The sequence below is a fragment of the Acinonyx jubatus genome, chromosome B4 (assembly GCF_027475565.1).
Source record: "Acinonyx jubatus isolate Ajub_Pintada_27869175 chromosome B4, VMU_Ajub_asm_v1.0, whole genome shotgun sequence".
Taxonomy (NCBI): Eukaryota; Metazoa; Chordata; class Mammalia; order Carnivora; family Felidae; genus Acinonyx; species Acinonyx jubatus.
Window position 1 is genome coordinate 80,522,599 of NC_069387.1, and position 72,089 is coordinate 80,594,687.

General features: G+C 40.5%; 3 protein-coding genes and 1 pseudogene across 3 annotated transcripts; all 4 read left to right on the top strand.

Moving 5' to 3' along the window:
* Positions 1–6,150: 6,150 nt before the first annotated feature.
* On the top strand, positions 6,151–17,051 carry LOC106986868 (olfactory receptor 6C4-like). The gene is made up of 2 exons (XM_015085072.2): positions 6,151–7,068; positions 16,896–17,051. Exons 1-2 carry the CDS (start codon positions 6,151–6,153, stop codon positions 17,049–17,051), a joined length of 1,074 nt encoding a protein of 357 aa, XP_014940558.2.
* A 14,790-nt stretch (positions 17,052–31,841) lies between these two features.
* Positions 31,842–32,768, top strand: LOC106986888 (olfactory receptor 6C4-like). The gene has a single exon (XM_015085092.2). It carries the CDS (start codon positions 31,842–31,844, stop codon positions 32,766–32,768), a length of 927 nt encoding a protein of 308 aa, XP_014940578.2.
* Positions 32,769–39,497: 6,729 nt separating this feature from the next.
* Positions 39,498–53,549, top strand: LOC106986867 (zinc finger protein 764-like; annotated as a pseudogene).
* Positions 53,550–55,655: 2,106 nt separating this feature from the next.
* On the top strand, positions 55,656–56,591 carry LOC106986865 (olfactory receptor 2AP1-like). The gene has a single exon (XM_015085071.2). It carries the CDS (start codon positions 55,656–55,658, stop codon positions 56,589–56,591), a length of 936 nt encoding a protein of 311 aa, XP_014940557.2.
* Positions 56,592–72,089: the final 15,498 nt, after the last annotated feature.

Below are 72,089 nucleotides of genomic sequence, written 5' to 3' on the forward strand. Positions count from 1 at the left end.
TTTAACAAATGGTGCTGGGAGAACTGGACAGCAACATGCAGAAGGTTGAAACTAGACCACTTTCTCACACCATTCACAAAAATAAACTCAAAATGGATAAAGGACCTGAATGTGAGACAGGAAACCATCAAAACCCTAGAGGATAAAACAAGAAAAGACCTCTCTGACCTCAGCCATAGCAATCTCTTACTTGACACATCCCCAAAGGCAAGGGAACTAAAAGCAAAAACGAACTATTGGGACCTCATGAACATAAAAAGCTTCTGCACAGCAAAGGAAACAACCAACAAAACTAAAAGGCAACCAACGGAATGGGAAAAGATATTTGCAAATGACATATCGGACAAAGGGCTAGTATCCAAAATCTATAAAGAGCTCACCAAACTCCACACCTGAAAAACAAATAATCCAGTGAAGAAATGGGCAGAAAACATGAATAGACACTTCTCTAAAGAAGACATCCGGATGGCCAGCAGGCACATGAAAAGATGCTCAACGTCACTCCTCATCAGGGAAATACAAATCAAGACCACACTCAGATATCACCTCACGCCAGTCAGAGTGGCCAAAATGAACAAATCAGGAGACTATAGATGCTGGCGAGGATGTGGAGAAACGGGAACCCTCTTGCACTGTTGGTGGGAATGCAAACTGGTGCAGCTGCTGTGGAAAACAGTGTGGAGGTTCCTCAAAAAACTAAAAATAGACCTACCCTATGACCCAGCAATAGCACTGCTAGGAATTTACCCAAGGGATACAGGAGTACTGATGCACAGGGGCACTTGTATCCCAATGTTTATAGCAGCACTCTCAACAATAGCCAAATTATGGAAGGAGCCTAAATGTCCATCAACTGATGAATGGATAAAGAAATTGTGGTTTATATACACAATGGAGTACTACGTGGCAATGAGAAAGAATGAAATATGGCCCTTTGTAGCAATGTGGATGGAACTGGAGAGTGTGATGCTAAGTGAAATGAGCCATACAGAGAAAGACAGATACCATATGTGTTCACTCTTATGTGGATCCTGAGAAACTTAACAGGAACCCATGGGGGAGGGGAAGGAAAAAAAAAAAAGAGGTTAGAGTGCGAGAGAGCCAAAGCGTAAGAGTCTCTTAAAAACTGAGAACAAACTGAGGGTTGATGGCGGGTGGAGTGAGGGGAGGGTGGGTGATGGGTATTGAGGAGGGCACTTTTTGGGATGAGCACTGGGTGTTGTATGGAAACCAATTTGACAATAAATTTCATATATTTAAAAAAAATAAAAAATAAAAAATAAAACTAAATTTACATACTTTAAAAAAAATAAAATAAATAGAACTACCATATGATCCCATAATCCCACTTCTAGGTATATATCCAAATAATTGAAATCAGGATCTTGAAGAAATATGTGCACTACTGTGGCATTACTCACAATAAGCAAGATATGGAAATAACCGAAGTGTCTGTCAACAAATGCATGGATAATGAAAATGTGATAAATTGGTATGTATATATATACCTATATATGTGTGTGTGTATATATATATATAAAATATATATAATGGAATATTATTCAGCCATAAATAGAAGGAAATCCTTCAATTTTCTTTTTTTTTTTTTGTATTTCCATTTGAAATGGTTTTTATTTTTTAATTTTTTAATTTATTGTCAAATTGGCTAACATACAGTGTGTAAATTGTGCTCTTGGTTTTTGGGGTAGATTCCCATGGTTCATCACTTACATACAACACCCAGTGTTCATCCCAACAAGTGCCCTCCTCAATGCCTATCACCCATTTTCCCCTCTCCTCCACCCACCACGCCATCAACTCTTCAGATTGTTCTCTGTATTTAAGAGTCTCTTATGGTTTGCCTCCCTCCCTCTCTGTTTATAACTATTTTTTCCCCTTCCCTTCCCTAATGGTCTTTGGTTACCTTTATCAAGATCCACACATGAGTGAAAACATATGATATCTGTCTTTCTCTGAGTGACTTATTTCACTCAGCATAATAACTTCCAGTTCCATCCACGTTGCTGCAAGTGGCACGATTTCATCATTTTTCAAGGCAACCAAATACTTCCTTTTAGATCCCCAGCATACACACCAGGTGTTCTTGCTACCCTGGCTCTCATATTCAGAATTTCTCAAACTTTTTGGTGGTTAAGTTTATTAGGATATAAACAGAAGAAACTCTCTCAAAGAAGCATAAGAAATGGTTGCAGTGGCATCTCAAAGAGGCCAAATTCACCAGGTACAGCCAAACATAACAAATTCTAGGATGCCATCAGTTGCCTTCTCTCCCTCTCTCCTGCCCCCCTCCATCTCTATCTCCATCTCTACCATCTTTATTTCTATCTCTATTTCATTATTGCTCTGTACCCACTTCTTGCACCATAAACTAGCTTCCTGATCATTTGTCCACTCTCACATGGCCTTTTATACCTGCCCATGAAGTCTAACTCTTCTTCCAGTTCAATTGCCCTCAGCAAACTCAGACACTGTAGCCCGTGTATAAATGCCCAGGACAGAGCTTCTAATTGTGGCAGCTCAAGCCTCATGTCAACAAAGCTCCAATTATTGCTGGTCAAACAGCGGCACTTTCTAGGATAAGCCCAAGAAAGATTCTCTTAGGGGAGGGTGAGATGGGAGGAATTGATCCCACATAATGAATATAAAATAATCTCTCTTTGTAGGCTTCTGACTGGACTGCATTTATCTCTTCTTTCACAAATTTACACCATCTTGGTTTTCTTTACCTTCTCATCCTTTCCTCCTCTTCATCATCCATTTCCAATATATCACCTGTCTTGGTTGATACATCTTTGTCCTTCAGCCATGCCCATAGGCTTGTTTTATCTTCCCTACCAAGAGCCTGAGTGACATAAGACTCTTGGTCGATTACACATTATCAGTCTCAACTTGGTATTTGCAACAGCTATCCTTAGGTCTCTCTACCTAAGACTAAAAACTATATTTTAAAAAAATTGTTCACCATAAAGAACTAAAGGAAAACTTCATAAAATCACAGATTTACCCCAGACGAACCCTGAAAACAGAAACTTTCTTCTCCCCAAATGTAAAAAGAAACTTCAGTACCACTGGTCTCTTAGCCAAAGCCCTACTTAACACAATACCATGGGCCTCTCACAGACTACATGGTCCTTGGAGATCAGTCTGCTATTGACATTGCCATGTAAATAATTGATGGACTGACTATATATGGACAGAAGGAGCTTAGCAATGCAGAATCCAAAAGGAAATGGTGAGGGGCCATGAAGGAAAGAAGTTCAATCCCATGGAGAAAAGGTAGAGGGATGTAGAGTATCCTGCCTTCTGTCAGAAAACAGAAATCAAGAACAATAGTCCAACACAAGAAGGAAAGAGGTTGTTCTGAAATAAATCCTGAGCTTTCCCTATGGCAATATATTAATGCCACTGACAATAGGAAGCAAACGCTACTTCTACATGCCTCATGCTCCTGAAGAGAAATGGAGCATGCTGCAGAATTAGACATACCTGTTCTCAAATCCCAATAATTCAAGGTACCTGCTATGTGACTTTGGGAAAGTTACATAACTTCTGGATATTTAATTCCCTCATCTACAAAATGGACAAAACAGTAATAGCAATAATAGTAACTCGTCTTATATTTATCATATTCCAAGCACTTTTCTAAGCACTCTACATACATTTACACATTTATTAGTTCATATGACAAATTTATGATATAGATACTATTCTTACCACCATTTTAGAGATGAAGCAACTGAGACACAGAGAGGCTAGGTAACTTGCTGAAGATCACATACCTACTAAAGTAGGTGACCTGAGAGCTTAATAATAGCTACTGCCTCAAATGTTGTTGTAAGCATAAAATAAGAGGAATGGAAGTTGCTACAAACCTGCCCAGCTCAAGTAAACCACTCAAAAAACTGACATTGTTGCATTTTTTTAAACTATTGTTATCATCATTATCGTTTCAGTTCCCACAAGGCTTTTATCCTGTAAATGACACTCTTGTGGCAACTTCCTCATGAGTCTGTTGGGAATATCATCCCCAGTTACCTGTCAAATGTTAATCCCCAACATCATTTCTTCTAAGGACTAACTAAAATTTTCTAGACCTGGGTCCCCAGGGCATAATTTATCCCTTAATGTCTCTGCTGAGTAAAGTAGATAAAGTGTGTATCACTCAAACTGGTGTAAAATCACAAAGAAATCCACAAGTCTTTAGACAAAATGGAGAAAATGAGACTCTGAAGAATAAAGATTTCCATTAGCTTATATAAGGCAGCATTTTCAAGAATTATGGATCCAATTCTAATTTGAATCAACTGTAGAAAGAGCAGTAGCAAGTGAGAGCTAGAAACTATTTCTTTTCAAACCAGTGCTCAAGAAGCTTGTATACTTTGCAAGAAAACACAGCATGGATCAGCATTAGAAAAGAAAGTATGTTACGTTTTATTCTACTTTTTCATCCACATCTGACATCTCAATTTTGATTCATAGCATCGAGAGGTAAAATCCCTCATCATCTTTCCTGAGTATCAAAAGTGAGTACATCCACAGTCATCAGTGTTACCGGCTGTGGTGATGGATTAGAAAATCTGATTATGATTTCTACTTTTGTTTTCTAACATTAAAAATCTTGTTTTTTAGGGGTGCCTGGGTGGCATGGAGCCTACTTTTTAAAAAATCTTGTTTTTTAAAAAATGTTAATGACCAAAATGGGTATAACGTAAAAGGGAAAATCTTCCACCCTTTGTGCAGTAGCATTCCAGAAATAACTATCATTGACCATTTGGTATTCTTCCAGATTATTTCCGTGCACTTAGAAATATACATATAAATTTCCAGTTCCCTACACTGATAAAAATCACACTATATGTAATGAATACCAACCTGTTTATTTCACTAGGAATATATTGTAATCATATCCAAGCCAGTACAAATCAAATTTCCCATTTTATTCCAAATAGGAATGATCATAATTTACTTAGCCATTCACCCGTTGGTGGAATTTTTATTATTTATAGCTTTTCACTACTACAGTGATAAAATGAACATCTTTGAACACTTAAATATGTACACTTGTGCTGGCATTTATGTGAAATATGAATGCAAGTTTTTTAATGACAATATGGAGAAATTCTTCAAAGACCAAAGGCTGGTGAACAAAAGCCTGAGCCTCCCAGTCAGAACATGACATTTTCTGGACTTTATAGTCCAATGATGACAATGGTCCAAGTTCATGGATGGGCTCCACTGTGAATCTGTTCCAGATAAGCACCCAGTTCAGAAGACACCTTGATATTCCTTAGTTTCTGGGAATCTGGAAGATCACAACAAAAGGGAAATGCCCAAAAGGATCCTTGCATCTAGCAAGTTATTTCCTCGGAGGAATCCTCATTAATCTGTAAGGAACCAGGCTGACTCTCCCCTAGTTTTCTATACCAGAGTTGCATCTATGTCTTAGAGAGTGAAAGAGCATAAGAAGGGATCCAGATGCAGATAAACATTCCTCCCTGAATATTTAAAGGAGTTCAAGCAAGTTTTATTGGAATTATTAGCTGTTATCTCTCTCCTGTCAGTTAAAACTAGGAGAAAGGGATTCATACAGAAAAGAACTCAAAATTCCAAAGCTTTCTCAAGCCCTGCTGCCAGGCACAAAAGCCAGGACATGTAAAAAGAGCTATTCACTCCTGCATTGGAGGGTTGGGGATTGTTATCAGGCAGAGCAAAAGGATAGCAAAAGGATAGGACAGGTGCCAAATATGTGGGAGAGGACAGCAAATGAAGCAAACAGCTAAAGCATTAAGGCTGTTCTATAATAGGAAAGGAGTTGCATAGATATGAAAGGAAAAGTAAGATTAAGAGAATAAAAATTAAAATGCAGAGCATGCATTAAGAAGACCAAGTGGCCATGTGTTGTTCTAAGGAAAGGGTCTTAGAAATAAAGCCTCCTATATGGGAACTTTAGCAAATTTTGTGAAGGGCTAGATTGAAACAAACATTCTCTTTGGGTCAGGTGGACAAAAGAATTTCCCATGAACAAATTCCATAGTAAATCCATATTCTCACTCAATATTTCTGAGATTTCTTGTCTTTCTCATCACTCATTTATCTCCTTCTCAGCTTCACAGGCAGCAAAGGTTAGCAATGAAAAACCAAACCTTTCTGACAGAATTCATTCTGCTGGGACTATCAGACATCCCGGAGATCCAACTTGTAATCTTTATATTTCTCTTCCTCACCTACATATTCAGCATGATTGGAAACCTGACAATCATCACCCTTACTCTACTGGATTCCCACCTCCAGACTCCCATGTATTTCTTCCTCCGGAATTTCTCCTTCTTAGAAATTTCCTTTACAACCACTTTTACTCCCAGGCTGCTGTTCAGCATCACAACTGGAAACAAGAGCATCAGCTTTGCTGGCTGCTTCACTCAGTACTTCTTTGCCATCTTCTTCGGAGCCACAGAGTTTTACCTTCTAGCTGCCATGTCCTTTGACCGCTATGTGGCCATATGCAAACCCCTGCATTACATGACCATTATGAGCAGCACAGTCTGCATCCAGCTGGTCCTCTGCTCTTGGTTGGCTGGATTCCTAATCATCATATCCCCAATCATCCTGACCAGTCAGCTGGATTTCTGTGCCTCCAACATGCTGAATCATTATTACTGTGACTATGGACCCCTCCTAGAAATATCTTGCTCAGACACAAGATTCCTGGAGCTGGTTGACTTTATCTTAGCAGTTGTGACCTTGGTGGTCACTCTGGTGCTGGTGATTCTCTCCTACACAAACATCATCTGGACCATTCTCAAGATCCCCTCAGCTCAGCAAAGGAAAAAGGCTTTTTCCACGTGTTCTTCCCACATGATTGTCATCTCCCTCTCTTATGGCAGCTGCATCTTCATGTACATAAAACCCTCAGCTAAAGAAGGAGTTGCCTTCAATAAGGGGATAGCTGTTCTCAATACTTCGGTTGCTCCTTTATTGAACCCATTCATTTACACCTTAAGGAACAAACAAGTAAAACAAGCCTTCAAGGATGTGACCAGAAAAATAGTGCATCTTTATTCATTTTAATGGCCTCAAAATCAATAGAAATTTTGAATGAAATTCTTGAAGGTACTCCAACTGATAACTTGAGCTTCTGATATCTCTTTTTTAATGTTTTTATTTATTTTTGAGAGAGAAAGAGTGCAAATGGGGGAGGGGCAAAGAAAGAGGGGGACAGAGGATCCAAGGCAGGCTCAGTGCTGACAGCAGAGAGCCCGATGCATGGCTCGAACTCATGAACTGTGAGATCATGACCTGAACCAAAGTCAGATGCTTAACTGACTGAGCCACCCAGGCGCCCCTGATATCTCTTTTAAAGTAATTTCTCATATGAATCGATTGTGAGCATGCATCAAAATTTTGTTTTAAATTTGCAAGCAAGAGAAAGATACTCAAAGATCCTTTTTCTGGTACATATAAGGGGGAAATTAAGGGGAAATATTAGGGGGAAATAAGAGGGGAAATTAGGAAAATAATATTTTTGGACTACATATAAAAAAGAACAATCTGATTAAAAATTATTTTGCTTATCATAAATCGGGTGATCAGCTGAATGTTTAAGTCTGTTTTCCCATGAAAAGCTATTAGTCTTACCAATCACTATCAAAAAGTTGTAAGCCCATTTTTTCAGAAATTCCTCCATTCTTCCCAGAAAATATTATTCATGATGTCACACACACACACACAATTATACTTCAGATCATCTTTCTCAGGTTTTCAACTATTTGCTTTCTGAAGTTTCTCCCTCTGGCAGCTCTTAAAGGTTGCCTCTTTCTGGCATCTCCTATAGAAAATACTTCCTACTGTAAAGGACAGCATGGAATTTCATGATCATTCATAAGGACATTTCTGACTCATTTGAGAGCTGAAATCAGAAAGATTTGGATTCCATTTAAAGGAAAAATCAGACGAAGAGATTATCTCAGGCCATGTTGACAATGATTAAAATCTATAGAAGCTGGAGTGTGGCAAAGTATGCCTGACTTTTAAAGAACACAGTAAATCCTTGGTTTTTGAGCATAATTCATTCTAGAAACATGCTTGCAATCCAAAGTACTTGTATATCGAGGTGAATTTCCCCATAAGAAATAAGGGAAACTCAGATGATTCGTTCTATAACCCAAAAATATTCATAAAAACGATTACAATACTGTAATGTAATACAATACAAAATAATCAAGAAAATACAAAATATAAAGAAAAATAAACAAATTAACCTGAATTTGCCTTTGAAAACCCTCATGGCTGGTATGAGGGAGACAAGAGAAAGGAGGGCTATTGTGTAGGACAACTTTCACTATCACTAACAGAATCACTGGTACCTATTGGCTCAATGGAATCTTTTACTTTTCATGCAGCTTTAGAAGCTATCCAATGACACTTGCTTCGCCTCCTTTTGAAGATTTCGTTGAAAAGTGATATTGCATTGTCGTTAAACAGATTCATCACTCACACTGCTACGGTCTTATTCGGGTGGTGCTTTTCTACAAAATTTTTCACTGTTTCCCACATTTTACACATCTTTCTAATCCCATTTGAAGTGAGGGATTCCCCCAACTTTTTCTCCTCCTCTGCAGACAAGATCTCCTCCATAACCTCTTGCTGTTGCTCACGATGCAACAGTTGGAAGCAAAAGTCAGATGCCAGTTGTGGGAACCTTCCAAAGTTCTATAAAATCACTGATTTCTGCCCAACACTGTGGCCTGAGACTGAGCATCCAAGCATGGGAGATGATCACCCACCATCCCGCAGTGAGAGAGAGAGAAGTACCATTGGCTCAGTTGTGATCATGTGACATTCTGCATCACATACTACTCATATTGCAAGACATTGCTCATTTATCAAGTTAAAATTTATTAGAAATGTTTGTCCATCTTGTGTAACACTCACAGAACAAGTTCCTCTCAATCCAAGGTTTTACTGTACATTTGTAGATGAGACTGAGGAAGTTGGAAGAGTTACAAATGCTACTTAGGGAGGCTTTAGGATACTATGGTCTATTAACTATCTCCACAACTTCCTGCAGTTCAAGTCCCTTGGCTTCCCCTCTTACTCTGCCAATCCTTCTGGTAAATGCTTCTGGCAGTCAAGTAGAGCCACATGGCCTCTACTCCTAAGGGCCCATTATCACCATGAAAATTAACAAGCCCAACTCTGTGACCATCTGTCCTACTATCATCCCTAGTGAATGAGTGTCATTATTGAACTTTTAGTGATTCTGATGTCCCTCTCAGCAGCATATTCCTTATGTCCTCAGTGAATGTATCCTATTGACCCTCCTGTAGAACAAATCTAGTGAATCTAATGCTCTTACATCATTCCATTATGCTTACCTCCTTCAGCCTTTTTATTCCTTCCATTACCATCCTTCAGGGAAAGTTAGGTGTTTCCACATCACTCAGTGTTGTTGGAAATCACTTTTTCAGGTTCTAAAAGCCACCCCAGCAGTCAAATGGGGTTGTTGCTAAGATGCGAAATCCCACATCTTGAGGATGTCAATAAATTCTTCCTCAGCCAGTATTATATTCTGGGACCCTGACCAAAATCGAATCCCAAAGACACTTTTCTGACTTCTGCCAGTACAAGCTAGCCAACTCTTTCAATTTTTCTAGTGTATATGTTCTTCCCTCCTTCGCCAAGCCCAGTATGTCCTCAGATGGATAATACTAGTTACCAGCCTGGCATCCAGGAGAAGAACTGAGGAAGAAGCATCTGGTGCCTTATAAGAGAGAGGCCTCAGAAGCATCTTTCGGCTAACTCTTGGTAGGGAAGAGTGGGCCACCTCTACAAATCCAAATTGTTAATAGCAAGCAACAAAGTCAAAATCCTCACAAGCATTCATCCATATGTGCCTTTTCCATGTTTCCAGTACCCATGTTTTCCCCATTAGGGTCTTGAGTTTCATAACTGATCTGCCTTGGATGAGCATTGAAATGTCTCTGGAGTTCTATACTTCTAACAAGTAGATCAACATGTCACTCAACTATGTCTGCCCTTCAACTACAGGAGATAAGAGCCTCTTTGTAATTTACAACATAAGTAGACCCTCTGGCTCTCATTCATAGCCACTAACTGCTTGTTAACATCCCTTAACTCTCATTATCCCTCATCAAGGCATCAATATAACTTGGCAGTAACCAATCAACTCTACCATCTTTGTAGGCATTTATTTCCCTGTATTTTTCAAATGCCTACATCATCACATCTGCCACTGCATTCCCCTTCTCTGAGACATTTTTCCAGATCAACATCAGTGAATTTAGCAACTGAGCCACCACACTATACACAAGATATTACAAGCCCATAATGGAAGGATTTTGAAGATTATGGTGCACTGAAATTATTGATAGCAACAACAAAAACTAAATTCAGTTCAACTCCTGACTAGGATGAATAAACCTATCATTATCTTTACAGAATAAAATACACACCCATTTCTCCACTTCTCTATATAAATACTATTTATCTCAGTCTCTACTATTTGTCTACATGTAATGTCCAACATGCAATCAAAGATTACAATACAAGGGCACCTGAATGGCTCAGTCAGTTATGCATCCAACTCTTGATTTTGGCTCAGATCATGATTTTGTGGTTCATTCGAGCCTCATGATGTACTCTGCACTGACAGAACAGTACCTGCTTGGGATTCTGCCTCCCTCTCTCTCTGTCCCTACCCCCCCCAAAAATAAATAAGTAAACATTTTTTAAATTATAATGCACACAAAAAAGTCAAGAAGGAACTCATTATCAAAACACAATTTTGAACCTAACTCTGAGATGACACGTATGTTAGAATTATTAGTCAAGGACTATAAAATAATTACAATTGCTCTGTTAAAAGATTTAATGAGCAAAGTGGACAACACGCATGAACAGTTGGGAAACTTTAACAGAAAGAGAGAAAGTGTGTGTGTGTGTGTGTGTGTGTGTGTGTGTGTGTTTAGCATAATGGAACGCTAGCACTAACATATACGTGAACAAAAATAAAAAACTCTGTAATGGGTTCATAAGCCTACTGGACACAGTTTAGGAAAGAATCAGTGAAAGTGAATACAAGTCAACAGAAATTATCCAAATTAAGTACAAAGAGAAAAAAGTATGGGAAAAAAAGTAGACCATTTCAGAGCAATGGGACAATATAAAACACTCAAAAATATGTGCAATAGAACTCCCAAAAGAAAAGAGAAAATTGGGCAGAAAGAAATATCTGAAGTGATGTCAGGTAATTTTCCAATCGTAATGAAAGAAAACAAAACACAGACCCAAGAAAACCAGAGAACCCATTGCAGAATATCAGGATGAATGATACACACAAACATCTCTCTCCCCGCCCCCCCCCCTCTCTCACACACACACACTTAGATATATCATATAAAACTTACAAAAACCAAAATAAGAATATTTGATGAAATCATTCCAAGAAAAACCAAACTACTCATTAAAAAAAACAAGCATGAGAATTTCAGTAGATTTCTCAAAAGAAATTATTCCACCCGGAAGACAATGATATGGCAGCTTTAAAATACTGGGAAGAATTCTATTGACCTAGAATTCTATGCCCAGTGAAAATATCTTTCAAAAATTAAGGCAAAATAAGGAATCTTCAAAGAAAAAAAAAGGCACATCAAAACTACAATGAGATATCATCTTTCACTTGTCAGAATGGCTAAAATCAAAAACACAAGAAACAACAAGTCTTGGCAAGGATATGGAGAAAAGGGAACACTCATGCACCATTAGTGGAAATTCCACAGTGGTGTGGCTGCTGTGGAAAACAGCATGGAGATTCCTCAAAAAGTTAAAAATAGAACTACCTTGTGATCCAACAATTGCACTCCTGGGTATTTACCCAAAGAATACAAGAACACTGAATAAAAGGAATAAATATAGGGATGTCTGGGGGGCTCAGTCAGTTAAATGTCTGACTCTTGGTTTTGGCTCAGGTCATGATCTTGCAGTTCATGGGTTCAAGCCCCCCATTGGGCTCTGTGCTGAGATAACAGCATTTACTCTCTCTTCCTCTTTCTCTGTCCCTTCCCTGCTTGTGTCCTCTCTTTCTTCCTCTCTCTCTCTCTCAAAAATAAATAAATGAACTTTAAAAAAAGGAATACATGCACCCCTATGTTTATAGCACCATTATTTACAATAGCCAAGATATGGAAACAGCCCAAGTATCCATCAACTGATGAATGGATAAAGAAGATGTGTGATACACACACACACACACACACACACACACACACAAGAGAACATTTATTCAGCCATTAAAAAGAATGAAATCTTGTCATTTGCAATGACATAGCTGGAGCTAAGCAACATAAGTCAGTCAGAGAAAGACAAATACCAATGATTTCACCCATATGTGGAATTTAAGAAACAAAACAAACAAGCAAAGGGGGAAGGAAGGAAGGAAGGAAGGAAGAGAAAAATCAAGACACAGACTCTTAACCATAGAGAACAGACCAATGGCTACCAGAGGAGGTGGGTGGAGGGATGGGTTATATAGGTGATGGGGATTAAGAAATGCACTTGTGACAGGGCGCCTGGGTGGCTCAGTCGGTTAATCGGCCGACTTCAGCTCAGGTCATGATCTCGCAGTCCGTGAGTTCGAGCCCCGTGTTGGGCTCTGTGCTGACAGCTCAGAGCCTGGAGTCTGTTTCAGATTCTGTGTCTCCCTCTCTCTGACCCTCCCCTGTTCATGCTCTGTCTCTCCCTGTCTCAAAAATAAATAAAACGTTAAAAAAATTTTTAAAAAAGAAAAGAAATGCACTTGTGATGAGCACAGAGTGATGTATGGAGGTGTTGAATTACTGTATTCTACACCACCTGAAACTAATATAACACTTTATATTAACTAACTGGAATTAAAATAAAAGCTTTTTTTAAAAAAAAGTTGACAGAAGATGCCGTGGAGTTATTTCTAGACAGTGTATTGTAAGTCCTAGAGGGTGAATGGGGTAATAGATAAAATGTCAGCAATGTTCTGATCTCAAGGCTATTGAATGCAATAGCATTATGAAATACAGAGCTCCATGATCCCCCAAAAAACAGCTTATACACAACACTTGCTGTAACTCCCTGACATTCCTTGAAACCACACGCACTCCCTTCATGCCTTCATGTAGCCACCAGATATATGTCTGGCTAATGTCTAAAGATCCTTTGTGTTATGGTCTTTCATCCATTTTAATTTTATTTTTGTGTATGGCATAAGAAAGTGGTGTATGGTGTAAGAAAGTGGTCCAGTTTCATCCTTCTGCATGCTGCTATCCAGTTTCCCCAACACCATTTGCTGAAGAGACTGTCTTTTTTCCATTGGATATTCTTTCCTGTTTTGTCAAAGATTAGTTGGCCATAGAGTTGTGAGTCAATTTTTGGATTTCTATTCTGTTCCATATATCTATATGTCTGTTTTTGTGCCAGTACCATACCATCTTGAAGATTTATAAGATAGCTTGAAATTCAAAATCGTGATGCCTCCAGTTTTATTTTCTTTTTCAAAGTTTCTCTGGCCATTCAGAGTCTTTTGTGGCTCCATACAAATTTTGGGGTTGTTTCTTCTAGTTCTGAGAAAATGCTGTTGGTATTTTGACAGATATTGCATTAAATGTGTAGATTGCTTTGGGCAGTATACACATTTTAACAATGTTTGCTCTTCCAATCCATGAGCATGGGATGCTTCCACAGAGCACACATTTTTCAGAATACACATGGAACATTCTCCATAAGATCACATATTAGGTCACATATTAGGCTCAACAAATACAAAAAGAATAAAGTCACACCATGCACCTTTTTTGACCACAACACTATGACACTAGAAGTCAACCACAAGAAAAAATCTGGAAAGACCACAAACACATGGAAGTTAAACAACATGCTACTAAACAATGAATGAATCAACAAGGAAATAAAAAAATAAATGACAAGAATACATGGAAACAAATGAAAATGAAAACAAAACAGTCCAAAACCTTTGGGATGCGGCAAAAGTGGTCCTAAGAGGGAAGTATATACTAATACAGGTCTAACTCAGGAAGCAAGAAAAGTATCAAATAAACCACCTAACCTTACTCCTAAAGGAGCTAGAAAAGAAAAACAAATGAAGCCTAAAGACAGAAGAAGCAAGGAAATAATAAAGATTAGAGCAGAAATAAATGATATAGAAACTAAAAAATATAATAGAACAAATCAAAAAGGGAACTAGTTCTTTGAAAAAAGTTAATAAAATTGATAACTTTTAGTGTGACTCATCAAAAAGAAAAGAGGAAGGACCCAAATATATAAATCATAAATAAGAGAGGAGAAATCATAACCAACACCACAGAAATACAATTATAAGAGAATATTGTAGGGGCGCCTGGGTGGCTCAGTTGGTTGGGTGGCCGACTACAGCTCAGGTCATGATCTCGCAGTCTGTGAGTTCGAGCCCCACATCAGGTTCTGTCCTGAGAGCTTAGAGCCTGGAGCCTGCTTCCGATTCTGTGTCTCCCTCTCTCTCTGCCCTTTCCCTGCTTGCTGTCAGATATTCCCTCTCTCTCTCTCTCTCTCTCTCTCTCTCTCTCTCTCTCAAAAATAATAAACAATAAAAAAAACTTTAAAAGAGAGAATATTGTAAAAAAACTACATGCCAACAAATTGGACAACCTAGAAGAAATGGACAAGTTCCTAGAAACATATATACTACCAAAAGTGAAACAAAAAGAAATAGAAAACCTGAACAGACCAATAACCAGCAACAAAATTGAATCAGTAATCAAAAAACTCCAAACAAACAGAAGTCCAGCACCAAATGGCTTCAAGGCAAATGCACCAAAAATGTACCAAATGTTTAAAGAAAAATTAATACCTAATTCTTCTCAAACTATTCCAAAATATACAAGAGGAAGGAAAAATTCCAAATCATTCTATGAAGCCAGCATTACCCTAATTCCAAAAACAGATAAAAACACTACGGGAAAAGGGAATTACAGGCCAAAATCTCTGACGAATCTATTTGCAAAATTCTAGCACACCAAATCCAACAATACATTACCAAAAATCATTCACCACAATCAAGGGAGATTTATTCCTGGGTTGCAAGTGTGGTTCAATACTCACAAATCAATCATCATGACACATGAGTTTGAGCCCCACTTTGGGTTAGCTTGAGTCCTGCTTTGGGCAAAAAACATGAGCCCTGCTTTGGGTGAGCCCCACTTGTCTCTCTCTCTGTTCTCTCTCTCTCTCTCTCTCTCTCTCTCTCTCTCTCTCTCTGCCCCTCACTCACTTGCACCCCCTTTCTCTCTCAAAAAAAAAAAAAAAAAAAGTCTAAACTACCCAAAGCAATCTACCCATTTAATGCAATCCCTATCAAAATACCAACAACATTTTTCTCAGAGCGAGAACAATCATTCCTAAAATTTGAATGGAACCACAAAAGACCCCAAAGAGCCAAAGCAACCTTGAAAAAGGAAAACAAACCCAGAGACTGGGAGGAGGGAGATTTGGGGGAGTGTTTATTAAAGAGTAATGGGGGCACCTGGGTGGCTCAGTCAGTTGAGAGTCCGACTTCGGCTCAGGTCATTATCTCACAGCTCATGAGTTCAAACCCCACGTCAGGCTCTGTGCTGACAGCTCGGAGCATGGAGCCTGCTTTGGATTCTGTGTCTCCCTCTCTCTCTGCCCCTAACCCACTCGCATCCTGTCTCTGTCTCTCTCAAAAATAAAGAAACATTAAAAAAAATTTAAGGGTAAATGGTTTCATGTTGTAGGAAATGAATTAGTCCTAGAGATCTACTATACAGTATAGTACCAATAGTGAACAATATTTAAAAATTTGTTAAAAGAGTAGTTCTTATGTTAAATACTCTTATCACAAGCAAAAAAATAAAAACAGGGAGAGAAGGATACTTTTAGAGGTGACAGTTAGGCTTATTGCACTGTTCATGGTGACTTTTCATAGTATATACTTCAAACTCATCAAGATGAATACATTACATACATATAACATTTTTGTATGTTAATCATACCTCAACATAAATAAATAAGTATACATACATACATACATACATACATACATAATAAACTGCCACCTTAGAATCTATATTCAATTAAGGTATCCTAAAAAACTAAAGATTATTATTTCTGGTTCCAGCAAAGATGAAGTAGAAGCATTCCTCACAGATATTACAACTAAAAAACCTGGAGAGAACACAAGCAAGCATAAGAAGGCTGTGAAAGAAGGAAGACTACCTAGGAACCTCAAGAACTGAGGAACAACATGCCAGTGAGACTCCTGGGTTTTCTATCAACTCTCATATATCCCAGATAGAGAACTTAAGAAGCTTTCAATCCAGAACCATCAACAGGCACAAAAATATAAAAACTCCCCAAAAAGGCTATTTCTCCTAACCAAAGGACAAGGAGAAAGATGAGCTAACAATGGAGAACCTCTGGGGAATAGCTTCCCTACTCCAGTGAAACACCAACAGAAAAAATACACACCCCAACCTTTGCAGCTTCAGCAGAACCAGACAGGGAGTTGATTTTCGATTCCGCCTTCCCACCCTGCATAAGTGGTATTGCAATGATTTCCCACACCTAGCAATGTTGGCTGGTCTCAGAAGATAGCTATCTTCCATCTCATAACTGGCTGTAGCAGGTGGTTCTCTAATTCCTCCATCAGATAGTATCAGCAGGGCCAAAAGTGGAGTAGATCGTCCATCCCCTACACAATGAAAGCATCTCACTCTGCTTTCCCAGGCAGGATGCTGTCAGTGGGCTGAATGGGAAGCTGATCTTTCATTCTCATCCAGTGGAAATAGGGAATGCTTCAACTCCCTCTGCAGAGTAGTATCAGCAGGTCCAGTGTTGAGCCAGCCTCCACTCCCACCTGGAGGTGGTGTCATTTGAAGCTACATTCTACTTTCTTCCACCCTTTCTGTCATTGGGGTCCAAGGGGAACTGAAACTCCACACCCACCTGAGAGCAACAAGACTGAATGAGGCAGTACTAAATAGGACTAGTCAACACTCTGGCCCTCTACAGTGTGAAGCCAGTGGGGAGCTAAGCCTCCACTCCCATCTGGCATTAACAAGTCAGAATGATGTTGTGTGAGGCAGAGGTAGTGTGAGCTCTTCTTCTTCTTCCCTGTGTGAGCAGGGCCCAGTGGAGAGCTGACCCTCCACCTCTATCTACCATCAATGATATGGAATGAAGTGGTGTGAGATGGGCTAGTTGGCCTCCCCACTCACCCACTTCCCCGGCCAGCAAAGATTAGCATGGAACTAGGAAGCCCGACTCTGCAGCAACAAAGTGGTATGAGTCAGATCTCTGTTTGCCTCTCCCTGATGATAGCAGGGTCTAGTGATGGGGTTAACTGTACAGTTCCACTTAAAGGCAAAAAGACAGTGTGAATCAGCACCCTACTTTCAGTGTGAAGGTGTCATCAAGGCTGAGAAGGAAGCTGAACTTCCACTCCACCCTACCCATCTGCAATGAGGCAGCATGAGTAGAGTGTTCACTTTTTTCAGGATGGTGTTGGCAGGGCTCAGCAAGAGGCTGAACATACGCAATCACATGCCCTTGTGCTTCACCTCATCAAAGAGACCAACTGCTGAAAAAATAAATAAATAAAATAGTATGTAGGGTTCAGAATATTATAATAAAATATCAAAAATACAATCCAAAATTGCTCATCACACAAAGAACCAGAAATACCACAATTTGAATGAAAAAGACAATTAATAGATGCCAACACCGGGATGAATCAAATTTCAGAATTATCTCATATGGATTTTAAAGCACCCATTATAAAAATGCTTCTCTTAATTGTGGTTTCTCTTAAATAAATGAAAACACAGAAACTCTCAAAAATAAATTAAAGTTATTGAAAGGAACCAAACAGAAATTATAAAACTTTAAACACAATAACAGAAATTTTGAATACTCACTGGATGACCTCATGACTGAAGATACAATCAGTGAACTAGAGAGAGATCAGCAGCATTTACCCAACTGGAACAAAAGAGAGTAAATACATTTTTTTTAATGAACAAAGCTAGTCAGTTGAGCCTCCAACTTCTGCTCGGTCATGATCTCATGGTTCATAAGTTTGAGCCCCACATTCGAGATACTGTCAGTGTGGAGCCTGATTTGTATCCTGGGTCCCCCTCTCTCTCTCTCTCTCTGCCCCTTCTCTGCTCATGCTCTCTTTCTCAAAAATAAACATTTTTTAAAAATGAACAAAGCCAATTATCACCAAGACACTAGCAAATTGAATTCAACAGTACATGAAAAGAATTATTCACCATGAACAAGTGAGATTTATTCCTGGGTTGCAGGGCTGGTTCAATATTCACAAATCAATCAACATGATACACCATATTAATAAAAGAAAGGATAAGAACCATATGATCCTGTAAATAGATGCAGAAAAAGCATTTTACAAAAATAGCATCCATTCTTGATAAAGACATAGGTGGCAGGGGCACCTGGGTGGCTCTGTTGGTTGGGCATCTGACATCAACTCAGGTCATGATCTCACAATTCATGACTTCGAGCCCTGCATCAGGTTCTGTGTTGACAGCTCAGAGCCTGGAGCCTGCTTCAGATTCTGTGTCTCCCTCTCTCTGACCATTCTCTGCTCACATTCTATTTGTCTCTATTTCAAAAATAAATAAATGTTAAAAATTTTTTTAAAACCCTAAATAAACTAGGGATAGATGGAACATACCTCAACATCATAAAGGCCATATACAGCTAACATACAGACCCACAGCTAATATCATCCTCAATGGGGGAAAACTGAGAGCATTTCCCCTACCACCAGGAACAAGATGAGGATGCCCACTCTCACCATTACTATTTAACATAGTGCTTGAAGTCTTCTCCTCCATAATCAGACAAGAAAAAGAAATAAAGGTTGGGGCACCCTGGGTGGCTCAGTTGGTTAAACATCCAACTTTGGCTCAGTTCATGATCTCACAGTTAGTGAGATTCAGCCCCATATCAGGCTCTGCACTGAAAATGTGGAGCCTTCTTGGGACTCTCTCTCTCTCTGCCTCTCTCTCTCCCTCTCTCTAAATAAATAAACTTTTTCCAAAAAAATCTTTGAAAAATACAGAGGGCATACAAATCAACAACGAAGAAGTCAAATTTTCACTATTTGCAGATGACATGATACTGTATGTAGAAAACCCAAATGAATCCACCAAAACATTGCTACAACTAATACATGAATTCAGCAGGGTTGCAGGGTACAAAATCAACATGCAGAAAACTTCTGCATTTCTATACAACAATAACAAAGCAGCAGAAAAAGAAATCAAGAAATAAATCCCATATACAATTGCACTAAAAACAGTAAGACCTTAAATATAAACCTAATTAAAGAGGTAAAAGATCTGTACTCTGAAAACTATACAAGACTTATGAAAGATATCAAAGAGGATACAAAGAAATGGAAAGGCATTCCATGCTCATGGATTGGAAAAACATTGTTAAAATTTCTATACTACCCAAAACAATCTACACATTTAATACAATCGTTATCAAAATACCAACAGCATTGTTTCTTAGAGCTAGTACAAACCATCCTAAAATGTGTGTGGAACCACAAAAGGCCCCAAGTAGCCAAAGTAATTCTGAAAAGAAAAACAAGGGAGGGGCCAGCAGAACAGCATGTAAGGTTTTTTTTCATCTCTCATCCCTGAAATGCAGCCAGATCAACACTAAACCATCTTGCACACCTAGAAAACTGATTTGAGGACACAACAATCTACACAACCTGAACCACAGAACTCAGCAGGTATGCAGCATGGAGAGGTGAACTGGAGGAGAGAGAAGCCACAGAGGGCAGGGAGCTGTTTTTGCTTGGGGAGAAAAAGCAGAGATTGGGGGAGAGTATGGGAAAAGCACCCCCCCCAAAAAAAAAGCAGTTGGAGAGAAAGTGGGAAAGTAGAAAGAGCCACAGAGACTAAACAAGGAGAAAGGAGAAAGGAGAGGGTTTAAATTCCAGTAAGACTCCATAAACAGGGAGAGTGTAGTCTAAAACTCCACAGCTTGGTACCTGGTGGTGCTCTGTGGGAAGGGTGAATCCCCAGGAGCAAAGAGAAAGGTCTGAGGGGTCCTTGGGCCACCTGGGGAGAAGCGGTTCCCCTGCTGGGAGGACTTTTGGTAGAAGCCATGCAGCAACCCCAAGGCAAAGGTCCCAGCAGACCCCAAAGAACAACCACATTTGCTGGTGTTGGAACAAGGACATTAAGGGTAAAGCTTGGTGCCAGATGTGTGTTGTGATTTTCCATAAACCCTGAAATTCTGCAGCTAGAAGATCGTGCAAACTTTTTCTGGGGCGGGCTGGCACCCAGCTGCAGTCTCTGGGCATCAGCAGCAGCACAGTCTCACGAACTTTCCCGGAAGTGGGCTGGCACCTGGCCATTGCTCAGCACGACTCTCCCCCTGAAGGTCTGAGCATGTCAAAGCTGCAGTCCTCAGAAGTGAGGGATCAGGAAACACAGCCCCATTTGGGATAAAACTCAGGAGACAGGTGCCACCACGCAGACTGATGGCTTGGTCACAGACAGTGTAGAAGCAGGGAGTGTAGGGAAGCCAGAGACAAAGGTGGGGGTGCTTGGCTACCAGTCGTGGAGAGCACAAAGTTCTGATACTAGACTGGGTAGCTGGGTGACGCGATTTTCACCCTCCCACACATGTGCATACACACCTACACAAGCCACAGCAATTCGCCCCAGTATGCTAAGCAGCCCATCTAGTGGAGGACAGAGCCATTACAGTAAACCCCCCCCAAATGGGCCAAGAGGGCTCTTCACAAACACGTCTCTCCACCTGCTTAGTTTATGGAGATAAAGTGCTTCATAGCTTGACTTCTACGGGAAACCAGATGTAACTTCAATCATACTTCATTCTGTTCACTGGTCCTTTTATTCAATTTCTTTTCCTTTTTATTTTCTTATACTTGGATACAGAAAGAAAAAAACTTTTTATTTTCATTTTTATAAAAAGATTTTTCTTTAATTATTTTCTACTACATTTTTTACTTTTTTGTAAATGTTTAAAATTCTATTTTACTTTCATCATTCATTTAATTCTATTTTATTGTGTTCATTTTTCAAATTTTCAAACGTTTTCCTTTTTTTGCTTTCTTCTTTTTTTCTTTTTCTTTTTTTCTCTAATCTATCAAGCTTCTTTCAACAACCAGACCAAAACACACCTAGGATCTAGCATCCGTTATTTGATTTCTTTGTGTTGTTTTTAGTTTTTTAATTTTAATTTTTTTTACTTTATTAATTCCTTTTCTTCCTCCAAAATGATGAAATGAAGGAATTCACCCCAAAAGAAAGAACAAGAAAAAATGACAGCCAGGGACTTGACACAGATACAAGCAAGATGTCTGAACCAGAATTTAGAATCACAATAATAATACTAGATGGGGTTGAAAACAGATTAGAATCCCTGTCTGTGGAGATGAAAGAAGTAAAAGCTAGTCAGGGAGAAATAAAAAATGTTATAACTGAGCTGCATTCTCGAATGGTGCTATGGCAACAAGGATGGATGAGGCAGAGCAGCAAATCAATGAGACAGAGGATAAATCTATGAAAAATAATGAAGCAGAAAAAAAGAGGGAGACTAAGGCAAAAAAGCACGAAATAAAAATTAGAGAACTTAGTGACTCATTAAAAAGGAGTAACATCAGAATCATAGGGGTCCCAGAAGATGAAGAGAGAGAAAAAGGGGTAGAAAATTTATGTGAGCAAATCGTAGCAGAAAAACTTTCTAACCTGAGGAAAGAAAAAAACATCAAAATCCAGGAAGCACAAAGGGTTCCTATTAGATTCAACAAAAACCGACCATGAACAAGGCATATCATAGTCAAATTCACAAAATACTCAGGCAAGGAGAGAATCATGAAAGCAGCAAGGGAAAAAAATGTCCTTAACCTACAAGGGAAGACAGATCAGGTTCACAGCAGACCTATCCACAGAAACTTGGCAGGCCAGAAAGGAGTAGCAGGATATATTCAATGTGCTGAATCAGAAAAATATGCAGCCAAGAATTCTTTATCCAGCAAGGCTGTCATTCAAAACAGAAGGAGAAATAAAAAGTTTCTCAGACAAATAAAAATTAAAGGAGTTCATGACCACTAAACTAGCCCTGCCAGAAATTTTAAGGGGGACTCTCTGAGGGGAGAAAAGATGGAAAAAAAAAAAAAAGACCAAGAGCAACAAAGACTAGAAAAAACCAGAGAACACCACCAGAAACTCCAACTATACAGGCAACATAATGGCAATAAAGTCATATCTTTCAGTACTCACTCTAATGTCAATGGTCTAAATGCTCCAATCAAAGGTTATAGGGTAACAGAATGAATAAGAACACAAAATCCATCTATATGCTGTTTACAAGAGACCCATTTTAGACTTAAAGACACCTTCATATTAAAAATAAGGGTATGGAGAACCATCTATCATGCTAATGGTCACCAAAAGATAGCCGGACTAGCCATACTTATATCAGACAACCTAGATTTTTAAATAAAGACTGTAACAAGAGATAAAGAAGGGCATTATATCATAATTAAGGGGTCTATCCACCAAGAAGAACTAACAATTGTAAACATTTATGCACCAAACAAGAGAGCACCCAAATATATAAATCAATTAATCACAAATATAAAGAAACTCATTGAGAGTAATACCATAATAGTAGGGGACTTCAACATCCCACTTACAGCAATGCACAGATCATCTAAACAGAAAATCAACAAGGAAACAATGGCTTTGAATGAGACACTACACCAGATGGACTTAACAGTTATATTCAGAACATTTATCCTAAAGCAGCAGAATACACATTCTTCTCAAGTGCACATGGAACATTCTCCAGGATAGATCACATGCTGGGACATAAATCAGCCCTCAATAAGTATAAAAAGATCAAGATCATACCATGCATATTTTCAGACCACAATGCTATGAAACTCAAAATCAACCACAAGAAAAAATTTGGATAGATAACAAATACTTGAAGACAAAAGAACATCCTACTAAAGAATCAATGGGCTACCCAGGAAATTAAAGATGAAATTAAAAAGTACATGGAGGCCAAAGAAAATGATAACACCACAGCCCAAAACCTTTGGGACACAGCAAAGGTGGTCATAAGAGGGAAGTATATAGCAATCCAGACCTTCCTAAAGAAGGAAGAAAGGTCTGAGATACACAACCTAATCTTACACCTCAAGAGCTGGAAAAAGAACAGCAAATAAAACCCAAAACCAGCAGAAGACAGTAAATAATAAAGATTACAGCAAAAATCAATGCTATCGAAACCAAGGGGAAAAAAAGTAGAAAGATCAATGAAACCAGGAGCTGGTTCTTTGGAAGAATTAACAAAATTGATAAACCCAGGGCCAGTTTGATTTAAAAAAAAAAATGAAAGGACCCAAATAAATAAAATCAAGAATGAAAGAGGAGAGATCACAACCAACACTGCAGAAATACAAACAATAATAAGAGAATATTATGGGATAGATGATGGCAGTGTAGCAGGACGCTGGACTCACCTCATTCTGCTGATCACTTAGATTCCACCCACATCTGCCTAAATAACCCAGAAAACCACCAGAAGACTAACAGCATGGACTCTCCAGAGCCAAGCAAAGATAAGAGGCCCACAGAAGAGGGTAGGAAGGGCAGAGAGGCGGTGGGTGCTACACGGACTGGCGGGAGGGAACCCAAGCGGTGAAGGGGCAGCCTGCCAGGCAAGGCGGAATCCCAAAGTCTGTCTTGCAAAAGCAGAGGGGCCAGACTGCATGAGTTCTGACAAGCAGCGGGACTTAACATCTAGAATGTTATAAGTCAACAGCTCTGCTCAGAGAGTGGAGGGTGAGAGAACACTGGGAGGGAGAGGTGTTGAGCCCTGGAATACAGAACTCAGCTCGGCAGGGAACAAAGCGGTGCCCAGCACCATCTCCCTCTCCCATCCCCCAGCCGAAATCCCAAAGGGAACCAGTTCCCCTCACGGAACTTGCTTGCACCTTGCAAACACCCAACACTGTGCTTCTGTGGATCCATCCCTCCGAAGGATCAGCCTCCCTCCCAGTGCTGCAGGGCCCCTCCCACAGCGGACCTAAGGCAAGGTAGCTGAGCCTGCCCCTCCCGCCCCTGTGCACCTTGTGGATCCACCCCGGCTAATATGCCAGACCCCACTGAAGCAGCACCACAAGTCTGGCAGTGTGCAAGTAGCCCAGACAGGGGCCACACCACTCCACAGTGAGTCCAGCCCCTCAGAGAAGGGAAGATAAGGTACACATCAGTCTGACTGTGGCCCCAGTGTTGGGCTGGGGACAGACATCAGGTCTGACTATGGCCCCACCCACCAATACAAGTTACTCCAGACAGCACAGGGGAAGTGCCCTGCAGTTCCGCGCCACCTCAGGGACTATCCAAAATGACAAAATGGAAGAATTCTCCTCAAAAGAAACTCCGGGAAGTAGCGACAGCTAACAAATTGATCAGAAACGATTTAACCAATATAACGGAACATGAATTTAAAATAATAGTCATAAAATTAATCGCTGGGCTTGAAAAAAGTATAGAGGACAGCAGAGAATCTATTGCTACAGAAATCAAGGGACTAAGAAAGAGTCAGGAGGAGCTAAAAAATGCTATAAATGAGGTGCAAAATAAAATGGAGGCGACCACAGCTCAGATTGAAGAGGGAGAGGAGAGAATAGGTGAATTAGAAGATAAAATTATGGGAAAAGAGGAAGCTGAGAAACAGAGATGAAAAAAGCCAGGAGTATGAGGGGAGAATTAGAGAACTAAGTGATGCATTCAAATGCAACAATATGCATATAATAGGAATTCCAGAAGAGGAAGAGAGAGAGAGAGGGGCTGAAGGTGTACTTGAACAAATCATAGCTGAGAACTTCCCTGATCTGGGGAAGGAAAAAGGCATTAAAATCCACGAGGCAGAGAGAACTTCCTTCAGACGTAACTTGAATCGACCTTCTGCACGACATATAGTGAAAATGGCAAAATACAAGGATAAAGAGAAAATTCTGAAAGCAGCTAGGGATAAACACACTCTAACATATAAAGGGAGACTGATAAGACTAGTGACAGACCTATCTACTGAAACTTGGCAGGTCAGAAAGGAATGGCAGGAAATCTTCAATGTGATGAACAGAAAAAATATGCAGCCAAGAATCCTTTATCCAGCAAGTCTGTCATTCAGAATAGAAGGAGAGATAAAGGTCTTCCCAAACAAACAAAAACTGAAGGAATTCATCACACTAAACCAGTCCTACAAGAGATCCTAAGGGGTATTCTGTGAGTGAAATGTTGCAAGGACCACAAAGTACCAGAGACATCACTACAAGCATGAAACCTACAGACATCACAATGACTCTAAACCCGTATCTTTCTATAATAACAGTGAATATAAATGAAGAAGGGCATTATATAATCATTACAGGGACTATCCATCAGGAAGAGCTAACAATTATAAATGTCTATGTGCTGAATACAGGAGCCCCCAAATATATAAAACAATTACTCACAAACATAAGCAACCTTATTGATAAGAATGTGGTAATTGCAGGGGACTTTAATACTCCACTTACAACAATGGATAGATCATCTAGACACACGGTCAGTAAAGAACCAAGGGCCCTGAATGATACATTGGATCAGATGGACTTGACAGACATATTTAGAACTCTGCATCCCAAAGCAACAGAATATACTTTCTTCTCAACTGCATATGGAATGTTCTCCAAGATAGATCACATACTGGGTCACGAAACAGCCCTTCATACATATAAAAGAATTGAGATCATACCATGCACACTTTCAGACCACAATGCTATGAAGCTTGAAATCAACCACAGAAAAAAGTCTGGAAAACCTCCAAAAGCATGGAGGTTAAAGAACACCCTACTAAAGAATGAATGGGTCAACCAGGCAACTAGAGAAGAAATTAAGAAACATATGGAAACAAATGAAAATGAAAATACAACAATCCAACACTTTGGGATGCAGCAAAGGCAGTCCTGAGAGGAAAATACATTGCAATCCAGGCCTATTTCAAGAAACAAGAAAAATCCCAAATACAAAATATAACAGCACACCTAAAGGAAATAGAAGCAGAACAGCAAAGACACACCAAACCCAGCAGAAGAAGAGAAATAATAAAGATCAGAGCAGAAATAATATAGAATCTAAAAAAACTATAGAGCTGATCAATAAACCAACAGTTGGTTTTTTGAAAAAATAAACAAAATTGATAAACCTCTAGCCAGGCTTCTCAAAAAGAAAATGGAGATGACCCAAATAGATAAAATCATGAATGAAATTAGAATTATTACAACCAATCCCTCAGAAATACAAGCAATTATCAGGGAATACTATGAAAAATTATATGCCAACAAACTGGACAGCCTGGAAGAAATGGACACATTCCTAAACACCCACACATTTCCAAAACTCAAACAGACCCATAACCAGTGAAGAAATTGAATCGGTTATCAAAAATCTCCCAACAAATAAGAGTCCAGGACCAGATGGCTTCCCAGGGGAATTCTACCAGACGTTTAAAGCAGAGATAATACCTATCCTTCTCAAGCTGTTCCAAGAAATAGAAAGGGAAGGAAAACTTCCAGACTCATTCTATGAAGCCAGTATTACTTTGATTCCTAAACCAGACAGAGACCCAGTAAAAAAAGAGAACTACAGTAAAAAAAAAAGAGAACTACAGGCCAATATCCCTGATGAATATGGATGCAAAAATTCTCAATAAGATACTAGCAAATCAAATTCAACAGCTTATAAAAAGAATTATTCACCATGATCTAGTGGGATTCATCCCTGGGATGCAGGGCTCGTTCAACATTCGCAAATCAATGTGATACATTACATTAATAAAAGAAAAGATAAGAACCATATGATCCTGTCAATCGATGCAGAAAAAACATTTGACAAAATTCAGCATCCTTTCTTAATAAAAACCCTTGAGAAAGTCGGGATACAAGGAACATACTTAAACATCATAAAAGGCATATATCATCCTCAATGGGGAAAAACTGAGAGCTTTCCTCCTGAGATCAGGGGGAACATGACAGGGATGTCCACTCTCACTGCTGTTGTTTAACATAGTGTTGGAAGTGCTAGCATCAGCAATCAGACAACAAAAGGAAATCAAAGGCATCAAAATTGGCAAAGATGAAGTCAAGCTTTCACTTTTTGCAGACGACATGATATTATACATGGGAAACCCGACAGACTCCACCAAAAGTCTGCTAGAACTGATACATGAATTCAGCAAAGTTGCAGGATACAAAATCAATGTACAGAAATCAGTTGCATTCTTATACACTAATAAGGAAGCAACAGAAAGACAAATAAAGAAACTGATCCCATTCACAATTGCACCAAGAAACATAAAATACTGAGGAATAAACCTAACCAAAGATGTAAAAGATCTGTATGCTGAAAACTATAGAAAGCTTATGAAGGAAATTGAAGAAGACATAAAGAAATGGCAAAACATTCCGTGCTCCTGGGTTGGAAGAATAAATATTGTCAAAAAGTCAATACTACCCAAAGCTATCTATACATTCAATGCAATCCCAATCAAAATTGCACCAGCATTCTTCTCAAAGCTAGAACAAGCAATCCTAAAATTCATATGGAACCACAAAAGGCCCCAAACAGCCAAAGTAATTTTGAAGAAGACCAAAGCAGGAGGCATCACAATCCCAGACTTTAGCCTCTACTACAAAGCTGTAATCATCAAGACAGCATGGTATTGGCACAAAAACAGACACATAGACAAATGGAATAGAATAGAAACCCCAGAACTAGACCCACAAACGTATGGCCAACTCATCTTTGACAAAGCAGGAGAGAACATCCAATGGAAAAAAGAGTCTCTTTAACAAATGGTGCTGGGAGAACTGGACAGCAACATGCAGAAGACTGAAACTATACCACTTTCTTACACCATTTACAAAAATAAACTCAAAATGGATAAAGGACCTGAATGTGAGACAGGAAACCATCAAAACCCTAGAGGAGAAAGCAGGAAAAAAAACCTCTCTGATCTCAGCCGCAGCAATTTCTTACTTGACACATCCCCAAAGGCAAGGGAATTAAAAGCAAAAATGAACTATTAGGACCTCATGAAGATATAAAGCTTCTGCACGGCAAAAGAAACAATCAACAAAACTAAAAGGCAACCGATGGAATGGGAAAAGATATTTGCAAATGATATATCAGACAATGGGCTAGTATCCAAAATCTATAAAGAGCTCACCAAACTCCACACCCGAAAAACAAATAACCCAGTGAAGAAATGGGCAGAAAACATGAATACACACTTCTCTAAAGAAGACATCCAGATGGCCAGCAGGCACATGAAAAGATGCTCAACGTCACTCCTCATCAGGGAAATACAAATCAAAACCACACTCAGATACCACCTCATGCCAGTCAGAGTGGCCAAAATGAACAAATCAGGAGACTAAATGCTGGTGAGGATGTGGAGAAACAGGAACCCTCTTGCACTGTTGGTGGGAATGCAAACTGGTGCAGCTGCTCTGGAAAACAGTGTGGAGGTTCTTCAAAAAATTAAAAATAGATCTACCCTATGCCCCACTAATAGCACTGCTAGGAATTTACCCAAGGGATACAAGGGTGCTGATGCATAGGGACACTTGTACCCCAATGTTTACAGCAGCACTTTCAACAATAACAAATTATGGAAAGAGCCTAAATGGCCATAAACTGACGAATGGATAAAGAAATTGTGGTTTATATACACAATGGAATTGTGGCACACTACGTGGCAATGAGAAAGAATGGAATATGGCCTTTTGTAGTAATGCAGATCTTAATGGAATCTATGATGGCATTAAGGTTATGGTAACTCACTGCGAAGTGAATTCATTTATATCACGTTTGGCCACTGGCCAAATTGGGTTATTAAAGGGAGAAATAATAGAAATGATGAGTAGGCCAGGCACACCAATCCTCAGGGGTCTCATTCCATGGCTCTCAGCTTCACAAACCTCATGTCTGTGGCAGATTTTCTCATGGAACCCTTATCGTGGTCTCTCTGAACCCTCTCTCCTCAGCCATATGTTTACAACTTGTTCTTAAAACTGTCAACAATTGCGGTTCATTTGAAGCTTTTGAACTGAAGTCCATAGGGCATGTTTAACTTCTTCAGGGAATTGATCCCCATGTGCCTGTTCTGAAAAGAGCAGATAAAACCTGCATCATTCTGCCTAACACAGAAACTGCAAAGAAGCCCACATCCTGCCTTATAAGAACTTCAAAATCATCTCTCTTAGAAAAGAAATATTAAGGAATTTTCCATCTATCAAAGTTCACTCTTCTATTTCTATCATTGCTTTGGTGGGGTTATTTATTTTTCTTTTTCATTTTACATGTAAAGGACTGTGTCTCTCAGGAACTATGATTTGATTATTGTTTGGATTCATAGAATGGAAGGTAATATGCTTCCTAAGTTAAGCCCCACAGACTTGGGTACTTTCATTAGGAGAAGAGTAGAATGTTTATATGTGGAATCTAAGAAACAAAACCAACAAAACAAAACAGAAACAGAATCACAGATACAGAGAACAACCTGTAGGTTACCAGAGTGGGGAGTGGTTGAGAGAGAGAGGTACAATAGGTGAAGGGGATTAAGAGGTACAAACTTCCAGTTATAAAACAAATAAGTCACAGAGATATAATATACAGCACAGGTGATAATCAATAATGTAATAACTTTCTAGATAGTAACTAGACCTATGATAGTGATCATTTCAAATGCATAAAAATATCAAATCACTATGTTCTACCTGACACTAATGTAAGATTGCATGTCAATTATAATTCAATTTCTTCATGTAAATAAATAAATATCCACCTATGGCCAGTGACTCTTGCAACAAAAAGAGAGAGAGAAGGGGAGAATGTTGATGGGAAGCCAACAGACAGCATGTTAAAATTTATACTACTCGAGACTCACATGTCACATCTCACCCTTAACTTACCTCTTAGAAACAGCAAGGTAAATGTCCCACTACAGTCACTCAGATTGTCAAGGGTGTGAGCACTGTATGTTTTTAAAGTCACTGACTTTATTATTCTATAAATGTATATCATAAAGTCAATCAGTCATGAAAATTGCGATGAAAATGCAGAGGTTGCCAGAGGCCAGAGGTTAGTACAAACAGGGAAGGGGGGACTGTCGGGGAATCCAGGTCAATGTTTAGTATCACCTAGTGCCTCCAACAGCGTATGGAATAATGGGGAGATTGACAAGAATGATTGTGAGGATATGATTTTTTCTAACCCATATGAATGTGAATTAGAGGGGCGTTTTATACTTCTTTGCCTCTGAATCAGAAAAATCTAAAAATGAGGGGTGCCTGGGTAGCTCAGTCAGTTAAGTGTCCAACTATTGATCTCAGCTCAGGCCTTGATCTCAGGGTGGTGAGTTCAAGCTCCATTGAGCTTGAAGCCCACGCTGGGCATGGAGCCTACTTTTAAAAAAATAGAAAAAGAAAAATCTAAAAGTGCATGGAAGGTACCACCGCTTAAGTTTCCCTCCTTGGGGATTACCAATTTATCAACAAAGGACTCTTATTGTCAGAAACATGAATGTCCTTCTTCCTGGTTTCTATGCCAAGAACAAAGAACAGGAGAGGCACCTGGGTGGCTCAGTCAGTTGAGCGTCCGACTTCAGCTCAGATCATGATCTTGCAGTCCGTGAGTTCAAGCCCTGCGTCTCTGTGCTGACAGCTCAGAGCCTGGAGCCTGTTTCAGATTCTGTGTCTCCCTCTCTCTTTGACCCTCCCCCATTCATGCTCTGTCTCTCTCTGTCTCAAAAATGGATAAACGTTTAAAAAAATTTTTTTTAAAGAATAGAGAACAGGAAAGTTTGAGGCATGATAAACTGTCATCCTTAGTTTGCCCCTGAGGAATCATTAAGACTTTGGGCAAAATATGCCACACTGAGATGCTGCTTGTGGTATCTCAAGATGTCTATTCTCAGAGATATATCCCAAATCTACCTACAAGACTTTGAGCATGGCAGAGAAACAAATAAGAAAATGCTAATATGACTTATTGACACCAGAGCCTCTTCATGTACCAAAAGTGCTCACAGTAAAATACAAGATAGTACTGAACCAAAGATCTTAAGTCTTAAAGGTCTATTACAAAATTATGCTTCAAAAGAAATAGGGGTGCAGAATAAATCACTTATGCATCAAAACCTTCCACCATATCCATGTGAAGAATTTCCTATTGGTTGCTGAAACAAGGAAGTCAGAGATTTTGACAGTAACGGAGATGAGGATCAAATTGTACAGAGAAGGGGAAAGACCACAAGGAGGGGAAAGGGAAGCACAGAAAACAGAATGATAGAAATAGTTTTACCAAGAGCATATAGAGAAAAGTAACTTAAATGTGGAGATTTCATAAACATTTTGGGGGGGGGAAAAAGTAATTATTCTGTAATAGATTCTGTTAAGTATCCAGGAATATATCAACTTGGGGAATTAAAAAGACTTTAGGATTGAGGTCATTCACATAGAAGATATGGGGCTTCCATGGAACCAAGACCACTGCAATGTGATACTGGTTTGGGGTCAATTGAAGAGTCAGTAATATCATTACAATCAGCTTTGTCTCTCCTACCCTGAGAAACCTCACTTTTCATCACTCACCTTTTTCCTTCAGATCTCCAAAGGGTCAACAATGAAAAATAGGACGTTTACTGAGTTCATCCTGTTGGGCTTCACAAATCAACCTGAGGTCCAAGTTGTGATATTCATCTTTCTGCTCCTCACTTATGTGATAAGTGTCCTAGGAAATCTGACCATCATCATTCTCACTCAGGTACACCCTCACCTCCAGACCCCCATGTATTTCTTCCTCCGGAATTTCTCCTTCTTAGAAATTTCCTTCACATCCATTTTTATTCCCAGATTTCTGACCAGTGTGACAACAGGAAATAAAGTCATCAGTTTTGCTGGATGCTTCATTCAATATTTTTTTGCTATATTCCTTGGGGCAACAGAGTTTTACCTCTTGGCTTCTATGTCCTATGACCGCTATGTTGCCATCTGCAAACCCCTGCATTACCTGACCATCATGAGCAACAGAGTCTGCATACAACTCGTGTTCTGCTCCTGGCTAGGAGGATTCCTAGCTATCTTACCCCCAATCACCTTGATGAGCCAGGTGGATTTCTGTGCCTCCAATGTTCTGAATCACTATTACTGTGACTATGGGCCCCTTCTGGAGCTTGCCTGCTCAGACACAAGCCTCCTAGAACAGATGGTCATCTTTGTGGCAGTTGTGACTCTGGTGGTTACCCTGGTGCTGGTGACATTTTCTTATACATACATTATCAAGACCATTTTGAGGATCCCTTCTGCCCAGCAAAGGACAAAGGCTTTTTCCACTTGTTCTTCCCACATGATTGTCATCTCCCTCTCTTATGGCAGCTGCATGTTTATGTACATCAATCCATCAGCAAAAGAAGAAGGCGCTTTCAACAAAGGAATAGCTGTGCTCATTACCTCAATTACTCCCTTATTAAACCCCTTCATTTACACTCTAAGAAATCAGCAAGTGAAGCAAGCATTCAAGGACACCATCAAGAAGATTATGAAGCTTTAAAATTCAGAATACATTTCAATGAAAAATATATTTCACTTAGTAAATATGTATTGAGTGTCTACTATGTTTCAATTGCTGCACTTGCCCTTGAGGATAAAAATATGAAAGGCCTATGTCCTAACTTCAAGGAATCCACAGTATGATAGAAAGGTGTATAAACTTTAAATTTACATAAGTTTACAAAAAAATAAAATAACATAGTAAGTGCTATTAGAGAAAGATAAATGAGAATCCATAAAAAGAACAAAGAACAATTGGAGAGAATTAACTATTTTCCAGAAATGACTTGAAAGTCAAAAGGCAAAACATATTGTCTATTTAGAAGAGTGGAAAGATAAGAATTCAGAGTAAGAAAGAGAGGCCATGATGAAGGTATTATTTAATTACAAACTAGGGAGTTAGTTGACATTGGTGGGTCAAGAGAAGTTTTAAGAAAGGAAATTATATTATCAGCATTATTTTGAAGGGAATCTAGCATTGGTATTGTTCTTCATCATGGAGCCCTGGGGACTGTGCTTCTGTCAAAGTGTCAATAATTTTGATTCTCCTCCCTTATGCATTCATCTTTCAACTGTAGCCATACTTTCATCCTTCCATAAAGGAAAATAAAATGAATATTTTGTTCATTTGGTCCACTTTTCCCCAAATGAGGTGAAAAATCTCAAGATTTTGTCAACTTACACATCCACTTTCTAGAACTTATGGTTAGAAGAGGCTTCTAAAGCCAAGGTTAAAAGCCTCCCACTTCTATGCAGGATCTATTGTTGTTTTTCATAGCGCTGACATCTTTTCAAGTTAATGGCTGACATCTCCCACCCTCTCTCTTTGGTAGTTTCTGGTCATTTTTTTTTCTATTATAATTTTATTTTCATCTTTTTGTTTACTTTTGTTAGATATTAGAAAAGACACTGGGGAGCCTGGGTGACTCAGTCGGTTAAGCATCCAACTTTGGCTCAGGTCATGATCTCACAGTTTGTGGGTTTAAGCCCCCACTTTGGGCTCTGTGACAGCTCAGAGCCTGGAGCCTGCTTCAGATTCTATGTGTGTGTGTGTGTCTCTCTGCCCCTCCCCCGCTCACACTCTGTCTGTCTGTCTCTCTCTCTCAAATAAACAAACATTTAAAAAAACAATTAAAAAAAAGAAGGGACGCCTGGGTGGTTCAGTTAGTTAAGCATCCGACTTCAGCTCAGGTCTCATGGTCCGTGAGTTCGAGCCCCACGTCAGGCTCTGTGCTGACAGCTCAGAGCCTGGAGCCTGTTTCAGATTCTGTGACTCCCTCTTTCTCTCTCCTCCCCCACTCATGCTCTGTCTCTCTCTTCTCAAAAATAAATAAATGCTAAAAAAAAATTTTTTAAAGAAAAAGAAAAGACACCTTCTGTGATATGACTCCATTCTTTTAACTTTTCCCCAAGTTTTTGCTTTTGTTCATATCATAAGCCAGGGATGTCTGTCATAAACTGAAAATGAGTATAAAGTAGCAATATGGTTTTATATTTAGAATGTTCCAAATTATGAGTGTTAACAACAAAATGGGATTAGACTACCCTACCAAGGACTCTACACATGGATTTAAGGTAACAACAACTTGAATATGAATTGTTGGTGGTAGGGCCTCAATTTCCAAGGAACTAAAAACATTTTTGAAAATCTGAGTACTTGTAAATATTTTACTAATATCCTAATGCACTGTAGAATGCTGGTTACTGTTTGAAGCACAAGCGAAACATCATCTTGTGTGTTCACATGCTTTATATGTGATAATATATGATAATATTCTTGAGTGGAATGATGCTTCTTGGGAATTTAAGAAACAAGCTGTATTGGACCCATTATGAGAGAAAATTTCCAGAACCACAGAAAATATTGAAGAGTGCATCATATTTTGAATAAAAGGTCTTTTATGTAAAGCCATTGCTATTTTGAATATCTGGATTTCTTTGGTGGCTAAGCCAGAGATTAGTGATGCCTTTTAATTTATTACAAATTGTTGGGAAGCATCATCAAAAAGACATGACCACTGATTGACTCGTGAGCTGGACCCATACTTGGAGTCTCCTCCCTCCCTCCCCTACCTTTGGAATGTGGGCTCCACTTGCCTTTCCCAAGAGGCTGCTCCAAGAACACAACCTTGAGATAATGACATGGTGTGGAGAACACCTGCATGTTATATGTGACAGAACCCAATTAAAGCTTCTTTATAAACTTTTAAGATGTAATGGGCAGCTGTGAGAATCCAACAGTCTTGCTGCTGCCCAAGACAAGCCTCATACACAAGTTCCCTTTGCTCATTAAAACTGCCACCTGCCAACCTGGAATGGACTGCTTCTTTCTTCAGTCTGTCCCTGCCTTCTGAGTACAGGGGCCAGCTTCAGATTTCACCCAGGAATCTCCCAAGAGGGTTACAAACCAACACAAATTCACTGAGCTATCAACTCATATAGAAATGTTATCAAATAGCCACATTTTGTTATGTTCCTGAAAATCCACATTTCTACCAAAATCCGTGGTAAATTGGAAGACAATGCCATATAGTGGTCAAAAATATAAGCTTTGGTTCAAATCCCAAATTCTCAATGTTGTACAAGAGTTTCCTTGGGATGGTTACTTGACCTAAGGCTAACTTTTCTTAAACTCTAAAATGTGGATAATAACCATATCCAATGTATATGATAGTTTTGAGCATTAAATGAGATAATAGGCATAAAACATTTAAAAGCCAATACTTAAGGTTTTAATAAGTGATACCCATTATAACAATATGATAATGGTGAATGATACTTTCTCAAGAAAGTGGGGCTTAACTAGTAAAAATAGATATTAAATTGGTAGGTTTAATATAACTGGGACTTTATAAATGTTGGCCATTCTAGCTGTAATCCCTCTGCAGCAAGGCCAGTTTATTTACATTTCTCTTATGTCCAGTTGCATCCTAGGATAGCCGCCAGATCAATGAGGGTCTTATCCACACTTCAGATAAAGCCAAGCAGAACATCTGGCAACAGATTATTAGGACTTGGCTGCATCAACTCGATGTGCCCTGGATATCTCTAACCATACAAAATAAGGAAAGAGGGTACTTGGTCTAAGTCAAAGTCTAAGAATACTAAGCAGGGTTTCACTTGGCTTTCATAATACCAGCATTTAGAAATTAATTTGGGAAGAAACATATTACCTTCTAAATGAGCTTGTCAAAAAAAAAAAAAAAAGACAAGTCATGCTCTTCTGAAACTGTTCATTAAGCTGGCTTTATGCTAGCACATACTTGGAATGTAATCCAAGCTATAGATAAACAGAGGAATGCATTTATCGATTCTGCAGCTGAAACTCTGGAATGTTCAATTTCTAAATGTATAAGTTAGTGGGCATTATCCCTCCTGTCACCACTGGACACAAGAATCAAAAGAAACAGTTTTAGCTACCAGTATTCTCAGGATAACATTAGAGTAGAGTTAGAGCAAGGAAATAATAAAAACACATGAGAGCTGACCTGCCACACTTCAGCATTGGTTCCTCTATCCTCTATTCCTTCGTCCCTAGATGTTATGGACCACAGATTATAAATCTCAATAGGTAGTATTCTCCCAAAGCTGCCCCTTGCAAAGAATTTAAAATAAAATTCAAAAGAAAAAAAAAGAGTATTTTTTAAGATGGCAAGTTAGGTAAGAACAGTTCTATAATACTTGGGCCATCTGGCCTAAGGATCTTCTTTGTCATTTCTCTAAATTTATCCAGAGGGTCACAAATCAGGGCTTAAGCTTCTATTCCTATACATTACTAGACAGTAGAGCTAAGTCTATACTTATGTAATGAAGCCAAAATCACCACCCATGTTAGAAATATATCCACTAGGGGAGAGGGGCAAGATTACACACCATACAACATACGATGCAAAGAAGAATTACTGGAATAGAAACAGTGGAGAATTTGAAATAAGTATAATTTCCTCAAAAATATAAGAATGATGCTGGCACAATGAAGGACAAAATATTATTTTTTAAAAAACCAGGTGAAAATACTGCTGAAAAACATAACAAATGAAAAAACAAATAAACCAAAAACCATAAAATATCTAGGGATAAATCTAACCAAAGAGATGAAAAATCTATACACTGAAAACTATAGAAAGCTTATGAAAGAAATTTAAAAAGACACAAAAAAATGAAAAAATATTCCATGCTCCTGGAAAGGAAGAACAAATATTGTTAAAATGTCGATACTACCCAAAACAATCTACACATTCAATGCAATCCCTATCAAAATAACACCAGCATTCTTCACAGAGCTAAAACAAAAAATCCTAAAATTTGTATGGAACCAGAAAAGATCCTGAATAGTCAAAGCAATCTTGAAAAGAAAACCAAAGCAGGAGGCATCACAATCCCAGATTTCAAGCTGTATTACAAAGCTGTAATCATCAAGACAGCATAGTACTGGCACAAAAACAGACACTCAGATCAATGAGAAAGAATAGAGAACACATAAATGGACCCACAAACATATGGCCAACTAATCTTTGAAAAAACAGGAAAGAATATCCAATGGAATAAAGACAGTCTCTTCAACAAGTGGTGCTGGGAAAACTGGACAGAGACATGCAGAAGAATGAACCTGGACCACTTTCTTACACCATACACAAAAATAAACTCAAAATGGATAAAAGACCTAAACATAAGACAGGAAGCCATCAAAATCTTAGAGGAGAAAGCAGGCAAAAACTTCTTTGACCCCAGCCACAGCAACTTCTTACTCAACATGTCTCCGGAGACAAGGGAAACAAAAGAAAAATGAACTATTGGGACCTCATCAAAATAAAAACTTCTGCAAAGCCAAGGAAACAATCAGCAAAACTAAAAGGCAACCAACAGAATGGGAGAAGATATTTGCAAACAACATATCAGATAAAGCGTTAGTATCCAAAATCTATAAAGAACTTATCAAACTCAATGCCCAAAAAACAAATTAATCCAGTGAAGAAATAGGCAAAAGACATGAATAGACACTTCACCAAAGAAGACATCCAGATGACCAACCGACACATGAAAAAATGCTCAACATCATTCATCATCAGGGAAAAATACAAATCAAAACCACAATGAGATACCACCTCACACCTGTCAGAATGGCTAACATTAACAACTCAGGCAACAACAAATGTTGGCGAGGATGTGGAGAAAGAGGATCTCTTTTGCACTGCTGGTGGGAATGCAAACTGGTGCAGCCAGTCTGGAAAACAGTATGGAGGTTCCTCAAAAAAGTAAAAATAGAACTACCCTACAACCCAGCAATTGCACTACTAGGTATTTATCCAAGGGATACAGGTATGTTGTTTTGAAGTGGCACATGTACCCCAATGTTTATAGCAGTGCTATTGACAATAGCCAAAGTATGGAAAGGGCCCAAACGTCCATCGATGAATGAATGGATAAATGTGTGGTATATATATACAATGGAGTATTACTCGGCAATCAAAAGGAATGAAATCTTGCCATTTGCAACTACGTGGATATAACTAGAGGGTACTATGCTAAGCGAAATTAGTCAGAGAAAAACAAATATCATATCACTTCACTCAATTGAGGACTTTAAGACACAGAACAGATAAACACAAGGGAAGGAAGCAAAAATAATATAAAAACGGGGAGGGAGACAAAACATAAGAGACTTTTAAATATGGAGAACAGAGGGTTACTGGAGGTGCTGTGGGATGGCGGATGAACTAAATGGGTAAGGGGCATTAAGGAATCTACTCCTGAAATTATTGTTGCACTATATGCTAACTAATTTGGATGTAAATTTAAAAAATAAAATTTAAATTAAAAAAAAAAAGAAATAACAAATAAAACAATGAGGCTGGGGCACCAGGGTGGCTCAGTCAGTTAAGCATCCAACGTTTGATTTTCGCTCAAGTCATGATCTCATGTGGGATTGAACCCTGCACTGCTGTCAGCACACAGCCTGCTTGAAGTTCTCTCTCCCAATCTCTGCCTCTACCCCAATCAGACTCTCTCTCAAAATAAATAAACATTTTTTAATGAAGCTTATACTTGGAGAGATAAAATCAAAATAAAAATAGTGACCTAAATCAGATCTGATAAGGTCTCCCATTAGGCAACAAAAAACAATAAAGACATTAGATAGATAACAGAAAACAGTGAAGATATTAGAAAGATAGGTGGTTAGACATACAGGCACCAAAATACAAGTGCAGCTGCCCAGATAAATCTATATAATAAGAGTTACCGGTAAAGAGAAGGGGTGGGGAGAAAAGGAAATAATAATGTATTTCCTATAATACAAAAGGATGGATATTTCTAAGTATGATGAAATGGGATCAATAAGGAAAATCTATACCTTAAGAAATCAGACATTTAAATGTGATGGTAAAATAAAAGAATACCTCAAACTGTTTGCCACACTAAGAACAAATTTGAAAACACTTTTAAAAGAAATACTCAGAAACAACAAAAAAAAAAAAAAAAAAAGAAAGAAAGAAAGAGAGAAAGGCTGACTCAGGATTTTCAAGATGATGGAAGAGTAAGAGGACCCTTGGCTCCTAGACAACTACATAACTATCAAATCATCCTAAATCCCCCAGAAATCCACTTGAAGACTGACAGAACAAACTCCACAACTGAAGGGAAAGAAGAGGCCACGTCAAAGAAGATAGGAAGTCCAGAGACATGGTTTAGGGGAGAAATGGATTGTGGGTGCTGTGGAGGTGAGGGAGCCATGGTCGCGGAGAAGGGTGAGACAGAGAGAGAGAAGCACACAGAGGAAAACAAGAACTTTTCCCCAAAGTCACTGGCTTAGAAAACAAGGGGTTGAATTGCGAGTTCTTGCAACCACCAGGACTCAAACACTGGAGTTTTAAAGGTCTGTGGGCTTGCCTGGGATAGAGCCAGGAAGGCACTACCCTACTCCTGGAGAGAAGGCAGGCAAACAACCTGGGAGCAAACAGCATAGAAATAGTGATCTGACAAATGCCTGGGGCATACAGCCGGCGGGGTGGGGGGGGGGGGGTGGGGGGTAGGGAACATTATTCACTCTTCTTGGAGCATGTCCCTGAGAGGCAGGTTTATGGAGATGCCTCTCTAAGGACAAAGGATTGGCTGGCACCATTTCCCTCCCCCACCCTTTAGCATAAACACAGAGTCACCTGAGGGAAGCAGCTCAGCCTGGACACTGGCTACCTAACTTGCTTACACCAAGCTCCACCGCCTGTCCTCTGGTGGGACTGCCCTTCTCACTCAATCTTGCCTCAGCCCTAGTACAGAGGGCTCTCTCCCAAAAGACCAGCACATATCCCTGCACATGCCATGTTTCGCAACCAGAGAGTTCTGCAGGGCCTCAGTTCTGGTACAGTTGGTGTCAGTTCTCATTACACAAGAAGAGCAGAATAGACCTAGTTAGAACTTACCACATTCAGGCCAGGGACCAAACACTGTCCATAGCAGGCATGGAGAGCCTCTGTAGATAACCAGCCTGAAGGATAGAGCAGCCAAACACAACAGCAGAGTGATGCACCACACACTGGAGATACTCCCTAAAGCACCAGACCCTGAGCACTACATTAACTCTTCTTCATAAAGCTATTACTTTCAGGAGCAGGAGACCTAACTGGCTTTTCTCACATACAAAAGAAGACAAAATTCCAAGATGGAGGAAATTATCCCAGGTCAAAGAACAAGATAAGGCCATGGCCAGAAGGTTGATGGAGAACTTAAAGCAATTATCATAAGGATACTCACCAAGCTTGAGAAAAGAATAGAAGACATCAGTGACATAAAAGAGGTAAAAAAAGAATCAGAGAAGAAGAATGCAATCTATGAGATTGGAAATAGGCTTGATGCAATGAACAACAGACTGGAAGAAGGAGAGGAATGAACTAGTGACCTAGAAGACAAAATAATGGAATACAAGGAAGCTGAATCAAAGACAGAAAGAAGAATTATGCAACACAAGAATAGAATTAGGGAACTCACTGACTCCATCAAACGTAATAACATTAGTATTATAGTCCCAGAAGAAAGGAGAGAAAAGGGGACAGAAAATTTATTTGAAGAAATAACAGCAGAAAACTTCCCTAAACTGGGGGAGGAAGCAGACATCCAGATCCAGGAGGCACAGAGAACTCCCATCAAAATCAACAAAGTAGGCCAACATCAAGAAATACTGTAATTACATTTGCAAAATATAGTGATAAAGAAAAAAATCTTAAAAGCAGCAAGACAAAAGAAGTCATTAACTTATCAGGGAAAATCCATAAGGCTAGCTGGAGATTTCTCAACAGAAACTTGGCAAGCTAGAAGGGAGTGGCATGATATATTCAAAGTGCTGAATGAGAAAAATCTGCAGCCAAGAATATGCAATCAAGCAAGGCTATCATTCAGAATAGAAGGAGAGATAAAGAGTTTCCCAGACAAACAAAAACTAAAGGACTTCATGACCGCTAAACCAGCCCTGCAATAGTAAAGGGTACTTTTTGACTGCAAAGGAGAGACCAAAAGCAACAAAGACAAGAAAGGATCAGAGAAAATCTCCAGAAACAATGGAAAAACAAGTAATAAAATAGCAATAAATACATACTTTGTATTTATTACTTTGAATGTAATGGACTAAATGCTCCAATCAAAAGAGAGTGGGTGTCAGGGCACCTAGGTGGGTAAGTCAGTTGAGCATCCAATTCTTTATTTCAGCTCGGGTCATGATCTCATGGTCTGTGAGACTGAGTCCTGCATCAGGCTCTGGGATGACAGCGTAGAGCCTGCTTGGGACTCTCTCTCTGCCTCTCTCTCTGCCCTTCCCCCCACCTCTCTCAAAATAAATAAATAAATAAATTTTAAATGAATAAATAAAACATGCTACTAAACTATAAATGGATCAACCAGGAAATCAAAGAGGAAATAAAAAGAATACATGGAAACATATGAAAATGAAAACACAATAGTCCAAACCTTTGGGATGCAGCGAAAGTGATCCTAAGAGGGAAGTATATAACAATACAGTCCTACCTCAAGAAGCAAGAAAAATCTCAAATACACAACCTAACCTTACACCTAAAGGAGGCAGAAAATGAACAAATTAAGCCTTAAGCCAGCAGAAAGATGGAAATATTCAAAATTAGAGCAGAAATAAATTATATAGAAACTAAAGAACAATAGAACAGATCAATGAAACCAGGACCTGGTTCTTTGAAAAAAATAATAAAACTGACAAAACTCTAGCCAGACTCATCTAAAACAATAGAGAAAAGACCCAAATAAATAAAATCACAAATGAGACAGGAGAAATCACAACCAACAACACAGAAATACAATTATAAGACAATATTACGAAAAAATATATGTTAACAAATTGAACAACCTGGAAAAAATGGACAAATTCCTAGAGCCATATAAAAAAAGCTGAAAAGGGAAGAAACAGAAAATTTGAACAGACCAATAACCAGGAAAGAAATTGAAACACTAATCAAAAAAAACCTGACAAACAAAAGTCCAAGGCCAGATGGTTTCACTGGTGAATTCTACCAAACATTTAAAGAAAATTTAATACCTATTCTTCTCAAACTATTCCAAAAAATGCAAGAGGAAGGAAAAGTTTCAAAATCATTCTATGAGGCCAGCATTACCCTGATTCCAAAACCTGATAAAGACACCACAAGAAAGGAAAACTACAGGACAATATCTCTGATAAACACAGATGCAAAAAATCCTCAACAAAATACTAGCAAACCTAATGCAACAATACATTAAATATATCATTCAGGGCGCCTGAGGGGCTCGATCACTTGAATGTCTGACTCTTGTTTTCAGTTCAGGTCATGATCTCATGATTTGTGAGATCAAGCCCCACATCTGGCTCTGTGCTGACACAGCAGAGCCTACTTGGGATTCTCTCTCCCCCTCTCTCTATTCCTCTCCCATGCTCACACATGTGTGCACTATTTCTCTTTCTTTCCCTCTCTCTCTCTCTCTCCCTCTCTCAAAATAAATAAATAAACATGAAAATATTTTTAAATAATTTTTTTTAAAAAAAATCATTCACTACAATCAAGTGGGATTTATTCCTGGGTTGCACATGTGGTTCAATACTTGTCAATCAGGGATTCCTGGGTGGCTCAGTCAGTTAAGCATCTGACTTCAGCTCAGGTTATGATCTTACAGCTCATGAGTTCAAGTCCTGCATCAGGCTCTGTGCTGACAGCTCAAAAGCCTGGAGCCTGCTTCGGATTCTGTCTCTCCCTCTCTCTCTGCCCTTCCCCTACTCGCTCTCTGTCTCTTTCTCCTTCAAAAATAAATAAACATTAAAAAAAAATTTTAGGGGCGCCTGAGTGGCTCAGTCGGTTAAGCATCCGACTTCGGCTCAGGTCATGATCTCACAGTCCGTGAGTTCAAGCCCCACGTCGGGCTCTGTGCTGACAGCTCAGAGCCTGGAGCCTGTTTCGGATTCTGTGTCTCCCTCTCTCTCTGCCCCTCCCCCTTCATGCTCTGTCTCTCTCTGTCTCAAAAATAAATAAACATTAAAAAAATTTGTTTTAATTTTTTTTAAAAACATTTGTATGGCACAAAAACAGACACATAGACCAATGGAATCGAATAGAAACCCCAGAACTAGACCCACAAACGTATGGCCAACTCATCTTTGACAAAGCAGGAAAGAACATCCAATGGAAAAAAGACAGTCTCTTTAACAAATGGTGCTGGGAGAACTGGACAGCAACATGCAGAAGACTGAAACTAGACCACTTTCTCACACCATTCACAAAAATAAACTCAAAATGGATAAAGGACCCGAATGTGAGACAGGAAACCATCAAAACCCTAGAGGAGAAAGCAGGAAAAGACCTCTCTGACCTCAGCCGTAGCAATTTCTTACTTGACACATCCCCAAAGGCAAGGGAATTAAAAGCAAAAATGAACTACTGGGTCTTTATGAAGATAAAAAGCTTCTGCACAGCAAAGGAAACAACCAACAAAACTAAAAGGCAACCAATGGAATGGGAAAAGATATTTGCAAATGACATATCGGACAAAGGGCTAGTATCCCTAGCCCTTTAAAATCTATAAAGAGCTCACCAAACTCCACACCCGAAAAACAAATAACCCAGTGAAGAAATGGGCAGAAAACATGAATAGACACTTCTCTAAAGAAGACATCCAGATGGCCAACAGGCACATGAAAAGATGCTCAATGTCGCTCCTCATTAGGGAAATACAAATCAAAACCACACTCAGATATCACCTCACTCCAGTCAGAGTGGCCAAAATGAACAAATCAGGAGACTATAGATGCTGGCGAGGATGTGGAGAAACAGGAACCCTCTTGCACTGTTGGTGGGAATGCAAATTGGTGCAGCCACTCTGGAAAACAGTGTGGAGGTTCCTCAAAAAATTAAAAATAGACCTACCCTATGACCCAGCAATAGCACTGCTAGGAATTTACCCAAGGGATACAGTACTGATGCATAAGGGGCACTTGTACCCCAATGTTTATAGCAGCACTCTCAACAATAGCCAAATTATGGAAAGAGCCTAAATGCCCATCAACTGATGAATGGATAAAGAAATTGTGGTTTATATACACAATGGAGTACTACGTAGCAATGAGAAAGAATGAAATATGGCCCTTTGTAGCAACGTGGATGGAATTGAAGAATGTGATGCTAAGTGAAATAAGCCATACAGAGAAAGACAGATACCATATGTTTTCACTCTTATGTGGATCCTGAGAAACTTAACAGAAACCCATGGGAGACGGGAAGGAAAAAAACAAAAAAAAAAAAGAGGTTAGAGTGGAAGACAGCCAAAGCATAAGAGACTCTTAAAAACTGAGAACATGGGGCGCCTGGGTGGCACAGTCGGTTAAGCGTCCGACTTCAGCCAGGTCACGATCTCGCAGTCCAGGAGTTTGAGCCCCGCGTCAGGCTCTGGGCTGATGGCTCAGAGCCTGGAGCCTGTTTCCGATTCTGTGTCTCCCTCTCTCTCTGCCCCTCCCCTGTTCATGCTCTGTCTCTCTCTGTCCAAAAAATAAATAAACGTTGAAAAAAAATTTTTTTTAAAAAAACTGAGAACAAACTGAGGGTTGATGGGGGGTGGAAGGGAGGGGTGTGTGATGGGTATTGAGGAAGGCACCTTTTGGGATGAGCACTGGGTGTTGAATGGAAACCAATTTGACAATGAACTTCACATATTGAAAAAAAAAAGATAAAATACTTTTCACATGCTAAAAAAATAAAAATAAATTTAAAAAATAACAAAAACATTTGTAAATCTATCAATGTGATACATCACATTAGTATAAGAAAGGTTGAGAACCATATGATCCTCTCAATAGATGCAGAAAAAGCATTTGACAAAGTACAACATCCATTCGTGATTAAAAAAACCCTCAACAAAGTAGGATTTAGAGGAAACATACCTCAACATAATAAAGACCTTATAGGAAAAACACACAGTCAACATCATCCTAAATGTGGAAAAACTGAGAGCTTTTCTCCTAAGGTCAGGAACAAGACAAGAATGTCCACTCTCAACACTTGTATCCAACATAGTACTGGAAGCCACAGCCATAGCAATAAGACAACAAAAACTAATAAAGGTATCCAAATCAGCAAACAAGAAGTATTGACAGATAACATGATACTATCTATAGAAAACCCTAAAGAATCCACCAAAAAACTGCTGGAACTCATAAATGAATTGGGCAAAGTCATAAGATACAAAATCAACATACAGAAATCTGTTGCACTTTTATACACCAATAATAAAGTGGCAGAACAAGAAATCAAGGTATCAATCCCACTTACAATTGCAACAAAAATAACATACCTAGCAATAAACCTAATGAAAGAGGTTAAAGACCTGTACTCTGAAAACTATAAAACATGGATGAAAGATTGAAGATGACACAAAGAAATGGAAAGACATTCCATGCTCATGGATTAGAAGAACAAATATTGTTAAAATGTCTATACTACCCAAAGCAATCTATACATTTAATGTAATCCCTATAAAAATACCAGAAGTATTTTTCTCAGAGGTAGAACAAACAATCCTAAAATTTGTATGGAACCACAAAAGACCCCAAAGAGCCAAACCACACTTAGAAAAACAGAGATGGAGGCATAACAATTCTGGACTTCAAGTTATATTACAAACCTATCATAATTGGGGTACCTGGATGGCTCAGTCAGTTAAGTGTCTGACTCTTGATTTCAGCTCAGGTCATGATCTCACAGTTCATGGGTTTGGGCCCCACATTGGGCTCTGTGCTGACAGTGTGGAGCCTGCTTGGGATTCTCTGTCTCCTGATCTCTCTCTCTGACCCTCCCACACCCGCATGCACAATCTTTCTCAAAAATAAATAAACTTTAAAAATAAAAAGAATGAAACAAAGCTGTCATAATCAAAACAGTATGGCACTGGCACAAAATAGGAACAATAGGCCAATACAACAGAATAGAAAACCCAGAAATAAACCCACAACTCTATGGTCAATTAATCTTTGACAAAGCAGGAAAGAATATCCAATGGGGGAAAATGTCTCTTCAACAAATGGTATTGGGAAAACTGGACAGCAACGGGCAAAAAAATTAAAATGGACCACTTTCTTACACCATACACAAAAATAATTTCAAAATGGATTAAAGACCTAAATGTGAAACATGAAACCATAAAAATTCTAGAAGAAAACACAGCAGTAATTTCTTTGACATAGGCCATAACAACTTCTTTCTAGAAATGTGTGTAATTTTTTTAGCAATTGTACTTCAATAAGGCTTTTTTAAGCTTCAAATTAAATGAAAAGTTTAAATTTCATGGAAGGATTAAATAATTTTAAAATGAAATAAACATAATCCATCAATACAATTTACTATATCAACAAAAAAATGTTTCAAATATATGATTATCTCAGTATATGCAGAAAATGCATAGTTAAAATTCAACATACATTCATGATTTTTTTAACTCCTAGAAAATTAGAAAGAGAAGTAAATTTTTCAACTTAATATAAGGCCTCCATGAAAAAACAACAACTAACATTAATCTTAATGGGAAAAACTGAATGTCTTTCACCTAAGATTGGGAACAAGGCAATGTCCACTGTCACTACTCATATTCAACACTGTTATAGAAGTCCACTTATAAAAGTGGAATAAGACATGAAAAAATATTGGAAAGAAAGAAATAAAACTGTCTTATTTGTAGACTGCATGATCATCAACACAAAATTCCAAAGATTCTACAAAGGCTACTGGAACTAATAAGTGAATTTAGCAAGATCACAAAGTGCAAGTAAACATATAAAAATCAACTATATGTCTATATATTAACAATGAGCAATTACTGGAGTTTACAAGAAAGAGTACCAGAGACAAGACAGCTGTGTAAGTTCTCTGGAGATCTGCATACAGTCCCCTTGAGTCATCACTGAGTACTAATCAGCAAATGTGTATAATGAAAGTACCCAAGGTTTGATCTAGGCTTCTCTGGCTTCTTTCTGTATGAACCAAGAAGACATCTAGCTAACCCCCAAAACAAAGATCCCTGAAGCCATCTCCCTAAGGCAAAGACAACAGGTCTTTTTTGTAGCTACAGAGACTTATTAATGAATTCCCATGCCTTCCTTGAGGGCACTTCCGTTAGTTCCCTAGAAGCTAGACACAGCTTCAGGGTGAGCAGGCAAAAAGGAAACTGGAATTTCAGATGGAATCATGAAGGGTATAGAAAAGGTGAACAGAAACCTGTTCACAATATTCTAGAATATGAGAAATATAGGGAAGCTTCTCAAAGCTTGAAAACAACGAAATTAAGACAAATCACAAGACATCTAATATATAGACACATATTCATGATCTTAACAGCTAGAAATTGTTGGTAAAAACTGAAAAACTAAACCCAAAATCTATAAAGAACTCACCAAACTCAACACCCAAAACACAAGAAATGGGCAGAGGACATGAATAGACACTTTTCCAAAGAAGACATCCAGATGGCCAACAGACAAATGAAAAGCTGCTCAACATGACTCATCATCAGGGAAATACAAATCAAAACCACACTGAGATACCACTTTACACCAGTCAGAGTGGCTAAAATTAACAATTCAGGAAACAACAGATGCTGGTGAGGATGTGGAGAAACAGGAACCCTCCTGCACTATTGGTGAAAATGCAAATTGGTGCAGCCACTCTGGAAAACAGTATGAAGGTTTCTCAAAAAATTAAAAATAAAATTATCCTACAACTGAGCAACTGCACTTCTAGGAATTTATTCAAAGGACACAGGAGTGCTGATTCATAGGAGCACTTGTACCCCAATGTTTACAGCAGCACTTTCAACAACAGCCAAATTATGGAAAGAGACCAAATGTCCATCAACTGATGAATGGATAAAGAAGATGTGGTTTTACATACAATGGAATACTACTTGGCAATGAGAAAGAATGAAATCCTGCCATTTGCAACAACGTGGATGGCACTGGAGTGTATTATGCTAAGTGAAATAACACAGAAAGACAGATATCATATGTTTTCACTCATAGGTGGAACTTGAGAAACTTAACAGAAGACCATGGGAGAAGGGAAGGAGAAAAAATAGTTTCAAATAGAGAGGGAGGCAAACCATAAAAGACTCTTAAATACAGAGAACAGACTGAAGGTTGATGGGGGGTGGGAGGCAAGGGAAGGGGGAAATGGGTGATGGGCATGGAGGAAGGCACTTGTTGGGATGAGCACTGGGTATTGTATGTAAGCAATGAATCATGGGCATCTACCCTCAAAACCATATATATACATTGTATGTTAGCTAACTTGACAAGAACTTATATTTAAAAATAATAATAAAATAAATCCTCACAAATAAAAATGCAGTAAAAAAAAAACTGAAAAACTAAGATTTCAGGAGAGGGAAAAGAATTGTACAAGGTCTCAGTGTTAATAACAGAACTAGACTAGATTCAAAGTCTTCTGATGTCTGATACAGAGGCATACCATGTCCACATCATGAAAAAGTACCCTTATTTAATGCCATGTCTGAGCATAATATTTGAGCAATACAATTTAAAATAAAATGAATATTGTGATCAGGCTGGACATATATGGCTATGCTTCAGGGCTAGCCAAAATTATAAGGATGACAAAGTTGTCTGATACCTTTTGACCTACTTACCAGTTCTCAAAAAAATTTATGAACAGAGAAAACAGACTCTTAACTATAGAGAACAGAGGGTTATCGGTGGGGGGGGGGGGGAATGGTGAAACAGCCGATGGGAATTAAAAGTACACTTATAATGATAAGCATGGAAAACTGTACAGGACTGTTGAATCACTATATTGAACACCTGAAATGAATATAACACTGTATGTTAACTATACTGGAATTAAAATTTTAAGCTAAATTAAAAAAAAACTACTAACAGTTATTACCAACTACATTACCAACAACTGATAGGGACACATATTCATTAGGAAGCAAGCTCTTAGGTAAGTATTTTGTCATCTTCTCGGGGGATTTTTGACAAATTGTCCTGCTTACAATTTGTGGCCAGAACAACTATATCCTGAGTAAATTAGTGAATTCTGATTACAAATTCCCCTGAGTACCACTTGGTTTTTTCCCAGCACTGATCCCCTGAGTCTGCAATAGAAGAGTCTATAAAGCAAATGTCTCTTTTCATTGAATGGAACCTGTTCAGAGCCTCTCACATGACCTAAAACTTCAGAACCTTAGATTCCAGAAGGAACCATGGACCATAGCACAAGGGGGAAGCTTCCAGCCCCACCTCAGACTTTCCCTGACCCTTCTGCTGCATGATTTGGATGTTGACTAAGTAACAGAATTTTGTCTTTGGATAGCTATTTTTTAGGATTGTTGCTGCCGTAAGGGAAGAAAAGGCTAGATACAAAAGAAGAATGGGTCAAGAAAAGATTTCTATGGAAATGTAATCCTGTGACTATTTGTACAGAGTTGCCTCCACATTTCGCTGCAAGTCTGAGCTCTTTTCATGAAACCACAGAGGACTTGCCAGACTGTACACTCCCTGCTCCCTCTTTGGGGGATCCTCAGAGGCCTGACAAGCTTGTGTTGTCCCTGGGCTGGTGAGTTCCTGAGGCCCCTTCTCAGATAACCAGTCACTGTGCAGAAAAGGAGGGAGCCACAGAGCATAGTTTCCCTTGTCAGAGCCCCGAAATGACCCAAGACCAAGGTTTCTGAATTACTAGGCAAATTGGCTACTGCTCCTGTGAGCTTTCTTGTGCTCATTCTCAGAAAACAACAGGTTAAGAAATTTAAAAATAAAAAAAAATTAAAAAAATAAAGCTAGAGGATAGTCCTCTCCAGAAAGAAAATGAGCCTCTTTGCAAACACTGGCTGCCTGTGGGAGAGGAGAGAGGCAACAGGTCCCTAGGCAAAAATTTTCTAAACTTTTCTAATCATATATCCCATCAGTGAAAACTTTTAAATGAAGTTGAGGAAGTATCACCAATATATGTGTATGTTAATTAATTTTTAAATTATTTACATATACAGATACATAAGTGTATAGTTTATGTTTTAAAACATAGACAGAACTTTTTTTTTTCATGAAGTATAGTTGCCTGGCAATGTTATATTAGTCTCGAGTAAGACCTGAAACCATAAAACTCCTAAAAGAAAACATAGGTGGTAACCTCTTAGACATTGGTCTTACAACGTTTTTCTGGAGAAACAGACTTCTAATGAGCTAAAAATAAATTCCATAGTTTAGCAACTTTAAGATATACATTTCAACATCTCTAAAACTAGAAAGCATCTCATGATCAATGGCATTTTAGCATGGGGTCATTGTCTAGTTGGGGTAGCATCTTTCCTTCTTAATGGCACATAAAATAATAGTGTGTCTCACACTAAATTGCACCTTAGATTTTATGAAATGGTGTAACTAGAAGGCTCTCATATCTACTGCGGTGAATCATCTGGCACACCCCACAATGTAGGTATCCCCCATATTTAAAGAGCAGTGAAAGGGACCAAGGGTGGAGGGAGGTCTTGGGTCATTGGTCTCCAATTAAAAGGAGAGAAAATCCCTCATAAGAATTCCATAGATTTCTCCAAAGAAAAACCTCCTTTCTACTCAATAAAACAACACACCTAAGAGCCTCAGAGAATCTGATCAAGGCAAGGAAACATTCAAGAAGCTTCCACTTATTTTTTAGGTTCTCACCATGGCCCTAGGCCAATAGTTAATATCTGTGAAGTTTATCTTTCTTATCAAAAACTGGGTGCAATAAGCCTCACAGTATTTCATGTCTTGCCAGAACTGCCCTAGAAACCTTTATAGGTAACTATCATACCCCAGGGATCAGTATGAGAAAGGGGTCTGAGCACCTGATAGACATTTTTTCAAAGAAGACATACATATGCCAAACAAATACATGAAAAGATGCCAACATCACTAATCATCAAGTAAATGTAAATCAAAACCACAATGATATGTCATCTCACACCTGTCAGGATGTCTACTATCAAAAAGACAAGAGGTAACAAGTACTGGTGAGAATGTGGAGAAAAGAGAACCATTGTGCACTGTTGACAGAAATGTAAATTTGCACAGCCACTATGGAAAACAGTGTAGAGGTTCCTCAAGAAATTAAAAATAGAACTACCATATGATCCAGCAATCCCACTTCTGGGTATATATCCAAGGGAAACAAAATCATTATCTCAAAGAGATCCCTGCACTCCCATGTTCATTACAACATTATTCACAGTATTCAAGGTATGGAAACAACCTAGTTGGCCATCAATGGATGAATGGATAAAGAAAATGTAATATATATAATGGACTATTATTTGGCCTCAAAAAAGAAGGCAGTCCTGCCACTTGCAATGACATAGATGAACTTGGAGGCCATTATACTACGTGAAATGAGCCAGACAAAGACAAATACTGTATGGTATCTTTTATATGTAGGATCTAAATAAAAAGTCAAACTCAAGGAAACAGAGTAGAATGGTGGTTACCATGGGCTGGGTGGGGGTAAATAGGGAGAGGTTGGTAGAAGTGTACAAGCTTTCAGTTATAAGATGAATAAGGTCTGAAGACCTAATGTATGACATAGTGACTGTCCGTGTCCCTTCTGCTAGCAGCTCTTGGTCTTTTGGCCATCCTGGCGGTTCCTGGAGGGGCCGGCTGCCTCGCTCCTAGCCTTGCGAACCCGGCCCAGGCCGCGGGGGGGAGGCATCCTCTGGTACAGGAGGCTTCCGGAACCGGGCTGCACTTGCCAAAGCGCCGGCTCTGGCCCAGCTCCCTGCGTGGGAACTGGAAGGGGCCTCGGGGAGCAGACGAGCCCAGGCGCCGTAGGCTTAGCAGACGTAGCCGTGTACTTCTCGCTGTAGGAGTGGGGGTGTCTGCGGCCTGCTCAGAGGGCCTGTAGCTGGACGTGGTGCCGGACACCTACAGTCATCTGGGCGCACTCGGTGAAGTCCCGCCTACTCGGCTGGGCCACCTCCCTGCCCACCCCGCCCACACTCGGGCTGGCACCCGCAGTGAGAGGCCCCAGGTCAGGAAGTCGGGACAGCAGGGGGCGGCCTCCGCATGGCGTTTGCGTTCTCCCAGGGTTCCGAGGCACTAAGCCAGCCCTCATCTGGATGGAGGAAGGGGCCGACCTGTGGGGCCCTGATGCCCGGGGTCCGGAGGTGGAAGAGTGTCTGACAGAAACAGACTCAGATTCCAGAAAAGGACGGGAAAGGACAAAGAGAAAGGACTGAGGCACCGGAGAAGATCCTTTCTGTGGAAGCTCAGCCTCCTGGGCTGAAGGCTCTGAAACACCCTTGTGCTGGGCTCCCTTAGAGCTTGGAGCGACCATCCAAGGCAACCCGCCGAGCTCACCCCCCACTCTGTGCCCACCCCGTCCCCAGAGCAGGCCAGCGTCACGGTTGCTACATGAGCGGAAGGAGTTTTGCCTGGCGCTCGGCCCTGGTGGCGCACCTGTGCACCCACACGGGCGTGAAGCCTTTCTGTAGCCCTGACTGTGGCAAGGGTTTTGGCCCTTTCTCCTCTCCGAGCAAGCACCCGGCCAGCTATGGCGAGAGCCGTCCTGCCGCTGCCTGGACCGTGGCCGGGCTTCCCCCAGCGCTCAGCCCTCACCACTCACCTACGGGTCCATGCTGACCAGAAGCCCTGCCGCCGTGATGACTGTGGCCGCTGCTTTAGCCGGAGCTCTGCCAGCTCCAAGCACCAGCGGGTCCACGGCAGCGAGACTCCCTTCCAGTGCGAGGACTGTGGCCGCGCCACTGCCCATGCGTCAGACCTTCGGCGTCACGTGCGCACGCACACCGGAGACAAGCCCTACCCATGCCCAGACTGCGGGCGCTGCTTCTTCAGAGCTCAGAAATGGCGGCGCATCGGTGGACCCACAGCGGACCACCCCTACCTCTGTCCTCAACGTGGCAGGCGCTTTGGCCAGAAGTCAGCAGTGGCCAAGCACCAGTGGGTCCATAGGCCTGGTGCCGGGAGACACAGAGGCCAGGGTGCCAGTGGGTTGCCTGTGCCCCTGGCCCCTGGCCACGGGGACCTGGACCCACCTGTGGGCTTCCAACACTACCCAGAAATATACCAGGAGTGTGGGTGATGGTCTCAAAGGTTGCAAGCCCAAGGGTGGAGATCTAGACGTTGCCTGAGGCCCAGGCTGGGCTCAGGGGCCTGAACCTCTGTGGCGGCTCCAGGGAAGTCACAGAACTCTGGACAAGAGGTGGACCTGGGGGATGAGGACCATCTTACCGTACGCCTTCACACGCTGGATCTGCTGACGCCTTGCTCCCAACTGTCCCAGACTCTAGAATCCCCCTTTGCCGAATTAAGACGTGAGGTAAGCACCTTCACAAGACAACCCCTGTGGGGACGGAAAAGCTGTTTCTCAGCTTAGACAAGAGGACTGAAGTAGAAAAGAGCTTTGTTTTATCCATTGTCCTTTTAGTGCAGAAATTGAAAACTGGTGGCCATGTACTGAATCTGGCTTGCAGCAACCTTTTAAACATGATTTGGGGCCCAACCAGCATTTTAAAATGTTACAAATTACTGGTTAAGATTTAAAAAGATATTTCTTTCACACATAGGTTTCTGGCCTCTTCAAAGGTTTGGCAACTTGATCTGAGCTGAGGGACAGCTGTTCGCCATGCCCACCACTCCATATCCGCTCCTGTCCAATGTCAGCTGGCACTTGTCATTGTCCATGTCTCTGGTAAAGCAGGCGCTCTCCATCTGGCATTTTCCCCTCATTTACGTGACCTGTTTGGCTCCTATATTCATTTGGGTTTGCACTCTGGTGTACAACATTCATGTTTTCCTGAATCAGGGATTCAGGGAGACAGCATATATGTGAAAGGGTGGCAGGAGAGAAGTAAAAGCAGACTTTATTTAAAAAAAAAAAAAAAAGACCATAGACTATAGTGGATAATACTGTATTGTGTAATTGAAATTTCTTAAGGAAATAGAACTTAAATGTTCTCAACAAAAACAAAAAAAAATGCTTAATATGTGAGGTGATGGATGTGCTAATTAACTGTGGGGTCCTTTCACGATGTATACATATATCAAATCATCATAATGTATACTTTAAATATCTTACAATTTTATTTATAAATTATACCTCGATATATCTGGGGGTGGGGGGAGGGAAGGGAGTCTGAGTAAAAATAAGACACCCCCTCTCTTCCAGTAATTTACAATCCAGATGCAAATGTCAGACAACTTTTAATAAGGGTTCAATGTAAGCAAACAGCAAGGTAAGTGAAAAATGCTTCTTATTCCAAAATATATGCTACATATGCAAGCAATGCTTTAAGAAGTAGAAAATTTTGTTGTGAAACCGAGAGTTGATGGAAGGTAGTGGGTGGGAGATGGGCTAAATGGGTGATGGGTATTAAGGAGAGCACTTGTCAGGGCACCTGGGTGGCTAAGTCAGTTACGCATCTAACTTCAGCTCAAGTCATGATCTCACAGTTTGTGGGTTCAAGCCCTGCATCAGGCTCTGTGCTGACAGCTCAGAGCCTGGAGCCTGCTTAGGATTCTGTGTCTCCCTCTGTCTCTGCCCCTCCCCGACTTGTTCTCTGTCTCTCTCTGTCTCTCAAAAATAAATAAACATTTAAAAATTAAAAAAAAAAAAAAGGAGGGCACTTGTGTTGAGCACTGGGTGTTATATGCAAGTGATGATTCACTAAACTCTACCCCTGAAAACAATAATACACTGTATATTAACTAACTAGAACTTAAATAAAAAATTTGAAGGAAAAAAATTTTTTGTTGTGAATACAGATCTGAGAAGACCAGTGCATCTACTGATAAGGGAAAGGTAAGTGCTGAGCAGATGAACAAAAAGCAGTCCCTAAGCTCAAGATGTTTGTGGCCTGGCAGGGAAGACAGGTTCTATCCTACATCACTGATTCTACAGAAATATAACAGAAGCACAAATTATGTGTTACCAGAGCTGGGAGAAAGCAGAAGAATCAGCAGGCCTACAGGCCCTCATGTAAGAGGTCACACTTAGACTGGATCTTGAAGGATGAATAGGTGTTTGCCAGTTCTAAAGAGAACTGGGGGAAGAGCAGAGAATTCTTTGTAGCCTTTTTCAGAGCAAATAAAAGAAATAAAAGAGGAAAGAAATAAGGAAAGGAGAGGGAAAAGTCACTGACATTCAATAATACCTCAAAGATTCTGAAAGATCTAGGCTGATTTCTGACTAGGGATGAGTCTCCAGAAGCTTCTGCTCTGCTTCCCTGAATCTATAGGGAGACAGTGGACAGGTAAAAGAATGATGCCCTTTAGGAGAAATTTTCATCTTCTTCATCCTAATTTCTGATGCTCCTATCTGCCCAGGTTGCACATTTCTGGAAAGGGCTGAGGCCCACAATGGCCAATCAGACCATAGTGACTGAGTTCTTCCTCCAAGGCCTGACAGACACCAAAGAGCTTCAGGTGGCAGTTTTCCTGCTCCTGCTGCTTGCCTACCTTGTGACTGTCTCTGGAAACCTGGTTGTCATCAGCCTGACCTTGCTGGACACACGCCTGCAAACCCCTATGTACTTCTTCCTCCGGAATCTGTCCTGCCTAGAAATTTGGTTCCAAACCGTCATCGTGCCCAAGATGTTGCTCAACATTGCCACAGGGACCAAGACCATCAGTTTTGCTGGCTGCATTACTCAGGACTTTTTCCACATCTTCCTGGGGGCTACAGAGTTCCTCCTCCTCACAGCCATGGCCTATGACCGGTATATTGCCATCTGCCAGCCCCTCCACTACCCCATCCTCATGAGCAACAGAGTCTGCACACAGCTTATCCTCACCTGCTGGCTGGCAGGATTCTTCTTCATCATAGTGCCTGTCATCCTGACCAGTCAGCTTCCATTCTGTGACACCCACATCAACCACTTCTTCTGCGACTATACGCCTCTAATGGAGGTGGTGTGCAGTGGGCCACAGGTGTTAGAAATGGTGGATTTTACCCTGGCCGTGGTGGCACTGGTCAGCACTCTAGTGCTGATCACCATATCCTATGTCCAGATCATCCGGACAATTGTCAGGATCCCGTCGGTCCAAGAGAGAAAGAAAGCTTTCTCCACCTGTTCCTCCCATATCATTGTGGTCACCCTGTGCTATGGCAGCTGCTTCTTCATGTATGTGAAGCCCTCTCCTGGCAAGGGGGTTGATTTCAACAAAGGAGTGTCCCTAATCAATACAATTATTGACCCCCTCTTGAATCCCTTTATCTACACTCTCAGGAACCAACAAGTTAAACAAGTAGTGAAAGACCTGATCAGGAAAATGTCATGGCTCCAAAATAAATGACAGCCCTACAAGTCACCTTCCAGGGAAATAGGACTCTCCTCCCCAGAGTCCAAGAATTCTACAAAAAAGTATTTTCAAGGTTAAGCTTTCATGAATACTTTCTTCAAAATCCTCAAAGCTTTTCCAGCTTCCATCCATTCCCTGGTCCCAAAGCCACACCCGTATTTTAGGTATTTGTTATGTCAGCACCCCACTTCCAGGTACCAAAATATGTATTAATTACCTATTGCCTCTTCATGACTTACACACAAAACCTAGTGGCGTAAAACAACAAACATTTGTCATCTCATAGCTTCAGTGGGCCAGAACCTGGGTGATTAGATCAGTAACTCCTGCTTAAGGTGACTCAAGAGATTGTAGTCAGGCTGTCAACCAGGGCTGTGGCCTCATCGAAAGTCATGATTGAGGGCGCATGTGCATCCAAGTTCACTCACTTGGTTGTCAGTAGAAATATCCCTGTGGGACCAAAACCAATGCTCCCTATAGACCAGGCAGGGAGGTGAAGAAAAAAGAAAGAAAAGTAAGACTGGGTCAAGAGTCTGAACAGGGACCACTCAAAAACATAGTAGTTTCAGGGCTATGCAGTCCTGGGTGACTCAGTCAGTTAAGCATCCAACTTCGGCTCAGGTCATGATCTCACGGTTCATGGGTTTGAGCCTCACATCGGGCTCTGTTCTTACAGCTCAGAGCCTGGAGCCTGTTTCAGATTCTGTGTCTCCCTCTGTCTCTCTGCCTCCCCTGCTTGTCTTCTGTCTCTCTCTCTCTCAAAAATAAATAAACATTAAAAAAATTATCTAAGTAAAAACACAGTAGTGTCCCCCAATGACAAATCTAAATGTCCCTCTGTATGAAGAGGCAGCTCTGAAACTCCAGGAAGACAGGGTATTAACCAGACATCAAGGGAAAATTTGAGTTGCACACACAGTCACAGACTTCAGACTCCAGCTACACCATCATATGCACCACTGCTAGACTTCCAGAGCTTAGGCCTCACTCACCCTCCTGACCTTTCCCCACATCCCTTATGCCAAGTTCACCACATTCACCCCACTGTCAGCCTCCTCTTTCTCTGCTCCCAAGATAGCTTTATCCTAAAGGAACAGGAAGCCCCCAGACCTGGCCTGTTCTGGCTTCATGCCTCCCCCTTCAATCCTGGCCTTCACGGCTGCTCAGGAATCTCTTTCCTCGCCTCTGAAATCCCTGACAAAAGTCCTTGGGGGACAATATTTCTGTCTTCAATCATGATCCCTTCCCTTTCCCACTCTTTCTCTCCTTGGTCAGCTCATTACATAATTTTCAGAAAAGCATGAAGCTGTGCAGCCTAAGCCCAGAAAAATTCACTCCCTTCACCTCAGTGTATCTCTGGCTCTGCATCTGCTTTCTCATCCTTGCCTCCTCTTTCAAAGGAGAGGGGTCTCTGGATCTCTGTTACCTCAAAAGATGCAACATGGTGCCAGGGGTATTAAAAACAACATAAGAGCGCCTGGGTGGCTCAGCTGGTTAAGCATCCAACTCTTTATTTGGGCTCAGGTAATGATCTCATGGTTCATGAGATCGAGCCCCACATTGGGCTCTGTGCTGACAACATGGAGCTGTTTGGGATTCTCTCTCTCCCTCTCTCTCTGCCCCTCCCCTGTTCACCCTCTCTCTACCTCTCTCTCAAAACAAATAAACATTCTTTTCAAAAAAGAACACAAATTCTCAAGCTAAGCAGGCCTTTATTTAGACCCTACTTCTCCTGGTTTCTAGTTTATGTGGCCTTGAGCCTGGGTTCCCTCTTCTAAAAAATAGTCTGCAATAGAAAATATTTGATGCTTCTAGCCCTTTTCTTTCCCTCCCCAGCCCCTCAAAGCTGGTCCTTCACCAGCTTTTGCTCACTTGCCTCCACCATGCTGCTTCTTTTGAGGTAATAGGTATGCAGAAATACCCACTCCTCTGAGAGGGGTTGGTTCCCCAAACTAGCTCCAAATCATTCCCATTTGTATTCATAGTACCACCATCCTTTCACTTTTGAGGCTAGACATCTCTTTTTTTTAATATTTATTTATTTTAGGGAGAGCACAAGACAGGGAGGGCAGAGAGAGGAAGACAGATGATCCAAAGTGGGCTCTGCACTGACAGGCTTACAGCAGAGAGCCCGATGTGGGGCTCAGACTCAAAAACAGTGAGATCACGACCTGAGCCGAACTCGGATGCTCAGCTGACTGAGTCACCCAGGTGCCCTGGGCTAGACATCTTGAAGCCATCACTAACCCTTCCCTGCAATCTGTCGCCTACGCCTGCTGTCTCCTCCCTCAAAATGGTACTCAGATACACTCTACTCCTGTATTTCAACACTGCACATAGGCCACATGTCAAATACGACCATCAGAGACTGCTAGAGATAGTCTCACAGTCTTTGCTTTCCTACAGCCACTTTCTTTGGTAAGACCCCCCCACATTGACTCTGGGTTTGGCCATGTGGCTTGCTTCAGACATTGTGACACTAGCAATCATTATGCAAGCAGAACTTCCAAAAGCCTTTGAAACCCTCTGACTCCCATGTGAGTAAGCCTGGGCTGTCCTACTAGATGATAAAAGACCCAAGACCTCTTTGCCACCATCACTTTTGCTGATACTAATCACATACACACAGACACACACACACACACACACACACACACACACACACACAGTGCACAGGTGGCCAGGTGGCCAGCAGCCATCTGGGGATGCATGAATGAGCCCATCAAAGATCAACAGAAGAACCACCCAAATGAGCCCAGCCCAAGCAGCCAACCCACAGAATCATGAACTAAATAAATGTGGTTGTTTTAAGTCACTAAGAGTTCAAATGGTTTATTACTCAACAAAAATTAACCAGTACACAAACCAAAAGTAAACATACATGGTAAACGTATGTTGTGTGCCGGTTAAGGATCCAAGATTAAGAAGTGAGTTGAAGTTGGCTTGGTCAGGTCAGGAAAGAGAACTTCATCTCTTCTCATCCATGGCTATAGGCCAGAGAAAGTTACCCAGAAATAGACCCTAAACAGAAGACATACTGAGGCAAAATTATTTACTTTTCTTCTGGGACATTCCATGTCCTCATCACAGGTAATCTGGCCCCTAAAGTAAGACTTGGATGGGAATGTTGGCCCAGTAGACTTTGAAAATCTTATCCCAAGGAATCTGATTTGAACATTATCTGTGTGAAATGAGATTTTAAAGTTTCCCAGAAAGGGTGCCTGTGTGGCTCAGTCAGTTAAGCTTCTGACTTCAGCTCAGGTCATGATCTCAGTTTGTGAGTTCCAGCCCCACGTCAAGCTCTGTGCTGACAGCTCCTAGCCTGGAGCCTGCTTCAGATTCTATATCTCCCTCTCTCTCTGTCCCTCTCCCACTGGTACTCTGTGTGTATCTCTTTCAAAAATAAATAAACATTTTTTTAAAAATTTTTAATGAAGTTTCACAGAAAGCTCAGAAACCACGTGGAGCCTCAAGTCCCCACACTCTTGTCAGGAGCATTTCTGGGACACCCTTTTCCAGGGACTCTGTCCCCAGAGAATAAAAATTCTCACATGAAGGCCATGGTCTGCAAGAGAGACCTGGAGCTACCCAGGCCGAGTGTGTGGGTAGCTGTGGAAAACAGACAGGAGAAAGATGTGCTGATTCACTCATTTCTCAGCCTGTATCAGTCTTAACTGAATGTAGCCCTTCCCCTTGTCCACACCTAGTAAAGACACAATTTATGAGCCAAGTCCAAAGCAGACAAATGCTTTGTGTGCTCACAATGTGCTCTCATCTTAAGCACCAGCATACTGTACTAGGACTTCATAAATTCATCCCACCTTCTGCTTCAAAGTTATTAGGATAATTCCTTTGTGAGGCCCCCCACCAGAACTGTGGAATGAGGAGAGAGATTGAAGACCCAGGTCGCCACTTAGAACGTATACAAGCCCATGAAACCAGATTCTCAAGGCGTGGAACCAATATTCCAGAGACAATCAGGGAAATGGCTCCCTCTAGTGGGATTTTCTATTTTTACAATGTCACATACACACCACAGTTTAAAAAGCTCAAAAGATTTAAATTCTCAAACAATGGAATCACTGTCCCAGGAATGATCTAAACAAACACCTCTCTCTAGTTAGGATTTTTGTTTTTTTGTGTTTTGTTTTGTTTTGTTTGTTTTAGAAAATGTCAACTACAGTGGCTGGCACAAAATTGACCAACTCTAATGAATGTAACTTAGTCAAACTCTCATTTATGGCTTAATTTTTCTCCCTGCTATGTTCCATATGGGTGTAATCAGGTTAAGTAAGGCATTATGGACTACTCTTTATTGTTCTTAATGTCTGCTCCTTCTAATCACTGTTGATTTGGAAGGCAGTCTCACTAGGATGCAGATACTTTCATGTGTAATTTTATTAAAAATTAATTTAATAAAAATTAATTCAAACCTGCATTTATGGAGTTAATAAACTCATCTAGGCATTTTCAGTGCCTTGCTTTAATTATTAAACCATTAATAAGTTAAATCTGCTAGATCTGCCTATAGAGAATTTATAAATTTAAGCGATGTTTTGGAATTAGATGATTTTTTTTAATTGTTGAGTCGTTTTTTTAGTCTGTTAAGGTTAAGAGTTACGGGGATTATTTTAATGTTTATTTATTTTGAGAGAGACAGAGAGAGCACACACATACGAGCACAAGCAGAGGAGGGGCAGAGAGAGAGAGGGAGAGGAAGAATCCCAAGCAGGCTCCGAGCTGTCAGTGCAGAGCCCAACACAGGGCTTGATCCCACAAAACATGAGATCATGACTTGATCCAAAATCGAGTCAGACGCTTAACTGATTGACCCATCCAGGCTCAAGAATGATGAGATTTTTATTTTAGGGCTTAGTTAAATGTATTTGTATTTTAATTTTAATCAAACAAAATACCAGATCTAGGGAGATGCCTGTCTATGAAAATTTTATGAATTTAAGTAGCATGCTGGTATTAGTGAGAAAGATTTTTCTAAGGGGTTGAGTAGTCTTTCTAACCTACTAGGGCTGAGAATATAAATATTTTTGTTTAGAACACTAAAGGGGCATACTCACAGATTCAGGAACTCTGCTTAGATATAATTCCCAATAGCTATGTAAGGACTCTCAATAAAAATTAAAAGATCAAAGTAAAATCCTTAAAGAAAATAGCCAGAATTGACTATACATCCGCCTTACCTCATGGCTCAAATAGGGAAAAACAGTGACTTGAAGTGTTCTCTTCCTCCCCCCCTTTTTTTTAATGTTTATTTCTTTTTGACAGAGAGAGAGTGAGAGAGAGAATGCACATGTGGGGGAAGGGCAAAGAGAGAGGGAGGGAGAGTGAGAATCTCAAGCAGGCTCCATGCTTAACATGGAACCACATGTGGGGTTCCCTCTCCCAACCCTAAGATCATGACCTGAGCTGAAATCAAGAGTCAGATGCTTAACCGACTGAACCCCCCCAGGCGGCCTTCTTCTTCCCTTCCTAATAACAAAGTGCTAAGTCTTTCTATGAGGGGAAGGAGAGGGTGGAGATCTGAACTGTTCTAATTTTTCATTCTGTTTAAATATGTGCATGGTCACTTCTGTGTTTATCCTAGACAAGACAACACCTTGGGGGGGGGGGGGGTTGGAGGAAGGGAGGGAGGAAGAAAAGGAGGAAATAAGAGAGAAGAAAGGAAGAAAATGGGGGGAAATAGGAAGAAAGAAAGGAGACAAACTCCGATCTTGAAACTATTTACAAATACATTTGCAGGTGTTCAAAACATGGATTCTCCAAAATTACTTTCTACTTGGAAATTTCCTTCCAAGTATAAACTTTTAAAATACTTATAGAGGAGGGGCGCCTGGGTGGCGCAGTCGGTTAAGCGTCCGACTTCAGCCAGGTCACGATCTCACGGTCCATGAGTTAGAGCCCCGCGTTGGGCTCTGGGCTGATGGCTCAGAGCTTGGAGCCTGTTTCCGATTCTGTGTCTCCCTCTCTCTCTGCCCCTCCCCCGTTCATGCTCTGTCTCTCTCTGTCCCAAAAAATAAATAAACGTTGAAAAAAAAAATTTTTTTTAAATACTTATAGAGGAATAAAATCTTATTTGTCAAGATGTGAAAAAACTTTTTTGAAACTTTTATTTAGAAGATTAATGTATGAATGTTCTCTGGACAGACCGATTGGGTGGAAAGAGAGAGAGGGAGGAGAGAGAGATTTTCAGCAGCTTCTAAGCTGAAAGGGATGAGAAACTCCTGATTGTCTCTTTTAAAAAGTAATTTTAGGGGCTCCTGGGTGGCTCAATTGATTGAGCACCTGACTCTTGATTTCAGCTCGGGTCATGATCCCAGAGTCATGGGATTCAGTCTCGAATCAGGCTCCACGCTAAGCATAGAGTCTGTTCAAGATTCTCTTTCCCTCTGTCCTCTCCCCCACTCTCTCTCTCTCTCAAATAAAATAAAATAAAATTAATTATCTCTCTCTGTCCCTCTTTCATGTTCACTCTCTCTCTAAAATTAAAAAATATGTTTTTTTGGGGGCCCCTGGGTGGCTCAGTTGGTTGAGCATCTGACTCATGATTTTGGTTCAAGTCATAATCTCATGGTTCGTGGGATTGAGCCCTGCATCAGGCTCTGCACTGACAGCTTGGGTCTTGCTTGGAATTCTCTCTCTCCCTCTCTCTTTCTGCCCCTATCTTGCTTGTGTTCTCTCTCCCCAAGTAAATAAACTTTAAAATATATGTTTTTAAGTAACTTTAAAGAATTTACAATAATGCACTGAAAATATTTTAACAATTGCACCATTCGCAGCTAGTCTGTACGTAAGAAAACTTTATATTTACATTGCTAAATCTCCAAGCACTTTAGCAAAACACTGTAGTAAAAGTCTTGAGTTACACACCATGATTTGAAATGAGCCTCATGAAAAGGAACAAGGAAAGTGCCTACTGGATATCGCTGGCTAGAAGAGACTTTCTGTTACTTACAGTGCAACTGTTTGTTAACAACCATACTAATTAATGGTCAGGGTGATTTTTTTAAAGCATTTTACAACCTAAAATGATACCCTGTTGTTGTTTGTTATAGGTTGATAACATTTTACTGTGTTTATTTATTTGTTAGGAAATTGGAGGCTTAGGGTTGACACTATCACATAACATTTTTTCCCATTTAAAATGATGGGAGATGGGTTCCCAGCTAGCATTTTCACCCAGAACATCTGTTTTTTATGAATGGATTATTGATTGTAAAGAGGAGATGCCTGGGTAAAGATTGAGATATCTCAACAATAGCATTGATAGCTTGAAGATAATGGAGTAATACCTTCAAAATTCTAAAAACAAAAAAATTAATCACACCTAGACTACTATACTTAGCCAATTCTCAATCAAGCACAAAGTTAGAATAAAGAATTTTCATATTTGCAAAGTCCCAAAAACTATATTTCCTATGCACCACCCAGTAGCACCTGGAGCTACTGGAGAGTGTACTCCACCAAAACAAGAGTAAGCTAAGAAGGAAAGAGACATTGGAACCATAACACAGGAGCTCTGGTTCAAAAGAAAGTGAAAGGCACTCCCAGCCACCCCCCAGTGGAAGCCATTCATCAGACTGAAGAAAACACAGTCCAGAGGGGAATCTGTAGACAGTCTCTTCCACATATCACACCCCAGGTACATCATAAACAGCCACAGGTCCATCACGCTCAGACTGACATGGCGCATCTACACCTACTACATGACCACACCCCCCTCCCTCCATAGACACTCCACACACTACAGGCTCAGTTTCCAGAGCCAGTGACAAATGGTAACCTTAGACATTTTTTCTCAGGTCCCAATTTTAAGGAAAAAAAATGCCTTTTCTTGTTCCAAATTCCAAACACGTTCCTATTGACATCAAGCTAGAGGTTCTCTGCCTCAGTGGAACCATCTACCCTCAGGAGCCTCTTTCTGCTTCATACCTCCTTCAAGAGTGTCTCCTGCTGCCTTCACAGGTCACCTAGCCATCCAGTAATCCAGCCAGCCAGCCACACCTCCACCTGTCCCTCTTCTGTCCATGTGGCCAGTTATCCATCCATTTATGTGCCTATCTATCCATCAACCAATTTGTCCATCCATCTGTCTCTCCTGGACTTGCCAGCATAGTCTAAAGATCCACAAAGAGCCTTACTACAAACCCCTCTCTAGGGAGCTGCTCTGTGAATGAGTCAGGAATGCCACCCCTGGAGCCGGAACAGGCCCAGTTTCTCAGGCCCAGTGCACACCAGCGTGCATCAGACAAAATCCTCCCAGGGTCACCACATCCTAGAACCAGGGAGCTTGTCTCTGGGCCCAGCCAAGGGTCCTCTGAGCTGTTGATTCATAAACAAAGCCTGTACATGAGGCAAGGAGAAACTGCAAAAAGAGGCAACCCCTCCAGATTGGCAGGTGGCAGGTTTAACAAGCAAGCAAACTTACAAGGCTTGTCTTGAGCAGCTGCAACAGACAATAATGTACACCATCCAGAAAGTTTCAACACCTTATTCTCTCAATGTCACATCCTTGAAATGGTTCCCACTGTGAGAGGGACACATACTTAAAGGACAGCGGAGGGGATAAGGAGCCTCCAATTGCCCAGCTGCGGCTTTGGAGTCAACCAGCAGTCACACCCTCTCAATGACCTCCTCCTGCACTCCACCACTTGTGACCAGCTCTTACAATCTTACATGCCCCCCTCTTCCTCTTCTATAATACTCCCTGAGCAGTCAGCAAAGAGTTTTACTGGCATAGAGGTGTCTCTTTTGGTGGCTACCTGGCTGCATTAGAGACAAGCAAGAAAAAACACAAGATTAACATCATGATTCCCAAATAAGGAAAAATCATTTTCACCAAGAGTCCCATGATATGAACCTTTGATTTATTAAGTCCCCTAGGCTGGAGGTTGGATCACTTGGGGCATTTACTTGTCTCCTCATGTGATTTAATAAAGATAATACATCAGCAGACTCATGAACACATTCTGTCAGGATAATGGCACAGGTGCCTCTTTTCAAGGCAGTAATAATATCCAAGGCCATTCTACTTTGGAGTACAGCTTTGCTCTTTCTACTTTGGAGGACATTTCAGTGTTCAATAAAGACGTGTTTTGCTGGCTACTATTTAAGGCTTGATGAGAGAATTTAGTAAGGGTTTCTGTGTCTGCTATGCTGTCCTCCAGACCAATTAAGGGAGAACAAAGACAGTGGCCAAATAATAGTACCAGTGGAAAATGGAATGTTCCTACCTGACCTTGAGGAGAGGGAGGGTGGCAGCTTTAGGAACTTGCCCTGATTGTGCATACCATACATGATGGCCAGAGGTGGCAGCACTGGGGGACATGGGCAAAAATAGGTGAAGGGGAGTGGGAGGTACAGGCTTCCAACCATGGAATGAATAAGTCACAGGGATGAAAGGTACAGCATAGGGAATACATTCAATAGTATTGTAATCATGCTGTATGGTGACAGATGGTGGCTACACTCATTATAACATATAGAGATGTTGAATTACTATGTTGTACACTTGAAATTAACGTAACATTGTATGTCAACTATACTCAAATTTTTAAAAAATGAAATTGAAACTAAGAAATTTTCAGATAAACAAGAGCTGAGAGGGAGTTAGGGAACTGTAATCTTTAGCTCTCTAAACTCCAGGAGACAAAAAGTCATGCTAAGAAAGAGTTGAAATGGAATTGAATGTGTCATCTATAATACCTGTCAACGTATCTCTGCTAAGCTATTAACCAACTCTTCTTCCAAGCTCTGAAGGCAAAAGCTATAAGCAAAACAAAGTCCCTGTCTGCATGGATCATACTTTCTAGTGGGAGAGACACTAAACACCCAAACAAATAAAACAACAAATATTATAGTTCTGATTGAGATACATGCAATAAAGAATATGAAATAGGATGATCAGGGTATGGTGTTACAGTCTCTAGGATTTGTAATTGTAATTTGTTGTCTCTAGGAATTAGCTGAGCCTGAGAGGAGCAGTCTACCCAGGGTCAGTAAGGCTCCAGATGTCAAAACATCAGAATAAAAAGACCTGCTTAATAAACAGGGACAAAATCATTAGGGTCTTACAAATCAAGGGAAGGAGTTTGCAGTTTATTCTACCTGAACTGAGAAGCTATGGAATTACTGGAGGGTTGAAGGGAGAGGAGTGATATCATCTGACTTACACTTGGAGAAAATCACATGGGCTGGGTGAAGACAAGATGGAGAACAAGATAGTCCTGGTGAGGGATAATTTGCTAGCCTAAGATCCTAGCCATAGAGATGATGAGATGGTTGGGGTTACATTTTTGAGACAGAACTGACAGGAGTTGCCAAGAAGTTGAATGTGTAGTGTTAAATGAATCAAAATGAACGGCTAGATTTTTTATCTGAGCAACTGGATGGGAACAATTCCCTTGCTGGGATGAGGAAACTTGGGAAAGGATCAAGAGTTCTATTTGAGACACAGTAGGTTTGAGATGATCAAACTCTAAAATGAGATACTCAGTTGTATATACAAGAGGCCAGGGCCAAAGATGTGTGTTTGGGAGTCACAGAAGTTAAAAAACGAAGGGTTTTAGAGAGATTAAGATGAAGACTGAAAATCGGGGCACCTGGGTGGTTCAGTCAGTTAAGTGTCCAACTTTGGCTCAGGTCATGATGTCATAGTTCATGAGTTCGAGCCCCGTGTTGGCCTCTGTGCTGACAGCGCAGAGCCTGGAGCCTACTTCCTGCTTCAAGTTCTGTGTCTCCCTCTCTGTCTGCCCCTCCCCTACTCATACTCTGTCTCTCACAAAAATGAATAAATATTTTTTTAAAAGACTGAAAATTACCCATTAGATTTGGCAACATGGGGTTGTTGGTGACCTTGGTAAGAGAGTTTCAGTGGAGTTGTAGGGACAAATGAAGAAAATGGGAAATAAGAACTGGAGAAGAAGCAAGTATCAACCAGAAGGCATCAGGAGTTAAGGAAAAGGCCCAGGCTATCCCAGGTAGTACTTCTATTATACCCCCAAACTTCACCACCCTTCCCAGACTAAAAACATTCAGAAGGCTTACTCTCTATTTAATGACCCTACTGAGAACATCTGCAGTAACAAGAGAGACCTGGAGATTTATGGATACTCTGTCCTCGCTGCCATGAATCCCTGGGTAACCAGACAAGCACTGTCTTCACCGGAACACTTTCCATCACAAAAGCAAACTAAGAGTGGAGATCAATGGGACTAAATTATATGTCACTGTAGTTAACTTCTAAAATTTTCCAGAAGCATCTATACTTAACTGGGAGCCAAGATTTACACAGATGAATGATTTACCCATTATAAGGTTCTAGACATATTGGAGGGAAACCCTCAAATCTCATGCTATTTGTGATCAAGGAGACCCTACAATAAGTGAGGAGGTAAAAGTTAGGCAGGAGAGGGAACATGGAGAGGAAAGGGAGAAGAACACAGGTTGGCCAAGAAAAATGAGACCAAGGAGAGATGAGAAAATACAGTAGGCACTGGGGACCCAGGCAGAATCACCTGACCCATGACACTATTTTAGTTCAGAGTCACCTAGGGAAATGCCAAGAGTCAGGGCCTCAGGGTCCCAAGGGTATGAAGACACAAGAGCAGCTGGATAATAACTGTGGACACAACAAAGGTTGAGATTTCCAAGAGGGGAGGGAAGAGCAGAGCCCAAGCCTATGCCCAGCAACCCCTGCACTGGCTGAGTGGCCATTTCCGTCTCCCCCAGGTAAGTGCCCCATATAGTACTGGGCAGCCTTGGTCCTTCCCTGGCAAGGCTAGACCTGCCAAGGGTAGAAAGAGAAAAGGAACAGAAGGTCTTAGAACCTCTCTCTGTGGGCTGGGAGCCAATACCTATCCCTGGTCACAAGAAAAAAGAGTCCAGGTAAAGGTTCCCAAATCTTTACTATTGTGTTTGCAAAGGTGTGACTCAGATGCCACCAGGCTGGCTGGACAGGGAGAAAAAATGAGGAGATGGGGGCCCTGGACAATTTCTCCCAGAAAAAAATTGCATATAATACAGCAAGGCAAGTGTGTGTATACTCAGACTATGCAAACCTTCCAATGTGTGATGAGGTGTGTGTGGCAAAGTGGTGAAAGTAAGGCAGTGGGCTGAGTGTGCAGGTCTGGTGGGTTACAGTAGTATGTAAATCGGGTGGGCATTCATAGTCTCCATACTGCCTATGGTCAATGTCTGATGAAAACTTGGGACGTTCTTCCTCAGGTTCCTGTCAATGGTCCCCATCTCAGAGCCCACAGATGGAGCTGCTCGCATCCTCCTTTGCTGTCCCATACCCTCCCCAATACAAACGCGCGCGCGCGCACACACACACACGCACACACACACACACCTATGTGCAGCTCCCATGATTAATATTTTAGGCAAAAAAAAAAATCTGAAAGAACAAAGACAAGCTGTCTGGCTGTGCTCCCCAAGACCTCCCTGACTTAATAAGAGTGGTCATCCCCCCATTTCCCACATCCCCCAGTGGGCTCCAGAATCCCAGCTCCTTTGCCCCAAAGATGACAAATCTACCCCTAAAGGATAATATTAATTCCTATACCCTTTTGAGGGTCTCACCTCCTGCATTCAGGACTCTCTAGGCTGATCAGTCAGTCAGCCAGCCGTGCCTTTGTCCATTCGTCTTAGGTCCATCTAGCCAGTTATCCACAAGTTATCTGTTGCTCCATCAACATACCAATTATCTGATTGAATTATCTGCCTTCCTATGTCATTAAGACTTACTGAAGGGGTAGGGGTGAGAAGTTCTGCATTCAGAAGAGCCACAGGGAAGGTAAAACAGGAAATTGATGAGTATAGAGTTTTAGTTTTGCAAGACGAAAAAGTTCTGGGGATTTGTTGCATAACAATGTGAATATACTTAACACTACTGAACCGTACATGAAAAAGTAATTAAGATGGTAAATTTTATGTTATATGTTTAAAAACAAAATGTCTCAGCCCCTGTCTATAACCCAGAAGGACTGTCTGCCCTCTCTGTTCCTCTGTGGGAGATTTTGAAAAAGATAAGAGTGGCCTCAGGGACAGTGTCTCAGAAAATTGTCCCAACTATGTCAGGATGTATGGGAGATAAGAGAAGTTAAGAGGGAGATTTACAGAGGCAGAGTGCAAACAAGGAGGATGGAACTGGGAACAGAGAAGGGAAGAGAGAGTATAAGTTGAGGAAAGAAAAACATCTCTCTCCCTTCACAGATGATATCTTGGGGCAAAATGTAATTAGAGGATTGACGTCAATCCTCAAGGTGTGGCAAAGATGAGGTGGGAATGGTGAGAGAGGCTTATTGAGGACAGACAGGATGAAGAAGAATCCCAGATTTACTCAGGGAAGGAAGGCTGGCATTGCCACTTGTGTTCAGTTAAAGGAAATCCAAAAATACATATTACATGACAAGACCCATAAAAATGTCCATATCCTTAGCCAATTACTTGACTCCTGGAAATTTTTCCGGAGGGAATAAGTTAACAGAAACAAAATGATACCTACACAGATATTGTCTGCACCATTATTTAAAATAACAAATACAGTAAATGGAAGAATTTAAGTTGCAAGAGTATGAGAAGTGTTGGTTAAATGGTAGTCGAGAAATTCAACAGACTACTACAAGAACTTTGAATAAGATCACTCAGAATACTATGTGATCTGATGGCAAAATGCTTCAAGCAAACATTAAAAAGGAAAGGAAAGGGGCACCTGTGTGGCTCAGTTGATTAAGCATCTAATTTGGCTCAGGTCATGATCTCACAGTCGTGAGACTGAGCCTCACAACAAGTCCTATGTCAGTTTCACGCTCAGCATGGATTCTCTCTCCCTCTTCCTCTGCCCCTGCCCCACTCCCTCTCACAAATTTTTTAATTTAATTAATTAATTAATTAATTAAAAAATAAAAAGGAAAGGAAAAAGAAGCGCCTGACTAGCTCAGTCAGAAGAGAATGCAACTCTTGGTCTTGGGGTCAAGAGTTGGAGCCCTACATTGGGTGTGGAGATTACTTAAATAAATAAAACTTTTGGGGGTAAAAGGTAAGACAAAACTATATATACACTATGATTACAAACATGTAAATAGGTTGGTGGTGGGACAAAGACTTGAGGGTAATATACAAGAAAGAAAATAACTAAAATGAGGAAATCATAGATGATTTTACTCCAAATATCTCCTAAATATTTTAATTGCATAAATAATATTTTTTAAATTTCAAAATAACAAGACCTATCCCATAGGTTATTAGTGGTGTGAGCATCTGAAGGGTTATAAATAGGAGTGAAGAGGACCAATGAATGGACTCAGATACCTCTTCTATCCAAACTCACTGGATGGAGTTTATCTCCCAGAAGTGTAGGGTAAGCCTGTTGGCCTTGTGAGAGACACGGTAGACATGATGGTTGAAACCTCAGGCTCCATGTTACTATTCTGGTTCTGCCACTCCCTAATCATGTGATGTTGGGTCAGTAATTTAAGCTCTCAGACCTCTTGTTCTTCATCTGCAGTGAAGAAATAACAGCTAGCACTAGAGCTGTTATGAAGTCACCCAAGATAGTGCACAATGCCCAGCACACGGCAATTTCTAAATGTGAGCTATAGAGTAAATGACATAAGGCCAAAAAATATAGTAAAGAGATAAAGTGGAGGTGGGAGAAAGATTAGGTCTGTGAGCAATAGGCAGAAAGTTTGAGACTCTCCTACCTACAGATGAAGATGTCTGGGCTAATATCATGTGTGAGGCGAATGCAGGTGATAAAAGCTCTGCAGATGTTAGAAACCAAGACGTCTACAAAACTTGGGCCCAGCATCCTGTCTTTGTCTCACTAGCTACCCGATGCTAGGCAGATCACTTCGTCTTTCTATTCATCAGTTCCCCTATCTTCATGAGCAGGATTCATTCATTTATCTAATACATATTCAGCTGAACACTTGACATGTGCAAGATCCCATACTAGTTGTCCCAGTGATGAAAACTCACCTCTAAGACAGTTGAGAACTGATTAAGAGCACAGGTTCTGGTGTTAGGTCTGGATGTAAGCCCAAACACCCTCAGCTACTAGATGTATGACTTTAAGAAAGTTATCAATACTATCTGCGCTTTCATTTGCTCATCTGTAAAACGGAGAAAGTAAAGATTTCTATGTCATATTGTGGCTGTGAAGATCCAATGATTTGGAGAATGTCAAGCCCTTTGGCATGGTGCCTGGCAGGAACCAGGCACTTGGGAAGCACCAGCAGCAGTTAAAACAGACAGCCCCCCACTACCACCCCAACTGTCCTGCAGGGTCTTACAGTGGAGACTACACTAAAAAGTTCTAGGACCTGGGGCACGTGGGTAGTTCAATTGGTTAAGCATCTGACTCTTGGTTGGGTCATGATCTCACAGTTCAAGAGTTCGAGTCCTGCATCAGGCTGTGTGCTGACAGTGTGGAACCTGCTTGGGATTCTCTCTCTCCCTCTCTTTCTGCCTCCC

Bases quoted from the DNA above. Each gene is read 5' to 3' on its own strand.
- LOC106986868 (XM_015085072.2), top strand. From the start codon at position 6,151: ATGAAAAACCAAACCTTTCTGACAGAATTCATTCTGCTGGGACTATCA. The intron at 7,069-16,895 runs GTGCATCTTTAT...CTCCCTCTGCAG, and splicing joins AGGATGTGACCAGAAAAATA to AGTAGTATCAGCAGGTCCAG.
- LOC106986888 (XM_015085092.2), top strand. From the start codon at position 31,842: ATGAAAAATAGGACGTTTACTGAGTTCATCCTGTTGGGCTTCACAAAT.
- LOC106986865 (XM_015085071.2), top strand. From the start codon at position 55,656: ATGGCCAATCAGACCATAGTGACTGAGTTCTTCCTCCAAGGCCTGACA.